The sequence below is a fragment of the Jatropha curcas genome, chromosome 5 (genome assembly GCF_041381405.1).
Source record: "Jatropha curcas cultivar XTBG-Jc1 chromosome 5, XTBG_Jcur_1.0, whole genome shotgun sequence".
NCBI classification, from domain to species: domain Eukaryota; kingdom Viridiplantae; phylum Streptophyta; class Magnoliopsida; order Malpighiales; family Euphorbiaceae; genus Jatropha; species Jatropha curcas.
The window spans coordinates 4961996-5028928 of record NC_143155.1 but is presented as its reverse complement, the minus strand read 5'-3'; the positions used below and the strand labels follow the sequence as shown (position 1 = coordinate 5028928).

The 66933-nt window shown below is 31.1% G+C and overlaps 3 protein-coding genes across 3 annotated transcripts; 2 read left to right on the top strand and 1 right to left on the bottom strand.

Annotated features, from left to right (window-relative positions):
* The first annotated feature begins 21353 nt into the window (after window positions 1-21353).
* On the top strand, window positions 21354-25448 carry LOC105629038 (putative terpene synthase 8). Its single transcript, XM_089721858.1, has 7 exons — window positions 21354-21542; window positions 21938-22211; window positions 22321-22699; window positions 22790-23008; window positions 23494-23629; window positions 23727-23972; window positions 25000-25448. The coding sequence occupies exons 1-7, from the start codon at window positions 21399-21401 to the stop codon at window positions 25291-25293; spliced, it is 1692 nt and encodes a 563-aa protein (XP_089577984.1). The 5' UTR covers window positions 21354-21398; the 3' UTR covers window positions 25294-25448.
* An 8909-nt stretch (window positions 25449-34357) lies between these two features.
* LOC105629037 (E3 ubiquitin ligase PARAQUAT TOLERANCE 3) lies at window positions 34358-36377 on the top strand. The gene is given in 2 exon segments (XM_089721277.1): window positions 34358-35505; window positions 35508-36377. Coding segments are annotated over 2 exon segments (1602 nt in total). The 5' UTR covers window positions 34358-34773.
* A 9367-nt stretch (window positions 36378-45744) lies between these two features.
* On the bottom strand, window positions 45745-47916 carry LOC149496103 (E3 ubiquitin ligase PARAQUAT TOLERANCE 3-like). Its single transcript, XM_089721853.1, has one exon. It carries the CDS (start codon window positions 47502-47504, stop codon window positions 45870-45872), a length of 1635 nt encoding a protein of 544 aa, XP_089577979.1. The 5' UTR covers window positions 47505-47916; the 3' UTR covers window positions 45745-45869.
* Between the last annotated feature and the right edge of the window lie 19017 nt (window positions 47917-66933).

Genomic DNA, 66933 nt, shown 5'->3' with positions numbered 1-66933 from the left:
AATTCATTCGGGAATTTTCGATTTGAGGACAGTTAAAAATTTTCGAGAATAACGTGAAACACCAGGATTAATCTATTATATATATATATATATGAATTAATTATTCTAAATTAAAAATCATTACTATTAATACTTGTATTATTAAGTAAGTGGAGGAAAGGTTGCAAAACATAATAAAAATAATTAAAATAAATCAAACCGGACCTGGAAATTTAATCGATTTATCGAAAACCACACGAATAATAGGAAAAACTCGAAAACCGAACAAATGAGATCAGATCACTAATCGGACCGAACCGGTTCGAATCGAACCGGAATGGCCCAGCCCACTTTCCTTCCTTCCTTTTCTTTTTCCTTTCTTTTCTCTCCTTCTTTTTCCCTTCTTCTTCCTCGCGCGCGCGACAGTCTCTCCTCTCCCTCTCCTTCGCGTTTCCGGCCACCGCTCAACAAGATGAAGGCGGCGATCGGTTCTTCTGGCGATGCTGGTCACGTTTCCAACTTCCCCTCGCTCCGATTGGACCTCCAGCGGCGCGAATCGAGACCATCTCCTCCGACAGTCATACTCTTCGATCTCCGGCGACTTCTCGCCATTTCCGACGGGCTCAAGGTGAACTGAAGGTCTCGATTGACTCCTCTCCTCCACGTGAACAATTCCCCTCCATTGGTACGTGATTTTGCTTGAGTTTTGATGAACCACCATGGATGGCGGCTTGAAGGTGGCTGTGGAGGTCGATCCGGCCAAACGAGCCACTGCCTCATCAAACCGATGGTAGATTTGGACTCCTCGCGAAAATTGGAGTCAGGTGGTGGTGACCTTGCAATTTTCTGGGCGGTTTAGCTTTTCCGGCCACCGTGCACGGCGGCCGGCCGGCGGCGGTCCGGTGACCGGCCGACGGCACTCCGGCGAGGCCCCGAGAGACAGAATCCTCTTCCCTTCGCGCTGATCATGGAATCGTCGCCCGATTCCCAATGGGTACGTTCTAAAACTCAGTTCTCAATTTTTATATATAAAGAATTAATTGAATTATTTAATAGACTAAATTGAATAACAAGAGATTAACTTATTGGATTAACTTGAAAATATATGAACATTTATAGTCTTTTGTAAATAAATTCTCAACCTTTTCTAGTATATTTCATGAATTTTGTGATTTAGTGGGTGATTTGGTGTTATTGAGGTAATTTTTATTTATAGGCTAAGAATTGGATAGATGGCAACAACTTGTGATTAGAGAAATTGTAGTTTTCGGTTTAATTAAGTTCATATATATGAATTTTTAATTACTGTTGAGGCAGCAGCTAGTTTAGTTATTTTGGTTAAATTTTGCTTAATGAGTAGCAAAGGCTATAGTGTATTGAGTTACAAATTCAATTCGTGCTAAGACTTGATTAGCTAGAGTATACCTATTTAGTTATGCTTAATAGATAATTTAAATAGGACGTTTCCTATAATCTTGCTTGGTGAGGATAGTGATTCACGGATTATTAAGTTGTTACATAAGATTCTAGTTAATGTTGGTCAAAGAAATATGAATCATAACTTGTATGATTATTGAAGGTATATATGATTGGATAGTTTAAAGAAGTAGAATGTGGAGATTAAACAAATAACCATTTTCATTTAATTGCGTATTTATTTACTTATTTGTTTAATCTTAGTAAAGCTATGAATATTTTTGTATTAGTAGTAAACTAATTTGTATCGATGTTGAAACCATGGATTAAGTAAAGCTAAGGTTTTGTATAGATGGTTAAATAATTATTTTGTTACTTAGTTGGAGGAAGGGAGAATAAATTGATTGATTGCCCGACGGATGGGCTGTGTGCTTTAATTGATAAAGATATAATGATATTGTGATATGTGAGCAGGTAAATAGTCCAATTTTTAGGGGAGGTGCTGCCGAAATTTTGACAGAAATTAAACTAAATTTTAATTAACAACATAATTAATAAGTTTATTTAGATTAGTTCTATAATTTGGTACATAATAAATATAGTGCTCTGGTTGTTTATAATCTTTATTATTCATTTAACTATTTACATATTCATTTATTTATTTTATTATTGTTGTTAATTGCTAATACTATTTATTTATTTATTTATTTGCATTGATTTTGGATGTTTAATTGTGCATTGCATTACGATGTCTAATTGAATAATATGTCTGAATTTGAATGCAATGTTTGATTTATTGTGTTGTGATATTGCTGTGCTTTGTTTGTGTGGAATTGGGATGAAGTGGGTCACCATGGGTTTGTGAGACTGTTTCTGTTATACGGATCCTGATTCTGATTTCTGTTATATGGATCCTGATTCTGTTTCTGTTAGCCGGGTAAATGGGAGATCGGCGCCCCCGTGTGCACCTACTGTTACCGTTACTGTTAACCACAGGTTGGCTTCTTTATTGGGCGCACCGGATAATCTAGATTTGATCGCAGCCCGCAGGGTGGCCTCCTGTTGTGAGCGCCTGATGATCTAGATTTGATGGAGACGACCGGGTTGCCTCCTGTTGGTATGGAAAAGAAAAGAGAGAATGGAAAGAAAAATGAGAGGGCTGGTCAAGTGAGGATTAGACCGGTCGGCCAGTATGGGGGATCGGCTCCCTGGTGCACATGTGAGAGGATGAGCCATGCGGGAGGACGGCTCATCGGGGGTTCGGTGACTCCACTGACTAATTTCCACGTGATGTGATTATATGAAGATGTTAATAATTGTGAGTGCTGGTGATATGCCATTTGTGTGACTGGCTGTGTGAGCATATACCTAGTCGGATGACTAGGTTGATATATTTATACAATGGTGTGAATGCTTGTGTTGTGCAATAATTATTATTCATTAATAAACTCACATCTCTTTTGTTTAAATCTTTCAGGAAGTAGCATTTTCTAAATCCCAGCTATAACTCTGCTCTTCACTATAAAAAAAGAAATTCGCTAATTTTCGTATTGATCAATTAAATAGATAAATGTCCGAAGACTTATATGTATACATCCGTCAATGAACTCCGCAGTTATAGAATTTGTATACTTTTAAGTTGTGTATTATTATAGATGGAATAATTCTGTGAGCATGTTTTATTAAATATAGTGAAATTTGTAAATGTTTAAAATTATATTGAGATAGCAAATTTGTAGTGTTTCAGGCTTACTACGGGCCTCGGAGGCCTTAAGCCTACCTGGGCCCTAGTGCCGGTCCGGCCCATGGAAATGGGTCGTGACAAGGTTTCTCTTAAATACCCCTATGTTAATGATTGTGGTATATACAATTGAAAATATAAATTTACATTAAATAGGGTTACATAAAGGAATTAAGCAATAAATGATCTTTTAAAAAAGAAAAACAAACTAGATTTTGAGAAAACCCAAAAAAAAAAAAAAAAGTGACTCTATATAAAAAGGCTTCATCAAAAAGTCGTGTGAGATCCGGTCTTCTTCGGGTAAAGTTCCTATCTCCATTCTCTTTCTTTTCAGTTATCGAAATCTCAAATTTGTCTTCTCGTCTTCACAAAGAAGCACTAGCCTCGCTTGTAAATGCAAAAACACTGAAGTGTTGATTTCTCCGATTAGTCATGGTGGCCGCTTTAGAAATAGTGATTTGGAGGCAATTGATATTTAATTTTTTTATAACCGAAACAAAATCCTAAATAGTGCATTTTTGATATAATAATCAAGAGACTTAATTGGTCACATTCACCCTATTCAAACTTTAACACTAAAGTTTGAGCACTTTAAATTTTATATTTACAAATGAAAACTAATCTACGGTCTATAATCTATGCTATATATAAAAGTGGAAATGAGAGAAAATAATGAGATTTTCTGTATTGCCCTAGTGAAATTTTAAATATTCTAAAATAATTTTATTAATGATCAATTAAATTTTATTTTAAATATTATGCTTAATAGATAATTAATGTTAACTATATACCAATTTGATTTTATTTTAAATATCACGCTTAATAGATAATTAATGTAAACTATATATTAATAAAATATTTTATTTTAATTATTTTAATATTATATAATAAGGCTATATATTAAAATTAAATATTCTTTTATTTACTATATATGTTTTTAATTTATTCAATTTAAGATTTAAATTAGATATTAGAGCTAAATACATGTTACATATTTTCTGTATTTATTATATACATTATTTTGCTATATTTAACTTAATAGATAATAATTTATAATCTATAATTTATCTATTTATCTATACTATATATAAAAGTGAGAATGAGTGAGAATAATGAGATTTCTTATATTGCTATTGTAAAATTTATGATACTCTAAAATAACATTAACTATAACCAATTAAAAAATTTTAATATAAAAATATATATAATAACTCCATCATTTGATTGGATATTTTTTTTGTTTTTTTAACAGATAAATACACATAGATAATTAAGCATTTAAAAATTTAAAATTTTACTATTATTATCTTATTATGTCTAATTATATTTTATTTCATTATATTATTATATAAATTATTAATAATAATTAAATTATTTAAATTATTTTTTATTTTTATTCTTTATTTTTATTTACTATTATTGTAATTTATCTTTGACATTATTATTTTAAATGAATATGTGTAAATATGAGGCATTTGAAAATTTTATTTTTTTAAATTTATTTTAAATAAATATATCTAGATAATTATGATTTTGATTTAAACAGAGTTTTGTTAAATTTCTTTAATTAAAAATTGCACTCTAATTTGGTTGGCCAAAAAATAAGATAAAAAATTATTATTTTTAAACATCTCGAATTTTATTAATCATATTGATATCTTATTTAATTGAAATCCCTTTATTTCTATTAAGGAATAGAATTTTAATAATAAATTTTTAAAATAATTTTGTGATTTTGATTGACTAAAAAAAAAAAGAAAAATTATTATTATTTATGAATATTTAATTTGATTTATTAAATTAGTTTCTTATTGTGTTGTTAAAGTATATTTATTTACTTAAAGAGATTATAGTGAAATTTATTAACAAAACATGTAAATTAATTATAAAACGTAAAAAAAAAGCTATATTATGATTTTTATAAATCAATTTAGTGTTAAATGAAAAATAAAAGCAACTAACGTATAATAAAAACTATATAAATCAGTATGTTGAAGAAAATATAAATGACATATTTTATATTTAAATTACTATTTTAAAGAGAGAAACAAAAATAATAACTTTTTTTCAATGAGATATTACGTTGCAAGATATATAATTAAAATGAATATTTTACTGTATATATAAAAATCACTATATATGTTGCAATCTAAATAAAAATTTATACTTTAATTATTGCGAGTGGCCTATTCTGCACCTCAAGTAACATTGTATCCTTCTCTAAACTAACAATAATATTTTTTTGGTGTTTTTGACTTTTATATGCAAGATATTCACTTAACATGTGGGTAGTATAATATTTGAAACAATAATACTTAACCTAATCTTGAACCATTTGATAATAGGAGTTTTAATGCAAACAATTAATAAAGCTAGATTAACATAAAAAAATGGAAGAGAAACGCTTTGAGAATGCGGATTGCTCCGGAAGCCGATGGTGGCCGGACCACCTTTGCCTAAAGCTGATGGTTGAGCTGCTAAGCCTATTGTCAGCAGTGAGGTGGACATTCCGCTGGTCGGATTCCCAGAGACGATTGAAAATCTCTCTCCTGGATATTCGTTTTCTGTAAAATAAAAAGCCAAGTCTTTTGCCTTCCGTCCCATGTTTTCATGCTTGAGAAATATTTTTCTAATAGTTATGTGGCATCTAGAGTTCCACCATATTATTTTTTTGTTATATTATTAGTTTACTTTTTGGTCAAATGTATAAATATATCCCTGTACTTTACAAACAAAATTTTCTGGCATCCCAAACTTTACGAGTGACATATTCTGCACCTCAAATAACATTCTATCTCTCTCTATACTAACAATAATATTTTTTTGGTATTTTTGACATTTATATGCAATATATTCACTTAGTATGTGGTTAGTATAATGTTTACAATAATAATACCTAACCTAATCTTGAACCATTTGATAATAGGAGTTTTAATGCCAACAATTAATAAAGTTAGATTAGCATAAATATAATTCTGAACTATTTAAATACAAATTCTTCAGTTGTTATATACCCCTACTAAATTTATGGATTGATTATGTTGGTTGAAAAAGTAAAAGTAATTTAACTTTGATTGATTATTAATTTTCCTATTAAAATATAAATTGTTCAGTTATTATATTTAAATATAAAACTTTATATGCAATTGTGTTATTACAAAATGCTGATAGGTGTTATTTTTACAGTATTTTTAGTATAGTTTTTATTTAGAATTTTAGTAAATTTTATCACTTTAATTAATTTTTACTTCGTTTTAATTATAATTTTGTTCAAAGCTTCCTTGAATCATAATCCACTTGATCTTAAAGAAACTTGTAGGATTTTGGCACAGAAAAGAGCATTATAAAGCAAAACACTCAGGCTCTAGCATGCCTAGCCCGTGCTAAACTTAAGAGAAATCAAGTGGAGACTCAGACTCTAGCACGGCTAGCCCGTGCTATCTGGCACGCCCGTGCCTAAAAGGACCTCAGGGCGTGCTTGCCTAGCACGCCCGTGATGCAATTTATCTTGGAAAGTCAGAGCCTAGCACGCCCTGCCCGTGCTAGGACGCACGCCCGTGTCACAAGTACTTCTCTGAGCATGTTGCAGAGCATGACCTGTGCTGAATCATTCATAGACTCAGACTCTAGCACACCCAAGCCGTGCTATCTGGCACGCCCGTGCTACGAAGGCAAAGCTGTCTTGAATAAAAAAATGCAAGCCAGTCTTTTTAACTTACATAGGCCCACCTCAGATATTTTCCTGACGTGCAAAACAAGATCTAAGCCTATTTAGGAAGAGAGAAGACTCCTAATTAAGAAGAAATCCAAAGCCTAAACAGTTTATGATCTCCAAAGAAGATTTCGTACTTAATAAGGATTCTATTTCCTAAACGGAGTCAGATTTTCTCCCAGGAGGTCTATATAAAGAGAGGAACCATTCATTGTAGAGGCATCTCGAGTTCTAGTATTTTTTCTACATAGTTCTCTATCTTTCAAAGATTTCAAGCATCCAAGATTTGTGCCAAGATTCAAGGAAGCCATCCACATATCTGTTGTCTAGTTTTTATTTCTAAACTCTTAATCTTGTTTTTCTTTTCATTATTCATTATTATGAAGTTTTATTCAAGTATTATTGAGTTTTATTTAATTACTATGTCGAGCTAAAACTCTCATACTAGGGATTTGATGTAGCTTAATTCGATTCTAATTTATAATATTAGATTTGTTTTTCCTTGTTCATGATATAATTTATTATTGAACTTAATGCTTCCAGGCAGAGTTTCTCCCTTGGATTGATTTATTTCATTAATTACTATCGGGAGAAGGGTTTTTGATATGAAAAAGGTAATAAATCACATGAGAATAATAACTTGATGCGAAAGCTATATGGTTTGACTCATGTGGGATTTTCATAAGTTAATGACCTTAGGTTAAGAATTCACAAAACAAACCATAAAACTTAATGATTTAATTCATGTTTGATTGCGCTATTGGAAGATAGGTAATTAGACCGGATTAGAATAGCTAACAATACATCAGGAGAGCTTGTCAGTGATATTAGGGTTATTTCCCCTACTTGAACAATTAAAATTGATTAACAAACTAATAAAATAAATTGGATAGAATTAAGTGAAATCAAAATCCCTAGTAGTTTTAAATCCTTGATTTATTTTCTTCAAATACTATTGCTTGATTTCTTTTTGTTCTCTTTTATTTGTTTTAATTTCTTAAAATAATTCCCCTTATTGCCGTTTAAGTAATAATAGGTTAACATAATTTTGGTACTTGATATACAATCCCTGTAGATACGATACTCTTGCACTCTATATTACTTGTTGCGATTTCGTACACTTGCAAAAATCACTGTCAAATGCGACTAAAGTTTTTTATTTTAAAAAATAATATTTCATTATATATATTATTTATTTTTTAGATATGATAATATTATACTAAACAAAATATAATTATTTATATCAAACAAGTCCAAGTAATTACACAAATATTATTTATTATTATTATGAAATCGGATGAGAGCGGACAGTTTAACCAGAAATCGTACGATGGTCCAGTCCAAGTTAGGTATTCAAAACAGGTGATAAGTGTTATTTTTATAGTATTTTTTATTGTGATTTTTGTTAGAATTTTAGTAAGTTTTTATTGCTTTAATTTGGTTTTAATCACTTTTAGCATAATTATGATCAAAAGCTTCCTTGATCTTTAATCCGCTTGATCTAAGAGAAAATTGTAGGAATTGGTGCAGAAAAGAACTTTAGAAAACAAGACACTCAGCTCTAGCACGCCCTAGCCGTGCTAAGTGGCACGCCCAAGTCGCGCTACGAAGCAAGTCTCAACAAAGAAAAGTGGCCAAGTCGCGAGCGCGACTTTCAAATGCGCGAGCGCGACAATCAGAAAAGAGAGTCAGAAGATTTGCAAGAAAAGCTCGCGAGCGCACCTTCCATATGCACGGACGCGAGCTGAAGTCGCGAGCGCGACTTTAAAATGCGCGGGCGCGACAAGCAGATCTGAGTATCAGAAGCAATTGAACCAGAAGACGCGAGATGAAGTCGCGAGCGCGATATTAATATGCGCGGGCGCGAGAAAGCACCCTTGAGAGGCAGAAGGTTTGCCAGCACAAGTCGCGAGCGCGACTTGCAAATGCGCGAGCGCGAGAAGCGCAACTCAAGAGGCAGAGAAGAGCACGCCCCAGCCCGTGCAACGCGACACGCCCGTGCGCACTAGCCTTCCCAAACCGTGCTGCGGAACACGCCAGTGCCTCATATGCCTCTAACTTCCAGAAGCGTGCACGCCCCAGCCCGTGCTACAGTGCACGCCCGTGCCAAGCAAGGAATCCTAAACTTAGTCAAAAGTTGCCAACCAACTTACACTAATTTATGGAGCTAATCTTGGACAACTTTCCTCACATGCAAACCAAGATCTATTCTATGCACATGGGTGAGTCATAATTGAAGAAAATGGAGACCAAAAAGAGAGCTTTACAACCTAACAAAAGAAGACTTTGATGATTAAGACCATGTGGAATCCTCTCTCAAAGAGTCTATAGAAAAGAAGAGTAGGGAGATCAAAAGGGAGACACACGTTACACTACACACTTCACTCCATCATCTCATCTTCCATCTCTCATTCTCTTAGTCTTGTACATAGTTTTATTTTCTTTTAAAGTTAAGTATTCAAGAGTTGTGCAAAGATTCAAGGAAGCCATCCAAGCAATTTATCTCTAGTTCTTATTTCTAACTCTTAATCTTGTTTATTTCTTTCATTATCTTATTGATTATGGAATATTTATCAAGTATTGTTGAGTTTTATTTAAGTACTATGTGTAACTAAACTCTTATATTAGGGGGTTTGATGTAGCTTAATCTCTTTTCCAATTTATGCAATTAGATTTATTTTTCCTTATTCAAGTTATGATTTATTAATGAACTTAATGCTTCTAGGCAAAATTTTCCCCTAGATTGATTTATTTCAATTATCATTATCGGAAGAAGGATCTTTGATATGAAAAGGTTAATAAAACACATGAGAATAATAACTTGATGCGGAAGCTATACGGTTTGACTCATGGGGGGTTTTCATAAGTTAAAGACCTTAGGTTATGAATTCACAGGACAAACCATAAAACTTAATGATTTAATTCATGTTTGATTGCGCTATTGGAAGATAGGTAATTAGACCGGGTTAAAATAGCTAACAATACATCGGGAGAGCTTGTTAGTGATTTTTGGGTTGTTTCCCCTACTTGAATAATTAAATTGATCAATGAACTAATGAAATAAATTGGATAGAGTTAAGTGAAATCAAAACCCTTAGTAGTTTTACTTCCTTGATTTCTTTAATCAATAATTGCTTGCTTAACTTCTTATTTTTACTTGTTGAATTTAATTTCTATAAACAATTTCCTCATTTATCGTTTAAATAATAACAAGATAACATAATTTTGGTACTTGGTATACAATCCCTGTGGATACGATACTCTACTCACTCTATATTACTTGTAGCGATTTCGTACACTTGCGAAATAAGCTGTCAAGTTTTTGGCGCCGTTGCCGGGGATTGGCAATACCAATATCAATACGAATTATCTTGTTATTAATTTAGACATTTTGTTTTTATTTCTTGATTCAAATATTTGTTTATATTATTTGTATTTTCTTATTTCTCTATTTTTATTGATTTTTATTTTCATTATTTTCTTGCGAATTATTTTGAGATGTTTCATCAACAAGTAGTCGCAAGTTTTATCCAACAACATTTAGAGCCATTTCATGCAGCTTGGGATTGGAATCACCAATATCCTCAAAATTTTGAGTATGAAGAAGAAAAGCAAAAGAATCTAGAGGATTTGATTTCTGCCCTTACTAATTCTCACATTGAATTTATGAATGAAACTCGTGAGAATTTTAAAATTCAACAAACAGCAATAGAGAAATTGGAGGTACAAGCAGCAAAATTGATGACCATGGCAATTAATGAATATCGAAATGAGGAGTGCAATTCTAAGAAAACTTCATGGGAAATTGCATATTTAGAAGAAGTAAAGCCTACATGTGAAAAATGCAACTCCTTTGAAGATGAATTAAATCTCAATTTCTTATTTTCAGATATGATTATTAATGACCATGAAAAATGTGAGGTACAACTGAAAGGGACATTGGATGAGAACTTAAATGAAAATAAGCAGAAGGCAATATTGGTGGATGAAAAAATAATTGAGACAATTGATTTGAGCTCATCAATGGTCTTTATATATACACCACCAGAAGATCCTTTCTTTCCAATAATACCTCATTTAATAAATTGTGTTCTCCATGATTTAATGCAGGTTTTTCCCCAAGTTCATTCAAAGCGAGATGTTGTTGATACGACGAGCATAAATTTTTTCAACCTAGCCAATCTTGAGGGCATCTTCAACCAAGACCCATGTGTGATACTACATGATACATACTATGGGCGAATGCCATTATTTGATAAACTTCTCAAAAGTCGAGTTTAAAGACTTTAAACAAAACGCTAATGGGAGGCAACCCACAAGTTTTCTTTCTCTTCCTTTGCAAATTTTTATTTTATTTTCTTTTATTACTTATATTTTTCATTTTGTTCTCCCATCCTTAAACCATTATTTTCTTTTTTTTGGTGTTTTGTATTGCAGGTAAAAAAAAAAAAAAAAAAAAAAAGAGAGTCAGGCTGTAGCACCCCCTGACAGCACCCCCGTGCTACAGCCCGTGCTACAGTGCACGCCCTGGCCCGTGCAACCTTCTGACTCTTGGAGCCTGTGCTACAGTGCCGTGCTACAGCTACAGCTACAGTGCATGCTTCCTTTCCATTTTTATTATTATTATTATTTTTTTATTTTTTATTAACAATTATGCTTATATAATAATAATAATAATAATAATAATAATAATAATAATAATAATAATAATTATTATTATTATTATTATTATTATTATTATTATTATTATTATTATTATTATTATTATTATTATTATTACGTTATGTTGTTATATCTTTTTATTTTTGTGTAGTATTTAATCCTTTCTCACTATTAGAATGTAGGCATTGGAGCTATGCACTTGGCTTCCTTGAATATTATTGTATTTTTCAATACAATGGTGGTAAGGTGTTCTTAACTCTATTTTATTTTTCCACCTTGTTTTGATAATATATGATAAGTTTGGGGAATTGATCTTATTTTTTGCACACATTGGGGACAATGTGCTAGATTAATTTGGGGAAAGGAAAAATTTTAGTTAAAATTTTAATTTTTTTTTCTATTTATTATGTATTTTGTTTGTTTATTTCATTAGTTTAATATGGATGGGATAATTATGAGCAAAATTTATGATTTATCTTAAAATCATTAACATTTGAATAAATTAATGATGTTTCCAAAGTTAATTGTTTTTAACCAAATTAATATTGTTAACATACTTCTTTGATTTAACCAATTGTTTAGAAAATTTTGAATCCTAACTTGAATATAAAACAAGGGACACTAAAGCCATATTACATGTATGTTTTAAATCAATAAAGGATGAAGGTTTTATTTTAAACAAAGTAGCAAGGAGCATAAAATGCAACTACTTATTACTTATATTCCTATAAATATATAAGTGGTATGGAGCATAAAATGCAACCACAAAAGAAGAAAAAGATGAGAAGTGGTATGGAGCATAAAATGCAACCAATTTCTTTAATAGAAGTAGGTTACCTAAAAATGCCTTGAGATGAGAAATATTACATGTAGGCTAAACTTGTCCCAAGTAACTAATATTCTAAAGAAGGAGACAAAAATATTCCTTACTAATGTTTAATAAAAAGAATATGTTATATTAATTTTGGCTAGAAATAACTAACATAGGAAATATATACAATTTATTCTTATGTTAATAATTTGGATATTTATTAAATTCGTGAATAATTATTCCCTACTATATTAAGCTAGCTTTCTTAGTTTTTAGTTTGTTGCTTGAGGACAAGCAATGGTTTAAGTTTGGGAAATTTTGATAAGTGTTATTTTTATAGTATTTTTTATTGTGATTTTTGTTAGAATTTTAGTAAGTTTGTATTGCTTTAATTTGGTTTTAATCACTTTTAGCATAATTATGATCAAAAGCTTCCTTGATCTTTAATCCGCTTGATCTAAGAGAAAATTGTAGGAATTGGTGCAAAAAAGAACTTTAGAAAACAAGACACTCAGCTCTAGCACGCCCTAGCCGTGCTAAGTGGCACGCCTAAGTCGCGCTACGAAGCAAGTCTCAATAAAGAAAAGTGGCCAAGTCGCGAGCGCGACTTTCAAATGCGCGAGCGCGACAATCAGAAAAGAGAGTCAGAAGATTTGCAAGAAAAGCTCGCGAGCGCACCTTCCATATGCACGGACGCGAGCTGAAGTCGCGAGCGCGACTTTAAAATGCGCGGGCGCGACAAGCAGATCTGAGTATCAGAAGCAATTGAACCAGAAGACGCGAGATGAAGTCGCGAGCGCGATATTAATATGCGCGGGCGCGAGAAAGCACCCTTGAGAGGCAGAAGGTTTGCCAGCACAAGTCGCGAGCGCGACTTGCAAATGCGCGAGCGCGAGAAGCGCAACTCAAGAGGCAGAGAAGAGCACGCCCCAGCCCGTGCAACGCGACACGCCCGTGCGCACTAGCCTTCCCAAACCGTGCTGCGGAACACGCCAGTGCCTCATATGCCTCTAACTTCCAGAAGCGTGCACGCCCCAGCCCGTGCTACAGTGCACGCCCGTGCCAAGCAAGGAATCCTAAACTTAGTCAAAAGTTGCCAACCAACTTACACTAATTTATGGAGCTAATCTTGGACAACTTTCCTCACATGCAAACCAAGATCTATTCTATGCACATGGGTGAGTCATAATTGAAGAAAATGGAGACCAAAAAGAGAGCTTTACAACCTAACAAAAGAAGACTTTGATGATTAAGACCATGTGGAATCCTCTCTCAAAGAGTCTATAGAAAAGAAGAGTAGGGAGATCAAAAGGGAGACACACGTTACACTACACACTTCACTCCATCATCTCATCTTCCATCTCTCATTCTCTTAGTCTTGTACATAGTTTTATTTTCTTTTAAAGTTAAGTATTCAAGAGTTGTGCAAAGATTCAAGGAAGCCATCCAAGCAATTTATCTCTAGTTCTTATTTCTAACTCTTAATCTTGTTTATTTCTTTCATTATCTTATTGATTATGGAATATTTATCAAGTATTGTTGAGTTTTATTTAAGTACTATGTGTAACTAAACTCTTATATTAGGGGGTTTGATGTAGCTTAATCTCTTTTCCAATTTATGCAATTAGATTTATTTTTCCTTATTCAAGTTATGATTTATTAATGAACTTAATGCTTCTAGGCAGAATTTTCCCCTAGATTGATTTATTTCAATTATCACTATCGGAAGAAGGATCTTTGATATGAAAAGGTTAATAAAACACATGAGAATAATAACTTGATGCGGAAGCTATACGGTTTGACTCATGGGGGGGTTTTCGTAAGTTAAAGACTTTAGGTTATGAATTCACAGGACAAACCATAAAACTTAATGATTTAATTCATGTTTGATTGCGCTATTGGAAGATAGGTAATTAGACCGGGTTAAAATAGCTAACAATACATCGGGAGAGCTTGTTAGTGATTTTTGGGTTGTTTCCCCTACTTGAATAATTAAATTGATCAATGAACTAATGAAATAAATTGGATAGAGTTAAGTGAAATCAAAACCCTTAGTAGTTTTACTTCCTTGATTTCTTTAATCAATAATTGCTTGCTTAACTTCTTATTTTTACTTGTTGAATTTAATTTCTATAAACAATTTCCTCATTTATCGTTTAAATAATAACAAGATAACATAATTTTGGTACTTGGTATACAATCCCTGTGGATACGATACTCTACTCACTCTATATTACTTGTAGCGATTTCGTACACTTGCGAAATAAGCTGTCAACAGGAGGCAAAAAAACCACAGAGAACTGGTGGAAATTTGGTATTAATGAGAGCGGGTTTGAATAATTACAACTGTTCAACTCAAACTAGCAAATAAAAAGAAAAAGGAAAAAGAATGGAAGAGAGAAGCTTTGAGCATGCGGGTTGGTCCGGAAGCCGATGGTGGCCGGACCACCTTTGCTTGAAGCGAATGGTTGAGCTACTAAGCCTGCTGTTGGCAGTGAGGTGGACATTCCAGTGGTCTGACTCCAAGAGACGATTGAAAATCTCTCTCCTGGATATTCTTTTTCTGTAAAATAAAAAGCCAAGTCTTTTGCCTTCCATCCCATGTTTCCATGCTTGAGAAACATTTTTCTAATAGTCACGTGGCTTCTAAAGTTCCACCATATTATTTTTTTGTTATATTATTAGTTTACTTTTTAGTCAAATGCATAAATATATCCCTGTACTTTACGGAAAAAAATCTTATGACATCCCAAACTTTGCGAGCAACATATTCTGCACCTCAAGTAACATTCTATCCTTCTCTATACTAACAACAATTTTTTTTTTTTTTTGTGTTTTTGACATTTATATGCAAGATATTCACTTAGTATGTGGTTAGTATAATGTTTGGAACAATAATACCTAACCTAATCGTGAACCATTTGACAATTAAGAGTTTTAATGCCTATTAGAGATAATAGCGGTTCGGGTTTGAAATCAATTCCAATCACTTGAGTATATCTTCTGTTGTAACTAATTTGTTTTGATTGGTTAGTTTTGTATTGATTGCTATAGGAGGTCAGTGTACATGGGTCTCTCTTGTATCTATTTAATAAACTCTCATATCAGAAATAAAGCACTTTTCATTTTCTGATCAAACTCTTTCATGGTATCAGAGCGTTGATCCAAATATTTTTTTTTCTCTTCTTTCTCTTCTTTTTCATTTTCTTTCCTCTTCAACTCCTGTGGCTGCGATTATGGCTTCTGGTAGTATTACAAATGTTGTTCATACCTCAGGTCGTTCTCTTGTATCTATCAATGGAAATCAGTTTCCATTAAAACTTACTGCTATGAATTATTCAACATGGAGAGCTCAAATCTCTCCTTTGCTCAAAGGTCATAACCTTATGAGTTATGTTCTTGGTACTGTACAAATACCCTCTGCGTTTATTACTCAAGAAGGAAAATAGGTACCCAATCCTGATTTTGAATTTTGGGAGTGTTAGGATCAATTGATTCTTGCTACTCTTCGGTCATCACTCTCGTTCTCGGTTATGAATGTGGTTGCTGATGCTGAAACATCTGCTGAGGTGTGGAAGAAACTGCAGGTGGCTTATGCAAATAAATCGGCCACTAGAATCTTATCACTGCGTGATAAGTTATCTCGCACAAAATGAGGTTCTCGATCAATTTCGGATTATCTTACTACTGTCAAACAGATTGCAGAGGAATTGTTGTTGTGTGGAAGTCCAGTTAGTGATGTGGATTTGGTTGTTCAGGTTCTGGGAGGTGTTGGACCGGAATTTCATGACATCGCTGATGCAGTTCATGTGCGTGATACTGTGATATCGTTTGATGAGCTACAAGAACTATATCTTCAGCAGATAGATCCCTCTTATGATGCTGCTCCAATCACTGCAAATCATGTTCGAAAGTCAAATACAAATAAATCTTCTTCTTTGTCGAAACATGGCTCATTTACTCGTATGGCAGATGGACCTATGGCAGGTGGACCTATGGCAACTGGTTTTTCTGATGGTTTATCTAGAAATAAGTTACACTCTGGGGGTTATCAAGGTTCCAAGACGAAGGTTCAATGTCAATTTTGTGAACGTTTTGGACATACAGTGAGGCAGTGTTTCAAGTCTAAAAATTACTTTCGGAATATGTTGAATCAATCGCCGCAAGCCAATTTTTCCAGCACCCAAGCGAATGGTGATTCACCATGGTTATTGGATACTGCTGCTTCACATCATATTACAAATGACTTGCGAAATCTCTCACTTCATGCTCCATATGAGGGGAATGATGAACTACAACTTACAGATGGTTCAGGTTTGTCTATTACTCGTGTTGGTTCTGGTACAATTCCTTTATCTTCCAAATTGTGTTATCTTTCCAATGTTCTGTATGTGCCAAAAGCCAAAACAAATCTTATATCTATTCCTCAATTCTGTGATTCTAACCAAGTTTCGGTTGAATTTTTTTCTCGGTTTTATCTTATCAAGGATCAATTCACGGGGGAGGTTCTAGCCAAGGGTCTGCTTGATCATGCTTTTTATAAGCTTCATCCGTTTTGGAATTTAAAGTCTTCTGGTTGTCATCATGTTCGTCTTTCGTCTGTGTCGTGGCATCAACGTCTTGGTCATCCCCATTCGAGGATTTTCAATTTTGTTTTGTCGAAATTTTCCATTCTTGTGTCTATTGTTAAGGAAAGAGTGTGTGATCCTTGTCGTTGTAATAAAAGCCAGAGGTTACCATTTGGTGATTTTTCCTTAAAAAGTAGTCGTCCTCTTGAACTGATATATTCAGATTTATGGGGACCTGCCCCGATTACTTCAATTGATGGCTTTCGATATTATATCATATTTGTTGACCGTTATACAAAGTACATTTGGTTATATCCTTTAAAAGCAAAGTCTGAAGTTTATGCACTTTTTCCTATCTTTCAAAAGCTTGTCGAAAATACTTTCAATTCTACAATAAAGATTATTTATACAGATGGGGGTGGTGAATATGTTGCTCTTAAGAAATACTTGCAAAATTTTGGCATAAATCATTTACAAACCCCACCTCATACACCACAACATAATGGTGCTGCCGAACGTCATCATCGGCACTTGGTTGAAACTGGTCTCACATTATTGCAAACGCCAAGTTTACCTTCCTCCTTTTGGACCTTTGCTTTTAAAACGGCTGCATATTTGATAAACCGCATGCCTACACCAATTCTCAACTATGTGTCTCCCTATCAAAAATTATTTGGTCAAGTACCTAATTATCAGTCTCTTCGTGTGTTTGGGTGTTTTTGTTATCCTTGTTTGAGACCTTACATGAAGTCTAAGTTTGATACCAAGTCTATTCCGTGTGTTTTTCTGGGTTACTCTTCAAATAAAAGTGCGTATGTTTGCTATAATCTCAGTCAGAATAAGTATATTGAGTCACGTCATGTTATATTTCTAGAGAACACCTTTCCCTTTCAACTTCCACAATCTCAAGAGTCCTTATCTTCGTTGAGTTGGTATAGTGTTCCTTCTTTTGAACCTCTGTCCATGACTACTCCATTCGTTCCTACGTCAATTACGTCTGTCTCTTCTGCTGTTCCAAACCCAATGCCCACTGTGCCCATTCATCACCAACCTATTTCGCCCACCGTGCCCATTCATCACCAGCCTATTTCGTTATCTTCTCAACCTTTGTCGGGTTTAACTGCTTCTTCGATCGTTCATCGTACAATATGGGTTTCAATTATCTCAGTGTGATCATTCATTATTTCTTTATCGACAAGGATCTACATGTTGTTATTTTCTTGTGTATGTGGATGATTTGATTATAACAGGGAATGATTCAAAATTTATCTCTCGGTTTGTACAAGCTTTGGGGAGCAGATTTTCGTTAAAAGACCCCCAGCCATTGTCGTTATTCCTTGGTGTAGATGTTCATAAAACATCGAATGGCTTATTTCTCTCCCAGCATCATTACATTCGCACTCTTTTAGAAAGAGGGAATATGGATGGTGCTAAGGTCGTGTCTACTCCAATTGTCGCAGATAGCAATTTGAAGAAATCCGAATCTGGGTCTTCTATAGTGGATCCTACTGCCTTTCGAAAGTTGATTGGCGGGTTGCAATACCTTAGTCTCACACGACCGGATATTGCATTTACTGTCAATAAGCTGTCACAGTTCATGCAACATCCAAACACCACTCACTGGCTAGCTCTGAAACGATTGCTTCGATACCTTAAGTCCACCATTGATTTTGGTATTCATATAACTTCTTAGTCTAAGCTAGTTTTTCATGCTTTTTCGGATGTAGATTGGGTAGGAGATCCTTCAGATAGAACTTCAACTACGTGATTTATTTTATATTTTGGGAAAGTACCGATAAGTTGGAGTTCTAAAAAGCAACATACAGTTGCTAGGTCTAGTACAGAAGCGAAATATAGGGCCGTGTGGCTTCAACCGCAGCTGAAGTTCAATGGGTTAAGTCGTTGCTAATAGAACTTGGTTATACGGTACCATCACCAGTCATCTATTGTGATAACATATCCACATTAATTTCTGTGTGTCACATTTTTTATTGTTCCGCTGCGTTAATTTTCTCTTAATTGGTTGTGAGGGCCAAACATTCTGCACCTCAAGTAACATTTTATCCTTCTCTATACTAAAAACAATATTTTTTTTTTGGTGTTTTTGACATTTATATGCAAAATATTCACTTAACGTATAGGTAGTATAATATTTAGAACAATAATTTTCACATTTTTTAATCTTCTAATAAGTGTTTAATTTATCTAATTTTAAAAGTTTGAATATTTAGTAGAATAATTTTGCAAGTTGAAATATTTAAGTGATACAATTTTATAAATTAAAGTGTTTAATAGGTCAATGTGAAAATTAATGGTGCCCAAAGATTTTTTATATGAAGTTGAATTTATGCACTGTGCCATAATGACAATCATAATGATAGAACAGAAAACCAAAATTATTTTTTTTCCTAAACCGAAGTATATATAGAAACATATCAAATCGAAGAAGTTTAGTTTTTTGATAAATTCGATTTATTTTTTACAATCAAACCGAATCCCAAATAATCCGAAATTCCAAATAATCAAACAAAAAAATGAACTAAACTGGTCCAGCTCCTTATGCGTTTTGTGATTTGACAAGTGATAAACTCAGATAGAAATAGTATCATTAAATAAAGTCCTAATAGTTTGATAATAATCATTAAATAACAAAAGTTGAAGTTGATGCTAGGCTTATAATTTTATTAATCAGATCTAGTTTAATTGGTCTTTTTATTAGCATAAAGAATGAGAGGTCTCGAGTTCGATTTATCTCATCCATAAAATTTTTTACCAATTTTGTAAGTCAACGAGAAATTCACCCTGCTGTATAATTCTTCATATCATTTTGGTCATGTTGTATAATTCATCATATTATTTCAAGTTAATCTCTTTCGAGTGTACAATTTCACATATAATATGTTTATTATGAGAGGGTTTTTTTTTTTTTTGAGGATATGTTGAGTTATGAGGGTTAATTTTAGTTTATTTAATTTTTTCATTGTGTGATATATTAGTTCTACAAGTTGAAGAAACCAAACAAAAAGATTGATGAAATATATAAATAACTTTTTTTTAATTGAGTGTTTGATTTTGTAGGTTGAAGTACTAAAAACTAAATAAATTGTTAAAATACTGCAAATAGATAATGTTAAATCTTTGATGTAGGAATCAATAGTACAATAAAAAATATTATCTCTCTGTCTGGCATTCAAAAAAAATTAAAATGAATACTATTCTATAAACAAGATCGCTTTTTTTGGATAGGGACAAAACAGATATAAGAAAACGTCTTTCATGCAGTTTTATGAAAATGATTGTTCTTTATTTTTATTAGAAGATTCAAAGTAAAAAAGATTTTAAAGGTAGAAAAATAGGGAAATCGTGAGATTCCCGTTACTAAGATTGAAAATTATAAAATAAAATAATTTTTTTTTTTGGTAAAAAAATAAATAGTTTTTAAAAATATATAAAATGTATCCCACAAATGCGTACCGATCGGTGAGAATATAAATTTTAAAAAAACATAAAACATAAAATCACACTAAATATATCGTATTATTGAAATTAAAAAAACATATAAAAAACATATAAAAAGGTGCGACAGGGGGCAGGTGGAATAATCATTACACAAGAAATCCCATTTCTTGATAGTTATCCTCTAGCATGGTGCCTTACATAAAAAGCTACCAAATTCTATCTTACGTGAGTTGCACTTAACGAGTCTTGTAGTGTATTACTTAATGAAGTTTAAGTTTATGAATATATATATTTTTTGAATTATTTCGGATCATTGATCAAATTAATAAGCAATTAGGTATTGTCTACTTAGTTTTCTCAATATGAACAGTAAAAATTGTTAAGTTTGAGTTCTCTGAATAAAAAGAGTATTCGCTAATTTGATTAGTTAAAAGGATGGTTATATAATTAAGAATTTTCAAAACAGTCTTTTTTTTAATAAATTTATTTATATATTAGTAATTTTAAGAAATTATTAATTTAAGATGTTGAATAGCATCCCAAAGAATTATGTAATTAAGAACTTTCAAAACATATATTATTTTACTAATTTAACTTTTTTTTTTTATTCATTAAGAGCCCTAATGAGTTAAAATAACACTGTAGACTACACAACAATAATAACCTTTTTTTTAACTCACCAAATTGGTAAAAACTAATTGTTGTTGACAGGACTCGAACTCAAGACCTTATATTTTTTACATAAGTGAGAAGATGAAATAAATTCAACGTCACTGAAATTTATTAATTTAACTTATTAATCTAAGTTAGAATTGTACAAAAATTATTAATCTAAGATGAAATAAATTTCACGTTACAAAAATTATTATTAATTTCTTACAGCAGATTTCTTGGCAATCTATCAAACTTTGACGGCAGATTTATTTTTCCTCAAATTGCTCATGCCAACATGCATTTGTCTATAAATAGTATGGTCCTCATTTAGGATGGAGCATAGATAAGCAACCATTCTTAGGCACAGCAGTGTTCACTTTTCCTCGAGAGTAAAATATGGCTATGCCCTCCCTGCCAATGGCCATCCCTACCCAAACACCTTCACCAAAAACTGATGAGCCAAAAATTATCCGTCCAGCGGTAAACTTTTCCCCATCTCTGTGGGGCTGTAGTTTTGACTCATTTTCTTTGCTAGATTCGGTAAGTTTCAATTATTTATTTATTTTATGAAAATAAAATATATATTGAAAATATAACATTTAATTAAATATTTAACCAGTGAAATAATTTTTTAAAGGTTTCCTTTCTAAACTTTTTTTTTAAAAATAAATTTCTAAAAGTTAATAATATATAAATGAATTCAAATATATTTATTCACCTATATTGGAACATATACTATCTTAACAAACCCAACAAAAGAATGGATAATTCCATTCGCGAAGGAGGTACTTTTATTTCCATATATTGTCCCGGTATTTTTTTATAGGGTTTATTCAATTACTCATCTGTATGTAATAGACTTTTTTTTCTTAAAAAAAAAAAAAATTAAATAGATGTGTTTGATTTGCAATGATATGACTTCTAATATTGTACAGAAATTTGAAGAGTACACAAAAGAAGTGGAATTACTTAAAGAAAAGGTAAAGGATATGTTAATGGAATCTACAAAAGACTTGGCAGAGAATATTGAACTCATCAATTTGCTATGCTACCTTGGTTTGTCTTATCACTTCGAGACCGAGATTGAAAAGCAATTACTTCATATTTTCAATTCTATTCCTAATCTTTTTGATGACAATGACTATGACCTTCACACGTCGGCCATTTTATTTCGTGTTCTTAGGCAACATGGACATAAAATGTCCTGTGGTAAGAGTCTTCGTTCTTGAAAATTTATTGGATCTTTAGAGATTCTATTTTCCTTGTTATGTATAGATAGAAAAATATTAATTTTGAATATTTATATATTATGAACTAGATGTATTTAACAAGTTCAAAGACAACAATGGAGAGTTCAAGAAAACCATCATCGACGATTTAAAAGGTCTCCTTAGCTTATATGAAGCTAGTTTCTTGAGCGTGCATGGAGAAGATGTTTTAGACGAAGCCTTTGCTTTTGCTATGCAACACTTAGAAATCTTAGCTGCCCAGTCAAGCCCAAATCTTGCAAAACATATAAGGAATATTCTAACATGGCCCTTCCAGAGAAGCAATGAAAGATTCAGGACTTATCTATTTATATCCTTTTATGAAGAATCCTTTTACGATTCTCCAAATGAAGCTCTTCTCAGATTTGCAAAGTTGGACTATAATAGACTACAATTGTTGTATAGACAAGAGCTGGCCTTGCTGTCGAGGTAATTAAGATTGACATTGTTATTACAGGAAATTAAGTTTCAAACCTCTGATTAGTTTCCATTGGAGTTGCTATTTATATGTGTGATCAGGTGGTGGAAAGACCTAAATCTGATGGAAACGCTTCATTATACAAGAGACAGAATAGTGGAATCCTATGTATGGGCAATGGGATGCATTTTTGAGCCTCAATATGCTCTTGCTCGACATCTAATTGCTAAACACGTACAATTGGTAACAGTTGTAGATGATACATATGATGCATATGGTACACTTGATGAACTTAAATCTTTTACAGCTGCACTTGAAAGGTTAGAGTTTGTTGTCTATTATTTAATGTTAAATTATCTCTATATACTGTCTAAATCGCATATAAAGAGAAAGGTGAACCAACTAAATTTTGTGTTAAAGATAAACCCAACTGATTATTATAAACTCAAATTATTAAATAAAAATTTTTTATTTGGATTTAATGAATTGCTCTTAGGGCGTAGATTTTTTAATAAGGTATTAAAGCTAGATACTCGAACACGTATTGCATGAGGGAGTGGTTCGTACCTTAATAGACCTATACTGGGTCATCTCTTATGCTTGTCAAGTGGCCTAATTGCCACTCGAGAAGGAATGCAGAAGTATATGAGGTTAATCTAAATTGCATATAATGAGGAAGGTAACTAATCAAAATGGTTTAGCCATTTTGTATTAGAACGAGTCTCACTTTTTATAATACCTAATTATTAAATGAAAGTTCTTGATTCGAGATTAGCAGTATTAATTTATATAACTCATTATTCAGGTTTAGCATGGATGCTACTGACGAGCTACCGGAATACATGAAAGTTATTTATAAGGCTATCTTCAATCACTTTAAAGAAATAGGGAGCAATGGCAATGAAGGAAGCTCTTACAAAACCTCTTTTGCTAGGGAGATGGTGAGATCTGTAATTTACCTTAGGCTTTCTATCTTTTTTTAATGCTCTAATCTCATCTCTCATTAATATGTTTGTTAATTTTTTGGTGTATAATTAGTTGAAGGAACTGACAAGAGGTTACCTAACCGAGGCAAAATGGTTCTTTGATGGTTGTATCCCAACATTTGATGAGTACTTGAACAATGGATTGATAATAAGCACTGTTGACTTTCTTGCTTCAGCATTTTTCCTTGGGATTAAGGATGCAGGGATGAAGGAAATCGTGTGGCTGCGAGACAATCAAAAATTTGTTCAAGCTCCCAAGATATTAGGTTGTCTAAAGAATGATCTTGGAGGCCATGAGGTATGCATATTATTCCAATCATATAGCTTTCTCTCTCTTAACATCTATGCGTCATTATTAATACTCAGTTTGTCCCCAAATATAAGTCTTTCTTAAGTGATTATTTTATCCCATAATAAATAATGTTTTTCCAATGTTACTCTTATTTACATTAGATACAATAATTACCTTTACAAGTAACTCTTGGTTTTGAGATGATGGATAATTTGGTCAAATTACATTTTGTTATAATTTAGGAAAATTAATTGCTTTCTTACTTCTTGTGCAAAAATCTTAAACTAATATTTTGGAATATGAGTATTATTATACCCTAAGGTGTTTTGGCCGAATGTATAAATTCACATTTGAACTTTATAATTTTAACTTTATGGCATCCTTAACGTTGTAAATTACCAACTGTACACTTTTATTTATAAAATTTACTAATATTGCATACATTTTCACATTGATAGTAATAATTTTCATAATTTTTAGCTTTTGCATGCAAAATATTTATTATGTGTAGTTAGCATAATTATTGCAACAATAAGTTTCACATTTTTTAACTATTTAATATATATTTAATTGATATAATTTTGCAAGTTGAATTATTCAACAAAATAAATTTGTAACTTGAAGTATTTAATATGTGTAATTTTATAAATTGAAGTGTTGAGTGGATTAAAGTAAAAAATTGAGGGTGTTAAAAGATTAAAATAATAAAGTTTAGAGGTGAATTTATATATTTGGCTTAAATTATTTACTCAACGTATAAGACTTGGGGCAATTCTCTTATACTTGAATTAGCTTTTGGGGGTGAATTAGGACCAATCCTTTTTATTAACAATGACAATTAAAAATCTGAAATATGTACACAACATTAATGTATCTATAACATAAGATATTAGACCCTTAATTAAATAATTAACTACAATATAATTTTTTTGGTAATTTTTTCGATTTTTCTTTCAGTATATAATAATATCTCCTTTTAAAATCCTCGCATAACCATTACGTAATGTATAATAAAATATTTTATGTCTTACAGGAAGAGCAAGAAAGAGGAGATTGTCCTTCAGTCGTAGAGTGTTATATGAATGAATATGGTACCACCAAAGAAGAGGCGGTTAAACATATTGAAAAACTGTGTATAAATGCATGGAAGGACATAAACGAGGAAATGTTGAAGCCAAGTCGTGTCTCAAAGATTGTGCTCAAATATTTTCTCAATTTTGCACGCATGTCAGAATTTCTATACAAATTCAAGACTGATCCCTTTACTAACCCTTCACTTTTAAAAGATCATGTCTTAGCATTGCTCATTGACCCTCTGCCAGTCTAATTGCTAGAAACTAATGAGATGCCTCTTTCTTCAAGTTTGGTGTTGAAAGTTTGTCTCTACAAGTTCAATAAATGTTGTATGATGTCAGAATAAATTTGAAGTGCGTGTTTTTATGCTTATGCAAGCCACTGTAATAAATACAGATTCAATGTATTAGAATATTTTGAACTTCATAATTTCTCAATTTCATTCTAAGTTGATATTTCTATCAATTTTATCCTGATTTCAACTTTTTATAGCAACAACATTTTCAATTGCAATTATTAATGATGCAATTGCAAATAAAAAATATTTCTATTATTTTTTAAAAAAATTAATAATAAAAATAAAAGTTTAGATATCCTTTTAAATATAAAATTATATTCACATTTAATGGACACATTTATTAGATTTAGAAATATGATACTTCCTTCCTCCCAAAACAATTGTCCTATTGACTTTTATACAAAGTTTAAGAAACCAAATAATTATAGTGCCACATCATACAAAATATCCTTTGTTGGCTCAAGATTCAATTTACCCTAGGATTTTAATGATTAAACTAACCAAATAAATTTAATATTTTTGTATGTGCTAAAGTTATTTTATTTAGAATTTTAATGTTGAAGTTATTGAAGAAATCAAGCTCCAAAAATTTCATATTTTTAATTGAAGATCATGAAAATTATTGAAGATTTTTAGTGGTTAGTACTTTATTAAGTCTTAGGAAATATTGTAGGATAGAGAGAAAATTTCTTTACAAGCACAAAATATTTTTATCTCTCTTAAAATTATTTTCGAAATATTCTCAATAAATGCTTGAAAAGAAAAGGCCCAAATTATATGTCTTTTATCTATACCTACCTAAATAGAAGGGTTTTGGGTAATCATTGAATGAGCTTCCACAAGAGTTGCTTGTGCATTGACATTGATTTTAAAATATCAGAAATAGTTATTGCTTATTAAAACTAAACTTCAATGTCTTATATAACTGGATTTTCATTCCTCTTATAAAAACGTTTTTCTTCCTTCAAAAATTGAATGGGCAAGAGTAAGAGTCCATTGTTCAAAGTTTCATATCTCAAAGCTCTCTCTTCAATCCCCTTTAATTCTTTTCATCTATTTGCTTCAAGAGATATTTTTCAAGAGAAAAGAAATATGGTAACAACTCTTTCTGAAGAATAGTTCTGAACTTTTTGTCTATTTTAAAATTTTATTTTCTGTTATTCCTGTGCTTATAATTACATTTCTCTCTGTCTATATAGATTATTGTAATCTGTTATAGGCTAGAGGCTTTTAAATGAAAAACATTTGTATAATAGCTTAGGTGAAAAGCTATATTGTAAAAGGTAATCAAGCGACCTTCTCCTTGTGTAAGATTCTAATGTCTTGATCTGAGTTTTCTATTCTCTGCAACACATAAAGGGTAGAGGTTGACTGGAATCTTCAGAAATCTAGTGGGACAAAAGTTAGATCTAGGTGTTGATCTATTTTCTTGTAAAGTTGGTTTGTCTCCTACCCTTGAAAAGAGATAATATAGTGGAGGATCTGAAGATGAGTCTTGGGGAGTGGATGTAGGCGAGTTAGTGTTGAACCACTATAAATCTCTGTGTTTATCTTCTTTTATTTTCTAAAGTGTTGCTTGATTATATTCTGTTTACACTTATGTTAATCATTTCAGAAATGCAAAGTTATTAATGAGTTTCTGTTTCTAAACCTGAATAAACTTTATCTCTGTGGAACATTAGAACTCTGGATTTCTGTACTATGATTTTATCAAGTTCTAATCTGTCCTTTTTTATATTTAGTAGAAATCACAATCTGAGTTACAATCAGTCTTCTGATCTTGCATAAGTTTTGTGAAGTAGTTCTAAATATAATAACTGTTCTTCACGTTCTTTCTAATCATGCAACAGTTTTGTAAAAAAGTTCTAAATTTGATAACCGACTCTCACAAACACTTTCTAATTTCATTGCGACAGAATTCTGATCTTGAGTTTTGAAAGTCAAATTTTTTAGAAAATCCAATTCACCCCTTACTGGGTTGTGCCATACATAAACGGGGCTCATAACCTTACTTTTCGAAAATTGTCCTTCTTTAAAAAAAATTGGTTATTTCTAGAATTGAAAACAAGTTATAATAAAAATGAAAATATGGACAAATATTTTGAGATGGAGGGAGCATGAAATTGAACATTGCAGGCAAAATTGAAAAGAAAAAAAGGTTGATTTGCCAAAAAATAGACCGAATTGCAAAATCCATGACTAAATTGCACTTTGACCAAAATCAGGGGTGGCTGCGGTGGTCGCAAGTCCTCTTGGCGGCTGCTGCAGGATTTGGCCGACTCTGGACTACTTTTTAAGCTAATTTTGTGAATCTCAGCCTTATTCCATTAATTTTTTTATGATTTTTCAGCTTCTACTCTTCCAATTTCTCTCAAGTTCCCGTCTTTCTTCTTGTCTTCTTTGATCCAATTGCTATGGAGCTATACTTTAGCCATTCTATGCATTTATGTACCAAGAATTTGGAAAAGATGGAGAAGATCAATATAGGAAAGTTCGGTATTGTTCTTGCTTGACTTTGCGCAAAGTAAAAACTGATATGGACTTTTTATTGCCTGTATCAAATTTTGGGACCCAGAATCTCATGTTTTCAGGTCTGGAACTAGAATGGAGGAGTTGTGCCCTACTTTTAAATAATTCAGTTCTATCTTATATAGCGGGATTGAGACTCCCTTGGTTAAACCAAAAATCAAACCTAGCTATTTTTCTAATTTTCAACACATGTTTGGCTTGACTAAGGAGTAAGCTTATAACATGGTAGTGGAGAACCAAGTGAATTTGACTGGTCTGATTGTCGAAATTCATGATTCTCACGACTTCAAGGACAAGGATAGACAAAACTATCAAAGAGCTTCGACCTTTTGTTTGATTGCTACATGAATGACTATGGTACCACCAAAGAAGAGGCTGTTAAACATATTACAAAGTGATTTATAAATGCATAGAAGGATATGAACAAGGAAATGTTGAAGCCAAGTCATGTCTCAAAGATTGTGCTCAAGTATTTTCTCAATTTTGGATGCCTGGCTGATTTTCTATGCAAATTCTGGATTGATCCCTTCACTCATCCTTCACTTTTGAAAGATCGGGTCTGAGCATTGCTCATCGATTTTCTAATTGCTTGATGCTTAGCAATTAAGTCAAATGCCTATTTTTCAAGTTTTAATAAATATAGTTTGGTATTGAAAGTTTGTCTCTAGAAGTTCAATAAACGTTGTTTGATGTTGGAATCAGTTTAAAGTGTGTTTTTATGCTTACGCAAGCCACTGTAATAAATATTGGTTCGATGTATTAGAATTCCATGAACTTTGCAAACTTTTACAATTTCGCTCTATTTTAACAGACAATTGCTATAGCACAGAATTCAAAAATTTTGTACCGATACAGCACTGCATTTTTATACCATGTGTAAATATTAAATTAGAATTGCAGGTAATCATAACAGATCGTTCAAGATATATATAATTGTTTTTTTATTTTACCAAATTCTTTTTCTTCTCTTAGTATTTAGAATAATTTTCCCTTCTTATTTCCTAAAACGTGGAAAATTTTCATTTTAAAGATTATATACATCGAAAAATATGAAATCCTTATATCACAAATTTATATGAAATATTTTACACGATTATAAATAAAAATAAATTATTTAAAAGTGATCTTAAAATATGGGATTAAAAATATTTTTAAAAAAAAATAAAAATGAAAATTTCATATCGTGAAACTATGTGAAATATTTACATTGTTATACGTAAAAATATATTATTAAAGATGATCTTAAATTTTTATATCATAATAACAGTGTTGACTCAAGGTCATTTTATCCTAAGATTTTGATAATTAAGCAAACCAAATAAATTTAATATTTTTATACGTGCTAAAATTATTTTATGCAGGTTTTTAATTATGAAATTATTAAAGAAATCAAGCTCCTACAATCCAAGATTTTTTAGATAGGAATTATTCATATCACTTGTTTTGTTTAATATAATAATACGAAAAGATTTTTCGGCAACGCTTATTCAAATATTATAATCTATCTACTTTTTGAATTATCAAATTATCTCGGTGTTGATGATCAATCAAGAGAACTTTATACTAAGATTCGTCTTCGATTGAATTCATCTCCTATTGATTTTAAACTCATTTCTTTTATTTTGGCTCTTTACTTATTTTAATTGCTTTTCATTTAATTTATTCTCTATCAACAAACCCTTCCTTTTATTTTTATTATTTGATTCTCTGGTCTTCAAAAAGAATTGATCAAAACTAGTTTTTAGGGTTCCACCATTCTCACCCTTCACCATCTCCACACATAGAAATTGCAGCAATGTCCTTCTTCTTTATTTTGACACTTTCTTTTTTTTTTTTTTTTTCCTCTCTATAAACAAATCTTGCCTATTGTTTCCTCTCTTTCCCATTTTTTTTATCTAAGAAAATAATTTTTTTATTCCCAACAAGCAATGGAATTTGAACTCACCCAGTGAGAAACTCACTCATAATTTTTTTTTTATTTTATTTGGAGAAATCAAAATCTTTAAAGCGAAAGAGAAAGAAGTGAAAAACACAAGAATTAAATGAGTCATTGTCTTCTATGTTTCAAGAACTTCAATAGATACAAGTGATTTTTTGTATTAAATAAATCAACAAATAAAAATTTTGCTTTTTATTTTTTTCACTCTACTTTTGAAATATCTTTTTCTTTTTTTTATTATTTTCAATAAAACTTTCTAATTCTTTCTCTTCTAATTACTCTTTTCTTTTTTGAAAATTTCTAATTACTCTTTTTCATTTTACATGATTTATGGGTTTGGGATTTAAAATATATATGTGTGTGGTTCAATTGAAAATAAGATTAGTGGCTTTCTTTACGTGATTGAACTACTTAACCAAGTGTGAAAACAAGAAAATCTCAATTCATGTTCTTCGTCAAAAGCCCTGCACTAAATCTTCTTAATAAAAAAATAGAAGAGAGAAAATCAAAGTTGATTATTAATTAGTAGAGCTGATGTAAACGTTACCTTTCCATCTATTTTTTGACAGAAAATTTAACGGTTCCCTTTTATTCAACACTAATTGAAATTTATATATTTTTACATAACAAATTAAATTTTAATAACATTAATGTAATAGGTTCTATAATTTAGGTAACACCGATGAAATTAAACCACAGCTTTTGACCCATTCCAACTAGAATTCTAATCTTGTAACCAAACGGCAGTCTTTATGTCTATTATGGGCCACCTCCCTTTCATATTCTTATACAATAATTAATAAAAATTTAAAATTCAACAGCTTCCATCGTCTTCCTCGATCGAGATCTATAATCAGGAATCACATCTCTCACGCAACAACAACTACAAATTCGCAGAGATGAAATTAAACGGTAAGAAACTAATTTATCATTAATTTGTCGCCGATGGGAGTGGCTTATGAGAGATTGTGTGTTGTTAGGTGTTTTTAGTTTGTCTTGTATTTACCAAAAAAAATATATATATGTTAATTTTAAAAATATAAATAATATTTGATTAGTAATTTTTGATATTTGATTTATTTAAAAATTAATAATTTATTATTTATTCAATAATAAATATCCTATAAATGTTTAAAATTAATGTTTTAATATTAATTACTCTCTTCATCCCTATAAGTCATTTTTAAGTGATTATTTTGTTTCAAAATATAAGTCATTTTTTGATGATTATTTTGTCTTAAAATATAAGTCATTTTAAATATTTTAAGGAATAATAAATGATATTTTTTCAATGTTATCCTTATTTATATTTTTTAGTTTTGAAATAAGAGGTAATTTGGTCAAATTACTCTTGATTTTATTATAATTTAGTGGAATTAATTGTTTCCTTACTTCCCTGCAAAACTTTAAAACCATTTATAATTTGGAACAGAGCAAGTAATATTTAAAAAATAAACCTAATCATATGTGTATGTCTATTATATACGTGATTTTATGAGACATAATTTTTCTTCTTCTTTTCTTTAAAAAAACTTTCCTTATTAATTAAACTGTTCATAAACTATTTCACAGCTATACATCTCGAATTGAATTGGGATTTTGACTGACGACTGGAACTTCCAAGTAAGTAAGCTCACAAACCTAGATAGAAGAAATTACTTCTTGGAAAAATAAAATGGCGGAATATATAAATTCACCTGTGAATTTTGTTATTTTAATATTGTCATTGGTGTTAGGTTGGTTACACAAACGAGGGGAGAGGTATCAGGACATTATCTCCTGATATCAAGCCCATACCTTCTTTCTGTTATTTGAGTAGTTATATGGTCATAAGATCTCACTAAGATTGGTGTCTATCAATTATCATCATCATATTTGTCATTATTATTATCATTATTATTATAATTAATAATAATAATAATATCATCATCATCATCATTATCTGGTTAAACCGAGTTGATTTAGTCCAGCGTGACTTAGTTATCATGCCAGTTGAATGTCCATTCTTGTTTTGAAAACATTTTTAGCAAGAATCTTTAAGATATTGCGATTAACACAAATGTTAGAAAGTTTTCTCGGAGTTATTTTCACCATATTTTCTTATAATTATCTCAACATCATCAAAACTATAAAATCCTATTAAAAAAAAAACTACAAATTAGCTTTAGTATCAATTTCAAAATCATCAAAAAATTCAGATTAATAAACAATCAATCCCTTTTTATGTGAAATATGTTTATAATAATTAAAGAAAATGGGAGTAGAGAAGAAAATAAAAAGAAATATTAAAGTTTTGATGAAATTTATTGAGAGGCAGGATAGAGGATAAAATTTTTATTAGAAGCACTTTTTTCAGAGTAATACTTTTAATAAAAAAATATTATTAATTTCGAACTAAACAATAGGAAAAGGTATTTTTCAAGAATACCAAATAATATAAAAAATAACTATATATTAGGAAAATAAAATCAAATCAAATTAAGAGTTTGACATGCTTGATTTTTATGCAGAAGTCCAACAAAACTTTATTAACACGGAACAATAGGATTTAATTTTCATTTTCTCCGATCAAGCGATCGATCAATAAATGGTTCAAACTCTGTTGGATTTGTCTTCTCCTCATGAAAATAGGTAATGGGAAGGAAAAGATGAAATTATATATAAAGAGAAAAGAGAACCAAAAGCATGGTTAACAAACATCTATTAATGTTTTAAATTGCTATTAAAGGACTGGGTTGCAAAATAAGCATTCTAAACCGTCATTCTATATTGTCATTCTTGCACTAATTAAAAACTTCTGCTCAATGTTTGATTATCTACAATATCTCATGCTACAATAAATGAATCGTCGTAAAAAAGCTACTCTCTTTGTTCTACTATAATTGTAACATTTGATATTTTCACAAGGATTAAAAAAATGATTGAAAAACATTGATGATCTAAAAATATATAGTAGAATGTCTAAATTATTATTTTTTTTAAAATAAAAGCTCCTCATTTAAGTTTGCTACAACCACCTAATAAATATGGGTAAACTTGAAAAAAAAAAAAATAATGTACCCTCAAAATTCTAAATGAGCACTTAAATGGAATAAGGTAAAATGCTCATTTGCAACTATTAACGTGGAATGGAGGAAGTGATTAAATAATAAGGATGATGACATGATTCCTGGTAAAAATGTCTCATATTAGCTTCACTGAATGTTCATTATAAAGGAGCTAAAATAATAAGGATGGCATGATTCATGGTAAAAATATGCAATTAGTCATAGAGGTAGTATTACACTACGCATGTGTAATATATTACTACGTTGGTCCCATTTCCTCACTTTAAAATTTTATTTAAAAATATATTTATTTCAATATTAACTATCTCGTAATATTAATTTTATTATTTTAAAATTTTAAACTCTAAAATTAATAAATAACAATTTAGATAAATTAATAGTCATTGGATCTAAGATTTTTTTTTTCTCTTTTTTCAATAGTAAACTCTTTGGAATTATGAGTAAAATACATTTAAAATTTACTAGTCTTTTTTTATGACGTGCATTGTACGTTGAGTATGCTCGTTATATACTCATTTTTTGTACTCTTTTAATTTTTTTTGTCTATATAATTTAAAGCATAAGTTTTTATTTAAATTAAAATAAATACAAGTATTAATTTGTATTACAATTTGTCGTACAAGCTACTTGTAATGTCTTATGTATTTAATTTTATTTTTATATAATGAAGTGGTCTTAAATTGAATTGATAATAATAATCATTTTGCCTATAGTGTATTAGAGAAATGAAAATTACATCAATTTAAGTAATGAATATTACACATGTAATCTCAATTACATTACACTGTTAAAAAAAAAAAGTCTAATCAAACAATGTAATTAATCATATAATGTAATTCTCATTCTATTACATTGTTGACTACACCATACCAAACATAGCCTTAGTGCTATAGTTGATATACATAATAGAACTAATCGTATGTCTGCACGTTGTACGGGTCAATACTCAGACCATAAAATTATCTGAATTGAAAAAAAAAAAAAAATTTCATGAATCATAGATGTCTTTTAAAAATTTGTACGATTAATTTAATAGATGTAGTACTCATATACATAATACTCAAAAGGGAATTAACATTTTAACAAAGTAGAAAATAATTAAATTATAAAATAATAGAATGTTACATTAAATGTATAGTGTGTTTATTAATTATTAAAAAATAAATATTATTTTTTATTATTAATAAAAAAATTTATTATTTGGATTTTTAATTATTGCGAAAGAAAGAAATCAGGAATTTTTTTATTAACGAAATAAATTTGTTATATCATTATTAATTATTAAATAAAAAAATAAAAATTTTATAATTAATTTGATTTCTTCAAATTAAATCATTAAATAAAAATTTTAATATAACAAAATTTCACATCATCAACTAAATTTTACAGTATCACATCATATAATTAAATTTAATTGGAGTTTTATATATTTATATTAGATGGCTAACTGTAATTTTTATTCTTAACTTTCTCAACACGGAAACTGTACATTTTAATTTTCGTTTTCTCCGATCAAGCAATCGGTTCAAACTCCATCATCTTTTCTGATTTGCCTTCTCTCGATTATCTTCTCCTCATTGAATTTTCTTCAGAATTCTCTATTCTCTTCTCTTGAATTGGAATTCCGAGGAAGGTTGACATCGCCGGTGGGATTTCCATTGAAGGTCAGTGTCTCCGGTGCAATTCTCGTCCAGGCGATTTTCTTCTAGTTCAACTGCGTCGTTTTTCTTCAAATTCTGAAGGCTGCCGCCGGTGTGGGCACATAGTCGGCAATCAAATTTTGTTGTCGGCTTGATTTCTAATTTCCAGCCAGATTGTAATTGTTATTGAAATAGCAAATAGAGATTGAAATCATTGAAATTTTGATAAATAATTGTAATTTCTGATATTGCTCTCGCGATGGGCATTCATTATAAGTTCATGAGTGCGAAAGATTACAATTCAATTCCATTAGATAATGCTTTTATCTCTGTTCTTTTGTTGAAAAGGAAAATTGTTGAATTGAATTATAAATCAAAAAAGAATTCTGATTCTAATGGCTTGTGTTTGGGCACTGATTTTGATCTCTTATTAATTGATGCTCAAACTAATGAAGAATATACTGATGATTCAATGTTAATTCCTAATAATTCCACTGTCTTGATTCGCCGTCTTCCTGGAACTCGGCATCGTAAGCCTATTGACGCTTCACCTATTCTTTTTGTTGAAAAACAGCAGCCAAAACGTGCCTCTAATAAGAAAACTGCTTCTGCTTCTTCTGGTTCTTCTAGTGCTGGCTCTGCAAGTACTATTACTGATAATACTGGTTCTGCTAGTACTAGTAGTATTGGTTCAGGCATTAATGATTCTGGTTCTAGTAGTAATATTGGTTTATATAGGAGTATGAATGCCTCTGTCACTGCTGCTGCCACCAATTCTAGTTCTGGTTTTGTTTCTCGAATGACAAAATCTACTCTGGACTCTAGATTATTTGATAATGGTTTGTGTCCGATACCTGGTATGGGGTCTAGCACGAATCTGGATGAATTGGATGATGAGGATAGAAAGATTAAAATTCTAGTCAATACTCCGGCATTGCCAGGTTGGGGACTTGGGAGCGAAAGTGTTGGGGTTGGCAGAGTTGTCCGAAGAATGGTGGTTATGGTTTTTGTGGTGGATTGGAGAAGAAAACACCTCCTGAAGGCTATGTATGTCGCAGGTGTAGATTTCCAGGGCATTTTATTCAGCACTGCCCTACTAATCGTGATCCAGATTATGATTTTAAAAGAATGAGGCCTCCTACTGGTATTTCCAAGTCTATGCTGATGGCAAATCCAGATGGCTATTCTGAATTGTTGAATGTTGCTGCTGCTTGTACTGGTGTTTTGCAGACAAATGAGAAAGAAATGGAATGCTCAACTTTGAAGAGAGCACGGCTTTTTACTGATATTCCGGAAGAACTTCTCTGTCCTCTGTGTAAGCAAGTAATGAAATATGCAGTTCTAACAAGTAAATGTTGTTTCAAGAGCTTTTGTGATAAATGTATTAGGGATCATCTACTTCTTTCTAAGCTGAACTGTGTTTGTGGAGCAACAGAAATGCTTACAGATTATCTTATTCCGAATATAACTCTTCGGAATACAATTAATCGCTTTTTAGGGTCTGGTTCTGGTAGTAGCAGTAGCCGTGAAAGTGCTAAAAGCAATTCTGTTCAAATTGAGAACAAGCAATCAGCTTATTGTTGTTCAACAATTCTATCTGCTGAATCATCGGAGAAAGAGCAAAGACAATCCGACTCGACACAACAATCTGCTAAGACAGCCGATGAAGAAGTCCAGCAAAAGACAGTTTCTAATGTGATAGCAAAGAAGAAGAGAAAGAGGAAAGCTTCTGAAAATGCAGAGGTTGTAAGCCATATGATGCCAGATGGCCCTTATGCCTATAATCCATATTGGGATGCTATGCAAGCAAGAATGGGAGGATATATGGTTCCTTATGGTGTTGGTGATATGACATATGAATGAGCCCTTTTGGCATGCCATTCCAACACTAGTAGATTTTTGAAAGCCATTCATATTTCTTTTCCTTCATTTGAGTTTCTTAGCATTTTTAGGTTATCTGGATTCTCTTGTAATTGTTGTTTTACCACTTCAAGGAAATTCCAATTTCTCCAAAAAGCTTTGCAGTTTGCACTAATTCATTGCTGGCTTTATTTCTTTATTATATGCTTTTTTATATTATTTATCGCAACTCATATTCACGTACAAGTCTGATCTATTTATAACAGTTTATTTCCGCATTCCACTATTTCATTATAGGAAGAGGAAGAATTCAATAACCACACACAAACTGACAATTGCTAGTGCATTCCAAAGCACTAGTGAATTGATGGCCATAGGTCAAGGAAACACTCCACTTGGAGGTTGGAGCTCTTGGGTTGTAAAATTAAATTTAATTATGAGGGACAAAATATATTTTTTAATGAATTGTGTGAATGTAGATATGGGGCAAAATTCAATTTGGACCCCAAATTATACCCATTTTGTCAAGTGAGGTCTCATGTCCTTATTGGATTTATTGCATCTAATTAAAATCTTAAATTATAATTTTGAGTTAATTAGAGAAAATTATTAATGGAAACTAACAAAATTGGTAATAAATTTTTTTTTTTTTTTTGGATACAAATGAGGATTGGAACACCGGAAGAAAAGAACACAACTAAAAAAAAGAATGAATCAAACTGCCAAAAGGATGAGATGGAATGATAAGGATCCCTATTCTCTTAATCAGAAATCTCGAGTTTGAAGTAACTTTAAAACTTGGTAGGGAGCACTTTACCCCTTCACAGGTCACACTTTGCGTATTTAACCTATTCTAGAAAATCACATAATTTCTCCAACACCAAATTTACCAACATGTGTCACAAAATTTGCAATGCCCATTCCAATAACTAGTGCATTCAGTTTCGTGGCTTAATACTCATGTCGTATATGTTGGGATTATAATTGATCCCGAGTGGGGCCCGTGGAAAAAATACCGGTGGTAGAAATAAAATAAAATTACTATTACCACATATACCTCCAATAATTACGTATTGGATGTTGATGATCGAATCCACCAGAAATAATAATCACGATAAAAATTTAAATAATTACCGTAAATGCCAGATGAAAAATAGGGACACCGAGATTTACGTGGCTCACCCTTCAACTGTTATGGGCTACGTTCACGGGACAAAAAAACTCCGAATAATTCTTCCACTAAAATAGTAGGTACAAAAGAGATTACAAAAATAATGGCACTCTAAGTGTTTCCCAAAAACACCTCAAAAAATTATAATCCTCACTATTTTCTCTCTTTCCCAATTTTAGGAACCTTTTCCTAAAATTCTCTACACTTAATTGTGTATTCCTATTCTTTGTTTTTGTGTGTTTTGGTCGAGAAAATCTTCTCCTATTTATAGGAGAAGGGGACGCGTAATTAACGCGTCCACAGACTGACGCGTTAATTAAGGCGTCCATCCTCCCTAATTTTTTTTCTTCATTCAAACGTGTGTGGGTCCCACACGTTTGAATCTCCTTTTTTCTTTGACTTGTTTTTTTTTTTCCAAATGTGTGTGGGTCCCACATGTTGGAGGGACCCCACAACAATTCTCCCCCGCCCGAGTACATGATGGGACTCTTCATTCCTGCTGCTTTGACACACAGTTCAAACTTCTCCTTCGGAACGACCTTTGTCAATATATCTGCAGCATTTCTGTCTGTGAGGATTTTTCGCAACTGGAACTGCTTCTTTTCAATGGCAAGTCTAAGCCAATGATATCTTACATCAATGTGTTTCGTTCGTGCATGATACATAGTATTTTTGCTCAAGTCTAACACACTTTGACTATCACAATAAACTATATATTCTTCCTGCTACACACCCAATTCTTGAAAGAATCGCTTTAACCAAAGCATTTCCTTTCCTACTTCCGTTGCTGCAACATACTCTGCTTCGGTCGTTGATAATGAAACACATTTTTGTAATCTTGATTACCAAGAAAGAGCTCCCCCTGAGAATGTAAATAGGTATCCTGATGTAGATTTTCTTTCATCAAGATCACTGGCCATATATGCATATGTGTAATCAACAAGTGCAGGCTTTTCACCTCTAAAAGTTAAACATAACTTTGAAGTTCCTCTCAGATATCTAAAAATCCACTTCACTGCTTCCCAATGTGTCTTCTGGGGATTTGACAGAAATCGGTTCACAAATGCCAATTGCATGAGCAATATCTGGTCTCATACACACCATTGCGTACATCAAACTTTTGACCGCTGAAGAATATGGAACATTTGACATATCTCCTTTTTCTTTCTCTGTTGATGGGTAGGATTTCTTATTCAACTTGAAGTGAGCGGCAAGCGGAGTGCTAACTGGTTTAGCATTCTTCATATTGAACCTCTCTAGAACTCGTTCAATATATTTTTCCTGCGATAACCATAACCTGCAGGACTTTCTGTCTCGGATAATCTCCATTCCGAGAATTCGCCTTGCCAATCCCAAATCCTTCATTTCAAATGCTTTTGACAAATCACTCTTTTAACCTACTAATCATGTGTGCATCTGGTCCAACAATTAGCATATCATCAACATATAAGAGAAGGATGATAAATTTACCATCAGGGAATTTTTGGACATATACACAAGGATCTGCATCTTTCCTTTTGTATCCTTGATTCACCATGAAAGAATCAAACTTTTTATACCATTTTCGCGGCGCTTGTTTCAACCCGTACAAGCTCTTCTTCAAGGGACAAACTATGTCCTCTTTTCCCTTGACCTTGAAACCTTCTGGTTGTTCCATATAGATTTCTTCTTCTAGATCCCCATGCAAGAATGCGGTCTTTACATCAAGCTGTTCTAACTCAAGATTCAAATTGGCTACAAGACCTAGCACAACTCGAATAGAACTCATTTTCACAACTGGTGAAAAAATCTCATCAAATTCAATACCTTTCTTTTGAGTAAAGCCTTTGACGACCAATCGAACTTTGTATCTCACTAGTTTGCCATCATCTTTCTTCAGTTTGTACACCCATTTGTTCTTGAGTGTTCTCTTCCCTTTTGGAAGTTTCACCAGCTCATATGTGTCATTCTTTTTCAAAGAATTCATCTCCTCTTGCATGGCCTTTGTCCAGCAATCTTTGTCTTTGCAAGATTGCACATCTTGGAAGCTCTCTGGCTCCCCCTCATCAGTAATCAAAATGTAATCAGAACTAGGGTAACTTGTAGATGGTTGGCATTCTCTGGTTGACCTTCTTAACTGAGGTTCAACTCCTTTTAGTGGGATGGGGTTCTCTGGCTCCCCTTGCTCAATACCCTCTGCATCACTGTTATCATCTACAATCGTCTCTTAATCCCCCACGACTAGCTCTTCTTCTTCTTCTCGTTCTGATTCTGGCATTCCTCCTCTCGTGACATCATTTGTAGGAATGCTACCTAGTGTAATATCAATAACACCATCACTTGTGGATTTTTCACAAGTTATATCTGCCACGATCTCATTCTCGTGGAATACTACGTCTCGGCTCCGGACAACTTTCTTTTTCACTGGGTCCCATGACCTATAGCCAAACTCTTCGTCTCCATAACCGACAAAAGTGCAAGGAATTGACTTGTCATCAAGCTTTGAGCTCTGCTCCTTTGGAACATTAAATGCCTTGCAGCCAAATACACAGGTGAGAGTATGAAATATTTCTATCTGTCCAGACCTTCTCCGGGATATCAAAATCCAAAGGTGCTGAAGGTAGTCGGTTGATTAGGTAGACAACAGTATTGACAGCTTCTCCCCAAAATCGCTTAGTTAAGTTGGCCATTTTGAGCATGGATCTAACTCTTTCAATAATGGTATGATTCATCCGTTCAGCAACGCCGTTGTGTTGAGGCGTACCAGGTATTGTCTTTTCATGCCTGATACCATGCTGACTACAATAATCTAAACTCCTCAGAGATATATTCGCCACCATTATCCGTGTGCAAACACTTCAATGCCACTCTAGTCTCTCTTTACACCATCGCATGGAATTGCTGAAAGTGCTTGAATACTTGGTCTTTTGTGCGCAACAAATGTATCCATGTTTTTCGTGAAAAATCATCAATGAAGGTTAGAAAATATTTACTTCCTCCAAGTGATTCTACTTCCATGGGACCACATACGTCAGAGTGTACCAACTCCAACTTGTTGTCTCTTCGTCTAGAGCTTTTCAAAAATGAGACACGATGTTCCTTCCCAAATAAACAATGATCAGAAGGGTTTATTTTACCTTTGGCTAATGGTATGAGGGACTTCTTAGCCAACATATTCAACCTTTTTTTACTAACGTGCGCCAGCCGCCTATGCCACAAGCATCATCTACAACTGTATTCAGTTGACCCGCACATATTGTTGCGTGCGTGTTATACAACGAGCAATATAATTTTCCTCTCGCCACCACCAAAGACCCTTTGGTGAGTTTCCAGTTACCGTCACCTGTATGATGGTGATAGCCTTCCTTGTCCAGTACACTGACAGACAACAGGTTCAACCGAAGATCGGGAATATGTCTCACATTTTTAAGTATCAATGTGCACCCGACACTTGTCTTTTTGCAGACATCACCGATTCCCACCATTTGCGAGACACTATTATTTCTCATTCTAATAGTGCCAAAATCTCCTGCTTTATAAGTGGAAAAGTATTCCCTCCCTTTTTGGAACACAGTGGTATGAAGCACCGGAGTCTACTATCCACTCGGTATCTGCATCATGAGTGACTAAAGTCACCTCACCATCTTCTGCTGAGACTGTAGCAGATGTATTTTTGTCATTCTCCTATCTTCGGTTTGTATTATCCTATTTGAGTAAACGACAATTCCTTTTGAGATGACCCTACTTGCCGCAATGATAACCCTTTCTCATTTCTCTGGACTTGGATCTACCACCTGAATTTTCATGCCTTGGACCTCTACTCTTGCTCCGGCCCCTATTCTCTGTGACAAGGGCTTGTGAACTGGTACTGGCAACGTCTCTTCTTCGTAGCTCTTCATTAAGCAGTCTATTCTTTACCATAGACATTGTTATCACACCATTTGGTGCTGAGTTACTTAATGATACCACAAGAGTATCCCAACTGTCCGGTAGAGATCCCAACAATAGGCATGCTTGCATCTCGTCATCTAAGGACATACCGCTAACTACTAACTCAGTTACGAGTCCTTCAAAATCATTCAGGTGTTGTGTAATTGATCGTCCCTCTGACAGCTTTAAGTTCATGACTTTACAAATCATGAAGACTTTTCCTTGAGCATTCGTAGCCTCGTACATATTCTCTAATTTCTTCTACAGAACTTGGGGATCTTTTTCATTTTTCACGTGGTTGTACAGGCTAGCATCTATGGCATATTGTACCCAATGTCTGCTTTTTTAATTTGACCCACTGTCTTTCTTTCATTTCTTCTGGCTTTGCACTGTGACCTTCAATTGGATCGTATAGATCTTTGCAATTGAGGTAGTCCTCCATTCTGGATTTCCACATTGAATAATTCGAATCTGTCAATTTGATCATTGCCCCGTCGTTAGCCACGTCGAATTTTGAATCTGACAAAATTTTACTATTCACGAAATTCACTATTCACGTGAATCGTAGCTTTGTAGGAAATTGACAAAATTTACCAACCAAAGGCTTTGATACCAGTTGTTGGGATTCTAATTGATCCCGAGTGGGGCCCGACGAAAAAATACCGATGGTAGAAGTAAAATAAAATTACTATTACCACATATACCTCCAATAATTACGTATTGGATGTTGATGATCGAATCCACTAGAAATAATAATCACGATAAAAATTTAAATAACTACCGTAAATGCCAGATGAAAAATAGGGACACCGAGATTTACATGGTTCACCCTTCAACCGTTATGGGCTACGTCCACGGGACAAAAAAACTCTGAATAATTCTTCCAATAAAAATAGTAGGTACAAAAGAGATTACAAAAATAGTGGCACTCTAAGTGTTTCCCAAAAAAACCCCAAAAAATTATAATCCTCACTATTTTCTCTCTTTCCCAATTTTAGGAACCTTTTAAAATTCTCTACACTTAATTGTGTATTCCTATTCTTTGTTTTTGTGTGTTTTGGTCGACGAAATCTTCTCCTATTTATAGGAGAAGGGGACGCGTAATTAATGTGTCCATAGACTGACGCATTAATTAAGGCATCCATCCTCCCTAATTTTCTTTTTCTTCATTCAAATGTATGTGGATCCCACACGTTTGAATCTCCTTTTTTTCTTTGACTTGTTTTTTTTTTCTTTTTCAAATGTGTGTGGGTCCCACATGTCGGAGGGACCCCACAACAGTATAATCATGTCGGGTGAAATGAATGTTTCTTTTTTCTATTATTTATTTTTGCTTTTCTTTTCATAGAGACTTCTTTACTAAAACTCTCTTAAATTTATGCCACCTGGTGAAATAATGAGTCATGCGATTCGGGAATTGCATAGCTGGAATGAGGTTCAAACACTATCTTAGCGGGCTGTAGAGATAGGGCAGACGAATGGTATGAGTGAAGGCCATAGTTGGATTCGTCCTGTACTAAGCCGGGTCTCCCCCTATCTTTCGTAGCATGCATTCCCATCTGTGTCGCATCATCCTAATTTTAATCCCATTTACATTCCCACCCCATCTAGCTAGTCACCTTCCCCAGTTGGATCACACCTAGCAAATTATCCAAAAGTAATCAATCAAGACACGAGGTGTGAAGCAATCTTATACTAAACGAAACTACAAACGACGAAACAAGGGAATGAAGGGCCGGTTTGCGTTGGGCGGTTGATAGTGCAATTTTTATGGCTGAGGGTAAAGTTGCCTATGGCGCGGTTGTTAGGGACTCTTCTGGCCAATTCTTGTGTGCGTTCTCCTCATGGTTCTTCGAGTATTATTCACCTAACGTGGCTGAAGCTATGACTGTAAGGGAAGCTCTAGTTGGCTCAAACAAGAATACTTCATCCATGTTGATTTGGAGATGGATTGTAGGGAAGTTTCGTTGATTATTATTTCTAATAATATTCCTAATAATGAGTATGGTAATAACATTCGGGATTGTAAACTTTTGTTCAGTGAAGGCATCGATTTTAAGGCCAAATGGATTGGTTGACAAGATAATATGGTGGCCCATTCCTAGGCTCGGGTTGCTATCTCTTTGCTTGTCCTACAATTTGAAGGGATCCTCCTCATTTTTTTAAAGGAAAATAATTATTTTGTCCATGAGGTTTGCCATAATTATTTAAGTAGTCCCCGACATATATACAAATATTTATAACATCCCTGAGGTTTACTTTTGTCTTATTAATTGATCTTTCCGTCCAAAAAACACACTTTTTCCATTAATTTTGAGAGAAAAAGACGAAATTATCCTTCATAAGTTTTAATTATTTCGTCCCTGAGATTTGCCATAATTATTTAAATAGTCCTTGACATTTATATAAATATTTATAACATCCCTAAGGTTCACTTCTGTCATATTATTTGATCCTTTTGTCCTAAAAACACACTTTTTACTGTAAATTTTGAATAGAATGACCAAACTACCCTAAATCCTCTAATTAACATATCCTACCTTTCAACTACCCTAAATCCTCTAAATTTACCCAAAATTTAGAAATTTTAATCTAAATTTTGGATAAATTTCTAAATTTCTAATCTGCTTGTTCAATGTTGGGTTTAAATCAAACTGGGTGATTACTTTAAATTTAGTTTACAATTTATGGTAATTAAATATTTTAATTATAATTTAAAATGGAAAAAAAAAATTAAACCACCAATTTGGTAATAGACAATTAGATGGGAAGAGGGAGGAAGGTCACAAGTTCATTAGATGGGATGAAACTCTTTTATATTTGGGAGAAGTACTATTTAGTCCATTAAGCTTTGTCAAATTCACTACGTTGTCTCTCTATTTCAAGAATCAATTAAAAGGTCTTGTAGTTTGTTATCGTCCAACTAAAAGTTCTTCTGAAAAATTACAATTACCCTTGACAAATTTTCATATTTTGAAAGCGTTGAATAATCATTTAATTATTTATTCTATCAAATACATCTTTTTCAATGTAAATAACTAGATAATCATTCATCAATTGCTCAACCATTCTATTACGTAAACGATTCTTCACAATCTTATTGAGGAAAATGTCATATCTACAATTGTAGTTACAACTGGAAAAGTCAATGCTAATTTGATAAGCAAGTAAACTAGAGGATAAACATTTTTTTTTTTTTTTGTCTCAACCAATTTCTTAGCAAGATCACCAATTCCTTTAACATCTACAAAATCATCACTAGTTCACGCATCCATGATATAAGTTTCAAGTTGATTATCAACAGTCATAAATTCCACATCAAATTAACCTAGGTTATTTGCTTTATAACGGAATGACAGTTAAGTTTTTATGCAAAAACGGTGAATTTTTTTATTTTCTAAAATATTCTTACTATTCCTATGGTTCTACCTTCATTTCATTAGTTGTAGTTTATAAAGGAATATATAAAATAACATATTATCTTGAATATTGATACCTAAAATTAAATGCCTATTACTTTTATTGAAATTAATTCGATGTATATTTTTCTTTTTCATCTTTTTGTTGGTGGCTCAAGTCAGTAAAGTGACATATTATGTTGATAAAAAAAAAAAATTTTTTTTTTGAGTGAATATCAAATAATCAATGTATACCCTAACTCTTCGTTTTTCTGCCACAACAAATGGAAATTCTAACTTAGGTTAGTTTTTTTTTTTTTCCTTAAAATCAGGGTATTTTAGTCTTTTTTTTTGAAGGTTTTAATGAAAAAATCTAGAGAAAATGGACGGAATGACCAAATGATTTGACAAAGATAAATGTCGAGGATTATTAATTAATATTGTTAAACTACAGGGTCCACCTAATTAGTTTGGTTAAACCTCAGGGACGAATTAATTATTTACTCTTTTTAAGTATCAAAATATTTTAGTCTTTTTTAAAGATTTTAACGGAAAAATCTGGAGAAAATGGACGGAAGGATTAAGTGATTTGACGAAGGTAAACCTCGGGGACCATTGATTGATATTACCAAACTACTGAGTGACTTAATTAGTTTGATCAAACATCAGGACAAATTAACTGTTTTCCCTTAATATATATATATATATATATATATATATATATATATATATATATATATATAGTACTTATTTGAAATCTACTGTTTTTTGGAGAAATTGGAATTTCATTGAAGTGGTAAAAAAACAATTACAAGAGAATCCAGATAACCTAAAAATGCTAAGAAACTAAAACCAAGGAAAAGAAATATGAATGGCTTTCAAAAATCTACTGTTTTTTGGAGAAATTGGAATTTCATTGAAGTGGTAAAACAACAATTACAAGAGAATCCAGATAACCTAAAAATGTTAAGAAACTAAAACCAAGGAAAAGAAATATGAATGGCTTTCAAAAATCTACTAGTGTTGGAATAGCATGCCAAAAGGACTCGATCCATATGTCATATCACCAACACCATAAGGAACCATATATCCTCCCATTCTTGCTTTCATAGCATCCCAATATGGATTATAGGCATAAGGGCCGACTGGCATCATATGGATTCCAACCTCTGCATTTTCAGAAGCTTTCCTCTTTCTCTTCTTCTTTCCTATCTCATTAGAAACTGTCTTTTGCTGGACTTCTCCATCGGCTGTCTTAGCAGATAGTTGTGTCGAGTCGGATTGTTTTTGCTCTTTCTGAGATGATTCAGCAGATAGAATTGTTGAACAACAGTAAGCTGATTGCTTGTTCTCAATTTGAACAGAATTGCTTTTGGCACTTTCACGGCTACTGCTACTACCAGAACCAGACTCTAAAAAGCGATTAATTGTATTCCGAACAGTTATATTCGGAATAAGATAATCTGTAAGCATTTCTGTTGCTCCACAAACACAGTTCAGCTTAGAAAGAAGTAGATGATCCCTAATACATTTATCACAAAAGCTCTTGAAACAACATTTACTTGTTAGAACAGCATATTTCATTACTTGCTTACATAGAGGACAGAGAAGTTCTTCTGGAATATCAGTAAAAAACCGTGCTCTCTTCGAAGTTGAGCATTCCGTTTCCTTCTCATTTGTCTGCAAAACACCAGTACAAGCAGCAGCAACACTCAACAATTCAGAGCAGCCATCTGGATTTGCCATTAGCATCGACTTGGAAATACCAGTAGGAGACCTCATTCTTTTAAAATCATAATCTGGATCACCATTAGTAGGGCAATGCTGAATAAAATGCCCTGGAACTCTACACCTGCGACATACATAGCCTTCAGGAGCTGTTTTCTTCTCCAATCCACCAGAAGAACCATAACCACCCATTCTTCGGACAACTCTGCCAACCCCAACACTTTCGCTCCCAAATCCCCAACCGGGCAACGCCGGAGTGTTGACTAGAATATTAATCTTTCTACCCTCATCATCTAATTCATCTAGATTCGTGCTAGACTCCATACCAGGAATCGGACACAAACCATTATCAAATAATCTAGAGTCCTGAGTAGATTTTGTCATTCGAGAAACATAACCAGAACTAGAATCGGTAGCAGCAGCAGTGACAGAGGCATTCATACTCCTATATAAACCAATATTACTACTAGAACCAGAATCATTAATGCCTGAACCAGTACTACTAGTACTAGCAGAACCAGTATTATCAGTAATAGTACTTGCAGAGCCAGCACTAGAAGTACCAGAAGAAGCAGAAGCAGTTTTCTTATTAGAGGCACTTTTTGGCTGCTGTTTTTCAACAAAAAGAATAGGTGAAGCGTCAATAGGCTTACGATGCCGAGTTCCAGGAAGACGGCGAATCAAGACAGTGGAATTATTAGGAATTAACATTGAATCATCAGTATATTCTTCATTAGTTTGAGCATTAATTAATAAGAGATCAAAATCAGTGTCCAAACACAAGCCATTACAATCAGATTTCTTTTTTGATTTGTAATTCAATTCAACAATTTTTCTTTTCAACAAAAGAACAGAGATAAAAGCATTATCTAATGGAATTGAATTGTAATCTTTTGCACTCGCGAACTTATAATGAATGCCCATCGCGATAGCAATATCAGAAATTATAAATTTTTATCAAAATTTCAATGATTTCAATCTCTATTTGCTATTTCAATAACAATTACAATCTGGCTGGAAATTAGAAATCAAACCGACAACAAAATTTGATTGCCGACTACGTGCCCACACTGGCGGCAGCCTTCAGAATTTGAAGAAAACGACGCAGTTGAACTTGAAGAAAATCGCCTGGACGAGAATTGCACCGGAGACACTTACCTTCAATGGAAATCCCACCGGCGATGTCAACCCTCCTCGGAATTCCAATTCAAGAGAAGAGAATAGAGAATTCTAAAGAAAATTCTACGAGGAGAAGACAAATCCAACAAATCATATTGTTCCGTGTTGAGATTAGCCATTTATAGTTATTATTATTTTTATTTGGTTATTTCCTACCGTCTTTTATTTGCTTAGCTTTTTTGTTAGAAGTTCAAAATTATATTATTTGTTATTTTAGAAAAATATAACTTTGACAAAAGTGCTCCTTATAAAAAATTTCTCCTCTCTCCTGACAAGGGTCAGCAAAATTAACGACCAAACTGAATCGAAAATCGAACTGACTCATTTCGGTTCAGTTCGGTCTTCTATCCAAAAGAGATTCGATTAGTCAGTTCGTTCGGTTTGAATCAAATTTATTGCGCGGTTCAATTCAATTACACAAATATTCGGCGGTTGGACTTAGAACCGAACTGAAATAGCAAAAACTGACAATAATTGATTGAACCGACTGGTTCGGTTTATATATAAACTTCGATTCGATTCAATTTATTGTAAAAAAACTTCGGTTTATATTTTGTGGCTTCGGTTCGGTTTGAACTGAATTGGCCGTTTGCTCAGCCCTGCTCCTGCGTCTGAATAAATTTCATCAAAACTTAATTTTTCTTTTTATTTTCATATCTACTCCCATTTTCTTTAATTATTGTATACAGATCTCATTAAAAGAGATTGATTGTTTATTACTATGAATTTTTATGATGATTTTAAAATTAATATTAAAGCTAATCTATAGATTTTTTATTAAGATTTTTGCTGACAATGTTTTTTAAACTAGATTGGACATCGAATTGGCGTAATGACTAGGTCACGGTTGGACGAGGTGAATTCGGTTCAACTGAATTTTGGCTTTTTTTATTTGAATTTATAAAAAAAGATTCAAAAATTTCAAAAGATTTTACAGAAAAAAAAATACATATAACCATTTATAATAATCAAGTATCAATAATAAAAGTAATTTTGTATACCAATATATTAATAATAATAATAGTAATAATAATAATAATAATCAATTTTTAAATAAAAATATAAAAAATAAAAAATAAATTAAAATATATAAATTCAAAATAAAAAGTTATGAAAATAAATTTTAGTAATTGTAGTGGCATAGAATATGATAAATGATTAAATGTACTAAAAACTCTTCAAATAAGAAAAATCGATATATAAGTGTACATTTATTTTTCCAAGAAGTAGTTTCTAAGGCAAATTGGTAAAGAATCTTGTGGTTGAGAGGACTTAAACTCGAGATCTCTCACCTTTTATATAAGTGAGAAGACCAATTAAATGACATCTGATTAGCTTTAAATCATCATTGTATATCTTTTTTTTTTTATTTGTTTACTTCTATTATTAGAAGTCTCGAAATTAACATTATTCTTTTATTTTTTTTATTAATTAAATTTTGAATGGTGTTATTTTGAGAATAGTAATTGTTAACACCGGAGTAATATCAATTTTAAAAATACAACTTAGTGCTCTAAAATTTAATCTATCTAAACGGAAAAAAAGATGCAATTCACCATTATTCTAAAATGTATGAAAATGAAAATAAAAAAACCAGATAATTAATAAAAAAATAACTAAATAACTAGATAGTGTATCAGATATTTCTCTTACGTATTGTGATAAGCTTAATGCCACAAAATTTAGGCTTCATTTAATTCAAAATGGCTAACTTTCCGAGAAATATACTTTTGAGGAAGTATAATTTGTATGTGTTTAATATGCAAGTTAACTTTTTGAAAATTGAATCTCTCAAGTAAATTTAGGGAAGTGCAACTTCTCACCCATACCTAAAGAACTTTCTTCTTTTGTATAAGGAAAGTTAGATAATCTACTTTCCAAGAAGTAGAATTGATAATGCAAATCAAACACAAGATTTTTATGAACTTCCTGGAAGTTGCACTTCCCTGGTATACTTACCCCCAACCAAACAATTTTTTTATTATCAAATTCAATCCAATTTAAAATTTTACTTTGTTGTTGTCTGATTATTTAGTTAGGTAGCTCTTACATTTAATAATTTTCTCTATAGAATTATATTTCTAAATTCTCCTGTGCTATTATTTACAAATTCCAAGTACCTAAATGTCTTCTGTACATAGTAGAATTTCTCAAATTTCATTTCAACCATCATCTTTGACCGAGTTTCAATACGTGGTTAATTCCTCCACTATGAGGTTATTTTGATAATAAAACTTGACTACAATGTTATAAATTTATGATATTATTGATAGAATATAAATATTTACCATGGACTTAGCAGTGCTTTATACGCAAGTCTCCAACAATTATATGGACTAATACGAATATTTAACAAAACTCGTAATTAGAAATATACATATTTTTCTAATTAAATACTGACTTGAAGTTTAAGAAAGAACCCTGTATATACAACATTATTTCTTAAAAAATGGGACGGCTCAAAAAGCAATAAGACTCTAAATACTATTAATCTTTCTCTAAAAATAGTATGTGATATGTTATCTTATAGGTTATCAATTATGTTATTGCAAACATTATTATAATTCTTTTTATTACAAATAACTTTGATATTTGACATTATTAATTATTTTAAGTAAGAATTTTGATGGTTCTTCCTAATAATTTGATTATTCATAACAAATAATAATAACATCAATTACAATGATTAACAAAATAATATTTAAATATCCGCGCGGAGCATAATTTTTCGACTAATTATTGATTATAATTCTAGATGCACAACTATCTTCATTCTTGTTTTCCATTAACGTTCCAAATTATTTTCTACAATTCTTTCAGTTTTTTTGTATGTTCCAAATTGTTTTTTTAAGTCTTTTTGATTATTGAGTTGGTATTAGCCCAATAACAAAACCGTGCGAGCTTGAGTGAGTTCAGTCCTAAGCGGACAATGTCTTACTTGGTCTGGTTGGGATGCCTCATGACTTTCAAAATAATTTTGGATTACATCTTTATCTTTTATTTTTCCATTTAAATTAAATTTTGGATTTGTCTCATAACAATTGTTTTCAAATTGATATTGTAATTTATAATTATCGTTTATTATTCGAAATCCAAAAATAATAATAATAAAACTGGGAGGAGGCCATTGCATTGCATGGATTGCTTTATTACTTTGTTATTGTATATTGTATTAAATGTTATTTTTTATTGCACATATAAAAATAAATATTTATAAAAAAATAAATCCTACAACTTCAAAGAAATAAAAAGAAGTAAATAAAAAAATTATATATATATATATAAACTAAACTAGAGTAAATAAATAATACAATATAAAGCCTAAACGATAATCATTACTTACAAATAAAGATATATAAAATTACAAATTTGAAAGACATATAGAAAAATTCATCTATAAATAAAGATATGTAGATCTAAAAGTGGATAATTATTCTAAATAAAGGACACAAAAAAATTAAACAATTCAATCTAAAATTAAAAATAATAAATAGTCAAATATAAATATAGTTAATTATTTTAAATAAATAATAATTTTTAAACATAAAAAGTATTTTAAATGATCAAATAAAAAAATAAAAATTAAAAAATTGAAACATAGAATAGATTATTATTGTAAATGATTATTAATTTTTAAAATATAATTATTTGATATAAATGATAATAAAATTTAAATAATAAGAATATTATTTTAACTATAGGTAGGTGTAAATGTTCACTTTGCTCTACATATATATAACTTTAAACAAAGAGATTTCTCTTGGCATGATGATGATGATGATGATGAATGAATAAATAAAAATTATATTTATATTTCTCTATCTAATTTTAGTGAAGCTCTCTCAAAACTCAAATACTCAAAATAAATAAATAAAAATTATATTTATATTTCTTTACCCAATTTCAGTGAAACTCTTCAAAACTCAAATGTTCAAATCATGCAATTTACTGACAAATTGTAGAATAATATATATATATATATATATATATATATATATATATATATATATATATATATATCATAATAATAATTACATGAACTAAAAAAATTATAAATAACTAAAACTTACATATATATGAATATGAAGTATGAAGCAATGAATAAAAAAATTTAAAGTTTTCTACTATCTACTAAAAATATAATAAATTAAAAAAAATACATAAGTGGATTAATAGTTAGCTTTTCTTTTTCTTCATCTCTATCAACATGATATTTCTCATACCTGCATAATAAAGAGAAGAAGAGAAGAGAAATCACAGGATGCACAGAAAAAAAAGAGAAGACTATAAAAATTGCGCAAAAAAATTAAAAAATCTTATATAAAAAAAAGGGAAAAAGAGATCAAAGAATTAGCGTTACCTCAGTCGAAGAAAAGGAATAAACATTATTTGGATTGAAGTTGCAAAACAAAAAACCACATATATATACAAATAAAGAAAGCAATCAAAACTCAGAAAATTGAAAAACAACAAAAAATTAGTACAAAACCATTATGGAAGATAATCATTGGAAATGATTAATATGGAGGGGTATATATATAGATAATAGATAATTTAAAATTTTAATTTCAAAATTCAAAAAATTCAAAAGTTTTAAAGTTTTAATTTAAAATTTAAAATTTTTAATTTCAAAATTCAAAATAAATTCAAAATTTTAAAATTTTAAAATTATTAATTATTTAAAATTTTAGATATAAGTTAGATTAGATATTAGATACAGGAAAATAAATATTTAAAAATTAACTAAAAAATTAGAAAATTAGTAAAAACAGAAAAAAGAAAATATTGAAAGAATAGAGTGCCACGTAAGTTTCTTGAAGATTTTTTTTGCTTCAGATTATATATATATATAGATTTTATACAGATGTATCTATCAAAATAATTAAATAAAAAACAAAAATTTTTTTTAAAAACATAAATACAAACTTGGTATAGAGATGACTATTATAGATTATTAAAAAAAAAATGAAATAGCAAAATTATATTCTACAATCCTTTGAAAAGTACATTAAATAACGGGAAATTATAATCATACCCTATCTATTTATTTATACTATATATAAATGTAGAAATAGGAGGGGAATAATGAGATTTTCAATATCTACGTTAATGAAATTTAAAATATCCTAAAATAGCCTAAGTTATAGCTAACTCGAAAATTACATTTTATACTAACAAGTGTTTGAATGAGTGGTTCGACACTCTTTTGCCTTAAGTGAGGTCGAGGGTTCCATCCTTATGAATGAAACAAATACTGGCTGGGAGTATGTTACCCCTTCTTGAGCCGATCCGGTGTGAGCGAGATACCTGTAATTAAGACAAAAAAGAAAAATTATATTTTATTATTTGATTGGATATAATTTCTAAACATTATTTTTTAAATAAATACATATAGATAATAAAAAAGAAAAAAATATACTCTTCTTTTTTTGTATGGTTGTGGGAAAGTTGAAGGTTTATTTGGCGAGGATAGGGCGTTTCTTTTATGTAATTTTTTATTAATTAATTAACTTATTTATTTATTTTAAATTTGCAACTTAGAAAAATAAAGAAACAAAATTAGATCATAACATTATTTACTTTGTAATTTTCATTTATTGACTTGGCTATAATCTTTTTTTTTTTTTTATCTATCAACATCAAATTTCATTAAATTACAACATTTCCAGTTAAAGAATGGATTGATTTTTGAAATTCAAATTGGTAATTATATGCATAAAATTTGTTCCTAAAAATTAAGAAACAAAAATACAAAAAACACTAATTGAATTTATAATAATAAATGGATGCAATCTCTAGTGTGAAATCTCCTATTACAAAGAAGATTATCCTCTGATTATTCTCTTTATTGTTGCGGACACGATTCAAGGGTCAAAACGACTTGATCTTGAATACGATTCAACGGTCGACGAGACTTTATGTTGAATTGATGTAGAACGAACTTTGAATGATTTAAGAGTCGAAGATACTTGATCTTGAATTGAAGTTAAAAGAACTTTGATTCTTTGGACTTGAGAGAGCTTTGAAGTCTTGAGTTTGACAGAGCTTTAAGGTTTTTTTTTTTTTTTTGTTTTTCTCTCTATATGTCTGTGTATGTCCCCGTATGTGAAGAGAGGCCTCACATTTATAGAAATTTGAGGGAGTCCCCTTGCCAAGTATGTAATTTGATCGGTCCACTTGGCAAGCTCATTGGTTGCTGTTGCATCACTTAGCTTATGTAGAGGCTTGACTTATTGGCCAAAATTTAATTTAATTGGTCCACTTGGTCAATTTTTATTGAACTTTACTATTATTTATTTATGCAGTAAATAATATTTATCCAATAATTTTATTTTAATAACCATTTAAATATTTTGATTGGTTATTAAAACAAATTATTTAATTTAACTAACCAAAAGTTTAATTGGCTAATTAAATAATTAAGCTAATAATAATAATTTTTTAATATAATTTATTTCTTGTTATATGTTGAGTTTCGGAAAGAGCTCTATTCTTAATAACCAATTTTTTTATTTTTTATTTTTTATTTTTTTATTTTCTTTTTCATTAGTGAATTAATTTAGTAAGAGAGTTATGTCTCCCTTGCAATAAATAGATGACCTCTTGATGATTAAACATTTTTAATTTTCTTAATATTTTTTCTATTGTATTCTAAATCCGTTTGACTTGAAAGAAAATAGTGTTTATAAAACTGAAAAAAGCTAGAATTGTATATTTCTGTTTTGGATCACTTTTTAAGGTTTCAAGAATTTGTGTGTATGTGCATATATCATTTTTTCTAATACACCAGGTAAGTAATATTGTTACTATAGCAAAAGTAATTACCATTATAAGTTTAGATCATCTTCTCATTTCTTTTCTTTACCAAGTAGTAAAAAATAATTTATTATTATTTTCACTATAGTTGTATATAGATATTGATTTGGGATTGAGGGCAAAATGCCGGAGATCGAGTGATGACTTGATTTTCTTTTTAAGCACTTATTACGATTTTAAAAATTCGCATTTATAAAATAGTGACCAAAGGATTGGGTCTAAGGATTGAGTTAAATTTTATTTTGAGACCACTTCATCATAAGTAAAATAGAATTAAGTACATAAGAAGTAGCATTACAATTAGCTTATACAACAATGTCCAATACAAATTAAACAATTGTATTTATTTTAATTTAAACAAAAAATTATGCTTTAATATTATATAGATAAAAAAAATTAAAAGAGTACAAATATATAATCAGCATAGTCAATATATAAGGCACGTCATAAAAAAGGCTAGTATTTTATAAAAGAAACTACTTTACCCTTATCATTTTTAAAAATAGACTATTATATGATCGTATTTTCAATTTGTTATATTATATTTTTCTTTCGTCATTTTTTGCAATTTTAAGGTATAAGTTAATGGAAAATGTGACAGTCTAAAGAGAGAAATTAAATTTGTGGCTAAAACTCCCTCTTCTTCTTCCTCCCTTTCTCTTCCATATCATCACTATCTGCAAACTAAAAAAAATTAAAGCAATAAAAAACATATCCATGCGACAAGGAACACTTAATAATAGAACTAACATATTTATTTTTTTTACAATACTCAAGCCAGTGAATAAATCCTTGATAGCCTTCCTGCAATAGTAAAATTTAAATCGGTTACTCATATCCATGCACTACTAGTTAGAAAATGATGTGCTGCAGAAAAAGAACATTACATACAGATCAATGATAAACTCGAAGAGTAAAATGTAAAATTTTTCAGAAGTAATTAATATTGAAACTACACACTTAGAGAACCAATGTAGCACCTATATGCCTTAAGTGGGTAAAAATTTTACCTTAATTAGTAGCGAGTCAGCGGATTTTTAGCTAAACAGTTTTGCGGTGGCACTGTTGCTCGACATTATTTTGCCCTTTCTTTTAGTTAGAATTGTGTTTTCAGTCCTTGAGTTCTTCATTTGGTAAATTAATTAATTACTTAATTATTCGATTTTCTTTTAATTTTTGGGAATTAGAAATAGTTTTAACATTCTTGCTTGGAAGGATTAGGGTTTGCTCGAGGAGGAGAAGAGAAGATAGATATGGTAAAGGGATGAAATCAGGGTCAATTGTGGTATTTTACAGGCATTTAACGTCTAAAATCAGAAATATTGAATGTAAGGACAATGTAGTATAACGAATTCAAAATACAAAGACATAATAATCTCTTTTTAAAAATGATAAGGATAAAATTTTTTTTTATACAAAATATAGGGGTACGATTATAATTTTCCGATTAAATAATAAAGTGCAATGCTATATAGAAATTATAAAACCATATTTAATTTATTTTAGAAAATGATAAATTTCAACTTATCATAGCTAGTTTTGACTCAATTTATATCACTCAAAAAATTAAGCACAATAGTGATTTGGTAACATTTTTATTGCAAGTTTTTTATTTACTACCTTTGTTTTACCTTTTAATTTCAACCAAAAAAAAAAAATCTCAAGATTAGAATTCGAACAAAAAAAAAAAATAGTAAAAACTTTTAAACTTATATTATTTCAGCCACTTATCTATATATCTAGTTCATAAACAGGGATTTTACCAGAAACCCGAGCATCACTCCACGTAATGGAACTTAGAAATATGGGTGGAATCTCAGAAGATAACGCCGGATTTCACGATCCCATGATCACTTATCGCACTCCACATTTTCAACACATATATAAAGTAAAACATTATCTAAAGGGAGGACTATTGACGCTTTTTTCACTACTATATAACGCAAAGAAACCATTACTTTGATCATCAAATTTAAACTATTATCAAATTGGTGCGGTGAACATAGACCGAGCAAAACCGTGATTCCTTTTAGAACATTCAGTCATATATAGCTCACCCTTGCTTGACGACGAGCATTCTACCGTATCACAATGGAGAAGACACCCGCACCAGCTGTAGAGAATGTTGAGGGAGCAGGCACTTCAACTAATAAGCTAATGCCCACACCCCTAGATGTCTCTGCGTTAGACCCTCAAGCAGCTGCAATACTCACCCAGGCATATAATGATTTCACAGTTGTCTTGCAGATGCTAATGGCCAGACCAGTTACCCAGTTTCCCCCCGAGGGCCGACGCCAGATCAATATAGTGGCAGAAGGAGAAAATACAGCCAATAAGACAGTGGGAGAGAAAATGGAAGAAGAAGACTCCTCTTGGCACACGGAAACCCAAGGCAAGACCTAGTCCCATGGACAGTCCATCCCTTTGCTCGGGAATGTAGGGCATAATGATGAGGATAAGTTTTGAGCAAAAACTTCATAAATTCTGAAAGATTTTCGAGAAGCGAGAGAAACCACTGACTTCGAATTGAGAAATGACTCACCTTTAACCCCCGAAGATCAATGCCTTTTCCCCACAAATTCAAGATGTCGAGCTTTGAGATGTATGATGGAAACACCAACCAAGAAGCCACTGGCAAATTTTCGTACGGTGATGGACATCCAAATGACAAGGGGCGTCCTCCTATGCAGGGCATTCCCGATAACGTTGAAAGGGCCGGCTTAGAACAGGATCCATATGCAACTTCACCCAGTTAGTGGCAGCATTCAAAGCTCGATTTATCACATGCATACCGAGCAAGAAGATATCATCGGACCTGATAAACTTGAAAAGAGCAGACGGTGAGTCACTCTGAGAATACATCGCCAAATTCCAGAAATTGGCCATGCAGATAGAAGACCTTAATACTGAAGTGGCCATCAGTGCAATGGCCAAAAACTGTAAGTATAACAAACTTTTCGATTCACTAAACATTGATAAGCCCTAGTCTTTTGCAGAACTAATGGCTCGAGCCAATAATTTTGCTCAATTAGATGAAGCCTGGAAGGCACAACAAGCACTACATAAAGAGCGCGAAGCCAAATGGAAGGCTAACGAAACCCGAGTCTCCAGCCCCCTCGAGTTAGCAGATCATATTGAGGCCGATCCAGTCATCAAATGCGCTCACCCTATGTGCGCACTAGCAATCCCCCAATAAGAGAAGTCAACTTCATGCCCCTATCCCAATCCCGAATAGATATCCTGAGGTGGATGAAGGACAACCAAGATGAGATTCACTTTAACTACCCGAGAAAACTCAGAGAAGTGTCAGCAGGGTACAGAGACAAATGCAAATACTGCGCATTTCATAAAGATGTGGGATATGATATCGAGCGGTGCTAGCAACTAAAGAAGGAGATTGAACGCTTAACACAGTGGGGAATCCTAAAGAAATTCGTCAAGAAAGAAGATGATCCGAGCATGATCAAATCAGGTGGTGAAGACTTGGGTCCAGATTAGATTAGGCAAGAGAATGACCCCCAACAACCATTTTTGATGTTGTGGGTCTCGTTTATGTATGGCACAACCCAAGAAGGGGGTGAATTGGGTTTTCTAAAAATTTAATTTTCAAAACTTAAAATCAAAATTCTGTTGCAGCGGAATTAGAAAGTGTTTATAAGAGTCAGTTATCAAGTTTAAAACTTTCTCACAAAAATGTCGCAAGATAGAAAGATTCTGTGAAGAACAATTATTGTATTTGGAACTGCTTCACAAAGCTTATGCAAAATTAGAAAGACTATGTGAAGAATAGTTATTACGTTTAGAACTACTTCACAAAACTTATACAAGATTAAAAAACTGATTATAACTCAAATTGTGAATTATACTGAATGTAGAAGGACAGATTAGAACTTGGTATAATCACAGTACAGAAATCTAGAGTTCTAATGTTCCACAGATATAAAGCTTATTCACGTTTAGAATTAGAAACTTAAACAACTTTGCATTTCTGAAAAGATTAACAGTTGTGTAAACAGAATATAATCAAGCAATGGTTCAGAAAATGAAAGAAGATAAACACAGAGATTTATAGTGGTTCGGTACTAACTCGCCTACATCCACTCCCAAGACTCATCTTGAGATCCTCCACTATGTTATCTCTTTTCAAGGGTAAGAGATAAACCAACTTTACAAGGAAATAGATGAACACCTAGATCTAACCTTTGTCCCATGAGATTTCTAATGGTTCTAATCAATCTTGACCCTTTCTATTTTTATAAAGAACAGAAAACTCACATCAAGACATTAGAATCTCACACAAGGAGAAGGTCGCTTGATAACCTTTTACTACGCAGGTTTTCACCTAAGCTGCCCCACAAAAGTTTTTCGTTTGAAAACCTCTAGCCTACAACAGATTACAAGAATCTATATAGACAGAGAGAAACACATTTATAAGCACATGAAGAACAGAAAATAGATTTTGAAAATAGAATTAAAGTGCAGAACTGTTCTTCAGAAAATGTTGTTTCCAGTTTTATTTTCTCTTAAAAAAATATCACTTGAAGCAAATAGATGAAAAGAAATAAGGGGGGGGGGTTTGAAGAAAGAGCTTTCAGAGATCTGAAATTTTTAATCAATGGACTCTTACTCTTGCAAAACCACACATTTCAGAAGAAGAAAAACTTTTTTATAAGAGGAATTAATCCCGTTATAAAGACGGTGAATCTTTACTTTAAAGAATATCTTGACTTTCCGAAAATAAAAAGATATGAATCTTTTACAAATACTCAATTATTAGTTACCAAAAATATTTAAGCCAAAATATTTTAGGTAAGTGAAAGTAAAAGAGCAAAGATTTGACTTTTCTTTTTAAGGCAATTTCCAAAAATATCTTAAAATGATTTTTAAGAGAGATAAAAATATTTTTGTGTTTATAAAAGAATATTCTCTATATCCTACAATATATCCTAAGATACTAACCTGTAGACAAATCTTTAATAATCTTCATGGTCTTCAAAGAATCTTGGATTGTAGGAACTTGCCTTATTTAGCAATTTTCGTATTAAAAATCTACATAAAATAACTTTAGCACATACAAGAATATTAAATTTATTTGTTTTGCATAATCATCAAAATCTCAAAATAAAATTGACCCTTAAGCCAACAGATGCTCCCCCAAGTTGAAGGGGTTTATTTTTATTTATATTTCATCTAATGAAGTTTCATATTTCTTTTTCTTAAGGCTTTTGAATTTTGAGTTCTCTAACTCATTTTTATCTTGAGCTTACTTAGGCTCATGATTTCAAATATTGCGCGCGCTAAGAGCTTCTACCATTTTGCTCTGTACTTTTATTTCCTTTTTGTTTAAAAGATAGTGTAGTTCGGATGAGCAAGTTATTATAACTTGGATGAGCAATTCAAGTGACTTCGTTATTCATTTTTCCTCAACATTTCTTGCTCAAGAATTTGGTCTATGCTTGCTTGATTTTTCAAGCCTCATCTAAATGAGCATAGTTGTTTGCTCAGAACATTAATTCTACAAAAGAAAATAGAGGATCAATATTAATCGAATCAAACAATTTTCCGTACTCACAATTTTTTGACATGGCGCTAATGGCCACTTCTGCATCTAGGTCCTCTATTTGCATAGCCAATTTCTAGAATTTACTAAGGTACTCCTTGAGTGATTCTCTCCCATCCCTTTTTAAATTAATCAAGTTTGATGAGATCTTTTTGCTCGGGATACATATGACAAACGGAGCTTTAAAGGCAGAGCTAGTTGAGCAAAGGATGCAATTGATCCTATCTTGAGCATTTGGTACCACTCTTGTGCCGGTCCCTTCAAAGTTGTTGGAATGCTTGACAGAGCAAAGCATCTGTAGTTATCTGGATGTGATTTATTGTCTTGAAGTTAGCTAGGTGACTTTTGGGATCTGTTGTGCCATCGTATATTTGAAATGTTGGCATCTTAAACTTTAAAGGAAAACATACTTCTAGTATTTCTCCCGATAATGGAAAATCATTCCTGAGCCCATAATCACTGCTATCTCCTGCCACTCTATATTCTTTAAGAATCTCTATTATTTTTGCTTAGAAGTTCTCTTTGTTCGCCCTTTTAATTCTTGTTCAAGTGTTTTCTTTGCTCGTCCCTTTGATTCTTACTAGTCCCTGTTTTGGAACATTTGTAGTGTTCCTGCTGTATGTTGTTTTTGTTCTCCAAACAGATTCAGTTTCCTCAGGGAGCTTCATTTGCTCTCCTCTTCACCTTCAACCACTTGTTTTTCATTCCTAAAGGAATAATTGTGTTGCTTGGAAGGCTGAGAATGAGGTTGAGAATGCATAAATCGTTGTAGGACTGACCCAAAGTTATTATATGCTTCTGCTAAGACTTTTGCGATCTGCAAGTCTATCACGGATGGAGGATTAACAGCCATTTTTTTTTCTTTTTGGAGATAATTGCTAAAACTGAATACGAAAACTGAGGTGTGTTCCATGCTTACCGCATCAATTTGATAGAAGTATAATTAGAAATACTCAAGAATTGCTATTTGAATGTAATGTGTCCTCTAATAGGATGTGTTACAAATATTTATAATGTACCTCCTATTGTAACCGAAGATGTAAATGCCTAGCAAGAATTTCGGTAATGAATATTGAGTGAGAATCTTGGGCATTAATTATATATTAAACCACTCTTAATATCTCTTGACCGACTGTTACCTCTATTTGAACTGATTTGAGTAACACTCGGTCCATTCTATTAATTGCTCAACACATTCTATTAACTGCTCGGACCATTCTGTTGCTCGGCACATTCTATTGACTGTTCGGACTATTCTGTTGCTAATCTCATTTTGTTGATTGCTCATACCAATCTGTTGTTCATCCCATTTTGTTGATTGATCAGCTCATTATCAATTGCTCCTAACACTATCCAATAAATAAGTATTTCATAAATTTAATTTTATAAGTTGAACAGTTTAATAAAAATCTTTTGCAATTAAAATATTTAAGAGATCTAATTTTATTAATTAAATTGTTCATTAGATATCAATTAGGTGTGGTCTGATTGGTCTTTTCATTTACTGGAAGAGTGGAAGGTTTCGAGTTCTCTCAATTATAAGAGTTTTAATCAATTTGGTGAATCAACGAGAGAGTTGCCCTTGTTGTATAATTCACAATATTCTTCCACCCATTAGTCCTTCTAATAAATTGGAAAAAAAAAATCCGTTATTAAGTCAAGTCAAGTAAAAGCTAATGATAGTATAAGGATTTTCAGAATAAATAGAGAGATGTACTTATGCATTTTGTGATTTGACAAGTGATAAACTCAGATAGAAATAGTGAGATAAGGATAATACACTATTAGGCTGCTAAGTGGGTTATTTTCCAAACAAAATTAATTAATTAATTATGCTTTTAGTTTAATTTCTTAATTTATTTTGAAGTATATCTCTAACTAATTTAGTAATTTAACATTTTTAAAATAACTCATGGATTGAGCTAGCTTGTGTGTGTGTTCATTTCTGAATTGCTTGACAATTTGTTTGTGAGGTATACAATATTACCAATTTTTAGAATTGCGTAGTATAATAGGTATCCCTCAAAATTTAAAATGTCAAGTCAATTAAAATTGTAAAAATGGGGAGTATCTTTATATATTGGATTATATATAAATAGATTAAAGAAAAGGGTAGACATAATAAAAGTCCTAATAGTTTGATAATAATCATTATAATTTTATTAATCAGATGTAGTTTAATTGGTCTTCTTACTAGTATAAAGAATGAAAGGTCTCGAGTTCGATTTATTTCATCCATAAAAATTTATACCAATTTTGTACGTCAATGAGAAGTTCACCCTGCTATATAATTCTTCATATCATTTCGGTCCTGTTGTATAATTCATTTTATTATTTCAAGTTAATCTCTTTCAAGTATACAATTTCGCATATAATATGTGTATTATGAGAGTTTTTTTTTTTTTTTTTTTTTTTTTTTTTTGGAGGATATGTTGAGTTTTGAGGGTTAATTTTAGTTTATTTAATTTTTTCATTGTGTGATTTATTAGTTCTACAAGTTGAAGAAACCAAACAAAAAGATTGATGAATATATAAATAACTTTGTTTTAAGTCAGTGTTTGATTTTGTAGGTTGAAGTATTAAAAACTAAATAAATTGTTAAAATACTGCAAATAGATCATATTAAATCTTTGAAGTACGAATCAATAGTAGAATAAAAAATATTATCTCTCCGTCTTGCGTTCAAATAAAATTAAAATGACTATTATTATATAAACAAGATGGCTTTTGTTTATATAGGGACAAAACAGATATAAGAAAACGTCTTTCATGCAGTCTTATGAAAATGATTGTTCTTGATTTTTATTAGAAGATTCAAAGTAAAAAAGATTTTAAATGTAGAAAAATAGGGAAATCGTGAGACTCCCGTTACTAAGACTGAAAATTATAAAATAAAATAAAATATATATTTTTTTGGTAAATAAATAAAATAGTCTTTAAAAATATATAAAATGTATTTTATGAACAACGTACCGATCGGTGAGAATATAAATTTTAAAAAACATAAAACATAAAACCACACTAAATAAACCGTATTATTGAAATTTAAAAAAACGTATGAAAAATATATTTAATTTAATTCGATTCGTTTATCATAACTAATTAAACCATTTAAACAAATATTTAAAACCAAATTTAATTTGGTTGAATTCGGTTTTTGTTTAACTAAATCAAATTCTCATTTCTAAGAGTTAGCCATTACAAATGCAATGGTGAATGCAAATTTTGAACCGAAAACGGTTTTATTTTCAACGAATAAACTTGACTATAAACACAAGTATCACCACATCTCTTCTCTCCTCATTCTCTTATCTTTAATCCATTACAGGATCATGTTTAACTCTTTAGTCACAGTAGCTAGCTACTTGAAATGGGCATGGGATTTCTTACTTCACTACTCTTTCTTCTCCAATCATCACCATCTTGACATGCCAGAATTGAACCTTTGCTGCTATGAGGAGAAGGAAGAGGAATCAAAAGAATGTGCTGTCTGTCTTTGCAAGATTGAAAATGGAGAAGAAACTAAAGAATTGACATGCAGCCATGTCTTCCATGGAATTTGCCTCGACAGGTGGCTTGGTTACAGATCATCCTCTTGTTCCCTTTGCCGTGATCTGATACGCAGAAGGACTTTTACTGATCCAGATGGCAGGGAAGTTTTAGTGTTTAAGTATTGTTCTTTTAGTTCTGGTAATGATCGTGAGACTTGGTGGCTCAGATGAATAATTTGCTTAAAATAATTTCCAAGAGCAAAAATCCATAATATAAATTGTTATTGAACTTTTTATTTATATTTTAAAATAATTTCCATAGCAATTTATCAATAACATGAGTTTTCATTAGGCCTTTCTTTTATACACTATATCTGTTCCATAGTGATAAGGGTATCATAAATTAGGTGTCTGTCTTAGTGTAAAGTAATCTCCTCTATATAAGTGCTCCACCTGTAAATTTTGAAATAATCTCTCATCAGTTGTATTGGTAGAGTCTAGTCCGGTTTACCATGGACCATAAAACGGATATGAGTTCGGAATACTTCGTGGAAGTATCTAAAAAACAGGAAGTCATTTTTTTCAAATTCAAAAATAGAAAATGGATATAAAAAATTCTGTTCAAATGCACTTGGTTATAAAAAATTTATTACTTAAAACACTTAATTAATAGGAATAAAGCTTAATTTACTCTATGAACTTGAAAGCAATATTTAGTTTGCCCAAAGATAAATTTTTTGTACAATTTATCCCCTGAATTTGCACCAAAGAATCAAAACACCTATTGTCATAAAAAAATATATATTTTAATATTTTTAACTAACAAAAATTATTTGTAAAGTTCAACATTAAGAAAGAAAAATTATTTAAAGACATAAAATTAATTATAAAAATTATAATGTTTTATAAAAAATAACTAAACAAAATATTTGATTTAGAAAATTAAAAAATTAAAAAATATTTGATTGTATGAATATTTGGTTTAAAAAATTTATTTTGTTTTTATTTAATTATTTTTTAATTGTATTTTATCTAAATGAAATATTTAGTTATTTTTAATTATATTTTAATTTAAATTAAAGCTTTTTTAGTAATAAATTGAGCTTTTTATTCCTTTGGTGCAAGTTTAGGAGATAAATTATACAAAAAAAAAATTAATTTTTTTGCAAACCAAATATTGCTTCCAGGTTTAAGGGGCAAATTGAGCTTTATTCCTAATTAATATCAAATTGATATATTAAAATAAGCAATGTTGAAAATTCACATACTAAATTTATAACTATTTCTTATTCCTTTTGTCCAATTAAAATATGCTCAGTTTGATTTTACATAAATTAAGCAAGCAAAGTATTGTTAACACGGTCAAATTATAGGTTGCGTTTGATTGCCGGAGTTCGACTTTTCTATGGAAAATTACTTTCTTATTTCCTCTGTTCCATAATACTTGTTATATTTAGAATTTCATATCCCTTAAGAAAGCCGTTAAATTTATCTAAATTATAATAAATTATTGAGTAAATTGATTATATTACCCGTAATTTAATACTAATTCTCTAAGAAAACTATTAAATTGAAGTAATAATTATTGATCATATATAAAGGGTAAACTTTGAAAAAATTATTTATTACTCATAGAAACCACAAATGTGACAAATATTATAGAACAAAATATTTTCTTAAATGTGATAAATATTATGGAACAACAATAGTAAAAAAAAAAATATAATTCTAAGAAAAATATTACTGAAAAATTAAACTATCATGTTTCCTTGTTTTCCGGAAAAGTAGCATATATAATTGTAATAATAAATGTTATTATATATTTAAAAGTGTCTTATTTTCTGGCGGAATATAATCTTCCCACCTTTTAAGATAGGAAAAATACTTTCTCATGTATATGAAAAAAATAGAAATGAAGCCTACAATGTTCAAACATTTAATTTTTTTAACACTCTGTTTGGAAAAAAAAAAGAATCAAAATAATGAAAGAAAATAATGATGAATTATTAAGGAAAGAAAATAAATTTATTTTTCTTTGTTTGGAAAAGATAAAATTTTAGAGGAAAAAATTATTGATATTGATATCTTATCATTTAAACTCCATTTATCTTTTTAGAGGACTTTGACGATCATATAATTTCAATATCTATATCTATCTATCTATCTATCTATTTATATTATATATAAATGTGGGAATAGGGGAGGAGAAATAATGAGATTTTCGATATCCCCTTAATCAAATTTAGAATATCCTAAAATAACCTTAGTCGTAGCCAATTTGAAAATTACATTTTATACCAACAAGTGTTTGGATGAATGGTTCGGCACTATTTTTCCTTAAGTGAGGTCGATGATTCGATTCTCATGAAGAGCAAATACTCGCTGGGCGCACCTTTCTTCTTCTTCGGCCGTTCCGGTACGAGTAGGATTTATTTTAGCTCAGTGGGCTCGGGATACTTATGGTTAAGGAAAAAAAAAATTATTAGTTGATTGGATATAATTTCTAAAAATTATTTTTTAAATAAATACATATAAATAATAAAAAAAGAATTAAAAGTATACTCTACCTTTTCTGTATGGTTTTAGGAAAAATTGATGGTTTATTTGACACAGATAGAACGTTTCTTTTATAATAATCTTTTTAATTAATTAATTAACTTATTTATTTATTTATTTTAAATTTGCAACTTAAAAAATTAGAGAAACAAAATTAGATCCTAGCATTATGTTCTTTGTAATTTTCATTTATTTACTTAGCTATAATCCCTTTTTTTTTTCTTTTTTTTTTCTTTTTCTTTTTTTTTGTCTATCAACACCAAATTTCATTAAATTATAACATTCCATTTAAAGAAGGGGTTGATTTTTGATATTCAAATTGTTAATTTTTTTAATATAATTTGTTTCTTGTTGTATGAGTTCCGAAAAAAAATTCTATTCTTAAAAACATTTTTTTATTATTTTCTTTTTCATTACTAAATAGATAACCTGTTGATGATTAAATATTTTTAATTTTCTTAATATTTTTTGTATATATTCTAAATCTCTTTGACTAGAAAGAAAATAATGATTATAAAATTAGAAAAAAACTAGAACTATATATTTCTATTTTGGATTACTTTTTGGGTTTTAAGAATTTGTGTATATGTGCATTTATTCCTTTCTCTAATGCACTCAGTAAGTAATACTATTACTATAGCCAAAATAATTACCGTTATCAATTCAGATCATTTGCTCTTTTCTTTTCTTTACCCAACATTAAAAAATAATTTATTATTATTTTTCATTATAGTTGTGTATAGATATTGAT

Bases quoted from the DNA above. Each gene is read 5' to 3' on its own strand.
- LOC105629038 (XM_089721858.1), top strand. From the start codon at position 21,399: ATGGCTATGCCCTCCCTGCCAATGGCCATCCCTACCCAAACACCTTCA. The intron at 21,543-21,937 runs GTAAGTTTCAAT...AATATTGTACAG, and splicing joins CATTTTCTTTGCTAGATTCG to AAATTTGAAGAGTACACAAA. The intron at 23,630-23,726 runs GTGAGATCTGTA...GTGTATAATTAG, and splicing joins CCTCTTTTGCTAGGGAGATG to TTGAAGGAACTGACAAGAGG.
- LOC149496103 (XM_089721853.1), bottom strand. From the start codon at position 47,504: ATGGGCATTCATTATAAGTTCGCGAGTGCAAAAGATTACAATTCAATT.